The sequence below is a fragment of the Cenococcum geophilum genome (genome assembly GCF_001692895.1).
Source record: "Cenococcum geophilum 1.58 unplaced genomic scaffold K441scaffold_94, whole genome shotgun sequence".
Lineage (NCBI taxonomy): Eukaryota > Fungi > Ascomycota > Dothideomycetes > Gloniales > Gloniaceae > Cenococcum > Cenococcum geophilum.
This window is the reverse complement of record NW_027137652.1, coordinates 279,098-343,682: the sequence shown is the minus strand read 5'-3', so window position 1 is coordinate 343,682 and position 64,585 is coordinate 279,098. Positions and strand designations below refer to the sequence as shown.

Genomic DNA, 64,585 nt, shown 5'->3' with positions numbered 1-64,585 from the left:
CTTAGGTTCCTCTTGCCTTAGTCAGCCTCTATACCTTTAACTCCTATATATCTCTTTAGCGTTAGTCTAACCAGTATTACATTATAGTAGATGGTTTCCTAGCGTTCTTTTATGCTCTGCTTTAGCTCCTTTCTCTCTCTTACTATTATCTTTACTAGCCTCTTACGCATCTCCCTTCCTCCTTTATATAGGCCTAGGCCCTAAAGCAGTACTATTTTTCTTCTGCTTTTTTTTACCTGTTTCTCTAATATATCTTCCCTACTTTAGGGTTATTAGTTTATTCTCCTATAGGGCGCCCTAGGGTCCCTCTATAGTTTATTTAGGCGTGCCTTAATATACTTTATAATATTAGAGTTACGTTTATTTTAGGCCCTTTATATTGCAGTGGCTTTAATATATAGTTATAGGGGGGGAATATTGGCTTCCTTCTTAAGCAGTGCTGTGGCCGTTCGCTTATATCTGCCTATTATACTCTAAAGGTAGGCTATTTAGACCTTTTAGAGTGGTTTAAGGAGCGACTTAGGGGGGCCTTTCTCAGATTCTTTAATGGCCTAAATACTGGACCTATATGTTATAGTTAGCCAGATAACTGCTATATATAGTAGGCGTAACCTCTAGAAGCATAGGCCCTATATAAAATTAACGATCCTAGATAATACGATGTACTATACTTAGCCCTTATAGGCCGCTTACGCCGTATATATGCTCTACTAAAGCTTACTATCTACCTATACTCCTAATACCCTTAGGCCCTAAACTAGTTAACCCCTAAAGCCTTAAATGCGGATTATATACTAGAGATCTATAGATTAGTTGTGTTTTCTTATAAAATGGATTAGCTAGTATTTCTTTAGTAAGAATTAGACTCTATATTGTCTTGCTTATTCTATATAGGTATTATAAGCTTTCTTTAGTATTCTGCAATTCTCTGCGGCTAATAGCCCGTATATAATTAGGTTTATATTATTAATAAAGCCTATCCCCTAGGTCGCCCTTTTTTTTAAAGGAGTTAAGTAGGTTGCTTATAAAGAAAAGGAAGAGTATAGGCGAGAGGGGTAATTCTTATAGTATTCCTATTGCAACTACGATAGGGGGGCTTTAGTATCCGCTAAAGACTAGTAATATTTCTTTCTAACCTATAAACCCTTAGATAAATTATATAATNTATTCTAAGAAGCCTTTTGCCCTAAGGATATATAGGAGATGCTTATGGGGTATGTTATTATAGGCGCCACTAATATCTAGGCTAAGTATTAATACTATAAAGTCCCTTTACATCGCCCATGCAGATTTAATAGTGGTAGCGAGTAGCGTAAGTGCTAATAGTGTTAAGCGGTTCTTTCTTGCCCCTATTTAGTTCTGTAGTAGTAGGGCGTATTCCTTAGCCATGTCTACTATATAGTCCGCTATTACCTTTTCTAAGATCTTACTAAGGGTGTTTTTTAAGGCAATAGGGCGGTAGCTTCCTAGGATTAAGTAATCTACTTTATTTATTTTTTATAAAATAACCGTTGTTATAGATCTTTTAAGTTATAGGTAGTAGCCTATAGTAAAGTATACTCTAACTATATCTATAAGCTAGGGTGCTATAAGTGGTCTATAGATCTTTAAGGCCTTATTTAGAATCCTATCTGGACCTAGTACTATATTATTTAAAAGGCGGCTAATAGTTCTAGCCATTTCCTCTATTATTATATCGCTATTAATCCGTAGGCAAGTCACTGGTGCTTTACCCGTAATATTACTAAGGTCTACTAAAGCTAGTTAGGGGAAGAACCTTTTTATAAGAATCTTTGCCTTCTTATCGTTATTATTAGTAGCCTATAATTCCCCTACTCTTTATAGGGGTAATAAGTATAGGTCTTCTACTAGTTGCCCTACCTTTTTCTTTACCTATTTTGCTATAGCCTATAGGCCCTTATTATAGGGGAGGCTTAGGTTAAAGGTATACTTACTTATAAATTATCTCTAGTTATTTCTTACTTCTTTTTTTAGGGTATTCTTTAACTGGTTTCTTATATCTTTATATTGTCTTTTATCTTTAGGGTTATAGCTACTTAAGTATTTCCTTCTTACTTGTTATTGGCTAGCTATAAGAACTACGTATTATGCGGACTATATATATTATATATAGGGGCCCGGTCTTAAGACTAGGTAGTGCTCTTTTAGCCTATTTTTAATTGCTACCTAAATCCTTTCTAGTCTTTAGTTAATTTCCTTAGGGGTAGCTAGTAAGCCTCGCTTATTTAGTATTAGGTGGATTTCTTTTAGATCTTAGAGTTATTATTTAACTGTATTAAGGAAACTGTCTACCTTAAATATCCTTATTACGTATTTTTTACTATTTAGTTATGCCTTAATATTTAAATCTAGCTGTATTTAGATGGGGATCTAGATTAAGGTAAGTGCCTATTTTTCGTTAGGGTTATACCTTTTAAGTCTCTAGTATAGGCCTTCGTCTATAAATGTAAGGTTAATTATACTTTTAGCGGATCCTTATTACCATATAATTGCTCTAGGGGGGGTAGCTAGCTTAAGGCCCTAGGTGTCTATAGCTTTTAGTAGGTACTCTACCTATTGTTTAGTAGTAATATAAATACCCCCCTACCGCGAGTAGTAGAGGTTTATGTCTCCTAATAGAATAAACTCTATACCTTTGGTTTTAAGTAAGCTTATTACTAATATAATATTCTTTATTTATAGGACCCCTTTAACCCTAGGGTTATATATATTAATAATTTATACCGGTCCTCTATATATCTAGATTGTTATAACTATAATATTTAGATTAACTGCCTGCTATAACTATAAGGATAGGCTAATAGTCTTACTGATTATAAAGTATACGCGTATGGCTGCTTTTGGTTTATATAGGAGCTAAAATCCTTAGGGGCAGTATATTAATTATATGTAGGTATTATAGTACGGCTCTTATATAGTAAGGATATAGTATTTCTCTAGGTCTAAACTGTCTAGTAAGGGCCTTATAAAGTAGTGGTTTGTGTTGCTATAGTTATACTATATAATAGATAGGTGGCGGACCCCCAGTAAGGGTCTTTTACCTTTCTATTATTCCTTACTTCTTCTATTTCTACTTTTTTTAAAATATTTAAAACTTCTATCTCTTATATCTGCACCCTAGTTACTACTTATTTTATATAAAGCTTTCTATTCCTATATCTTATATTCCTACTAGCGCTTTTATATCTAAATCTATTATTATCTTTAGTTCTTCCCCTATTCTTACTAGTTGGCTATATGCCCTTTAAGAGTTAGCTATAAATATTATATTTGCCGCGTTAAGTCTAATTCTTAATTATCCCAGTTTTAAGCTTACTATAGCTATCTATAAGGGTCTTCCTATAGGGAATCCTCTCCCTTATGTCCCCTATAACCCTTATATCCCTATATAGTCTAATAATATTACGCGGCGTCGCTTCTGGCCCGTTAAGGCTTAGGATAGCTAGCCTAGCCCCCTAGTATTAAAGGTAGGAAACGCTAGAAAGGCACTTACGCCCCCCTAGCTTATCGCCTATTGTTTCTATTTATATAACCTAGCGTATAGTTATTCCTATAGCTGTTAAGCCCTTACCTTCCGTCTCCTATATTTAATATAGTCTTCTCTTTTCTACGCCTTATATATACTTCGGTAGCAGTTTACGCATTTTATTTAGTCTTAATTTAAGTAGTGTTTTATATTATAGGGGCCTATATAGTGGCCGCAGCATATCTATACTACGTATATAGATTAGGTATGCCCCTATTATACGTAATAATAGCATTATTTTAGGCGGAGTCTATAGTTATAGAGCCTTACGTTATATATAAGGCCATTTATAATAATACCTTTTTAAATAAGGAGTTTTTGCATTTTTAGTATATGTGTGCTAATAATAAGGAAGCCATATATTTAACTAGTGTTTCCCTAGTAAGTCTCTAGCGACCCTTATATTCTTTTATTTATTTTTTTATATACTTAGTTTATATTTTCCTATTAAAGCTATTAGATTTAAGTAATCTTAAGTCCTAGTATAAAGCGTTCCGTTTATTTTACTATCTTATATATAGTTACTGTATTATTTACCTAGCGTCCCTTTTCTACCCTAAGGCTTAAGGGAACTACTAGGACTTTAACTGGGTAATCTTTACGGAGCACTTTTATGCCAATACGTTCTCCTAGCCTATTCCCTACCCTAACGGCTCGTTTCTTTACCTATTAGTCCCTTAAGGTAACTTTAATATCTCCGCTCCTAAGGTATTAGACTATAATAACGTTATAGACCTCTTTATAAATCTTTATAAGGACTTCTATTTCTAATTATCTCCTAAGCTCCTCTACTTTTTCTATATTTAGTTATATTATAATTATATACCCAGATATTATCTTTAGGGGGGTAGGTTCCCTATACTATAGATATATAGCTACAGCGGCCTAGGTATAGTTCGCCGGTAAAAAGGGGTTTTATTTATTTTTAATTTTACTTAGCCGTTAAAGGATTTAATTAAGGGTTTACTAAAGGGGCGCTTAAGGTTTACTAAACTAGCGGAGCCATTTTACTAGCTATATTAGTTTGTTATAGCTAATAGTTACTTCCCTATAACTATAGATACTAGACGCGTCTAATAGGCTTTATATTTTATTAGATGCCTTCTTAATAGAGGTCTTTCCGCTTTATAGTGTGGTATTTGCCTATTTTTGTTATAGAGGGCTATTACTAGGCGTAGTTTTAGTGGACGCGCGCGAGTGCAAACCACCGTCGTTTGACGTGTGCCTCCCCTGCGATGTATATATCCCAGGGGGATTCTCTAGGTGTTTTTTAGGGTTCTTTTGGTTGGTTTTAGTCTTTTTGGGCCGGGTGCAGTAAGAGCTCCTAGTTGTTAACTATTTTTACAATAAGTATATATTAAATAGTTTTAAGTGTATATATAAGTGTTAGAGGTTATAGAACTTATAAATATTTAAAAATCTAAATAGTTATTTTAGTTTTTATTATAACTGCCTAAAATTTTTATATAGAAAAATTGTGCTATATATTAATATTTTCTATTTAAAAAATATATAGAAAGCTTCTTATATATTATATCTATAGTATATTAAATTTTCAGTCTAATAGCTTATTGGGTTGTTATGTTATAGAGAGATAGTAGGGTAGAAAAATCGTGCGTTAGGTAGGGGCCGTGCGTTAGGTAGGGAGTCTTAGTATACAACTCTGCCACTAGAGCTTTATTGGGCCTCCTAGGCGCGCCGTAGCTAGATAATTATATATTCGTAATAAGAACGCGAAGCTAGTTACTAGGTCGTAAGGGGTAGAATATTAAGGCTATATGGGGGGCAAGATATATAGGCCACGTAGACGGTCTATATCTGCGCGACAAGTAGGGTTAAAATAGGGCACAATAATATTAGGAAACGCGTTAAAATAGGATAAATAGTAGAATAACGTTGGCTTTAATTACTAACTAATAATAGACGTTATATCAATAATAAGGCGCGTTTAACGTGGAAATGGGCTGGGTATCTTACGGTTTTACACTTAAGTTTGGGCGCAAAATTCGGGAATCTACATGCCAAGGATTCTCATTCGTTTCGACTAATTAATAATTGCGCGGAAAAGCTTGGCAGGTCTTTTTCCCCCTCCCTTACCTAAATATGTATAGCCGAACCTTGGGATACTACTACTAACGTTATATATCTAGAGCATTATCCATAAGTAGTAGCGGGCTACTACTCGCCTTCATCGGTGGATTAATCTAACTATATCTCTTCAAACTTACCCTCTAGTATTAAAGAGTAGGTCAAGGAACGCTAATCTTAACTTCTATATAGAAATCGTTGTTGCCGAGGTTAACTAGAGCTTATATAATCGACTTCTGTTTAATTAACTAAGTAGGTTTACCTATAGCGTGGCATGTGCGAGTACAGAAAAAGGGTTTAAACAGGTGAGGATTCGGTAAATTTCTGTTGTTGATCATGGTTTCTAACATCGTCTTTTTCCGAAGTGACCGTAGTAAATCATGTTCCGTGATCGGCGCAACATCGATTCACCTAGAATTTGTTATGTTGATACTGCAGACATCTGGTAATGTTCAAGCTTAAAGTTGACATAGTTAACGGGGTATCTTTGTATATGAATATTTGCAGAGGCTTCAACCATGTCTAAGTGTTTAACCGCCAGGACCTGAACCTCCATCGCTAAGAAATATTTCAATCACCCTCATCATCCTTTCTTCTCTCAATCTCTTCTCCTTTTCTTTCCCTTTCTCCAGTTCAGGCACCTTGATCATTTCCTCTGAGAATATAGCCGCAAAATTCTTATTAATTAGCTGCATCCTGGCCACCTCCGGAATTTGGCTCAGCGTCTTCCTACGCACGGAAACCTTTGGCGATGTAGGGAGTTCAACACTTGACCGAGGAGTCCTGGATGGCTTGGTAGAGTTGGCAATTTCAACCGCGATACGCGAGAGCATAGATGTGAGAAGAATGAAGGAGATGTTATGGTTAGGAGCCGAAGATAGAATCTCAAGGACCCATGTGCGTTCATCTTCAAGCGATAACTGCCGCTTTGCCCTCTCTCGGGCAACCATACCGCTCTCCAATTTCTCCCACAACCCCCCCGTTATAATTCCATCCTCCAGGCTTCGGAGGAATACTATTAGCGTTCCAGCCAGTGTTTCGAGCCTTTGCATTGGCACAGTCTTGACGTCAAATGCTGATTCAAAGGGTTGATCACAATCGAGAGCCTCGTAAATCATCGGTCGTAGAGCATCTCTAGTAGCGCTGCTAGTTATGTACCAGCTTCCTTCTGCAAACGGCCAGCCAGCATTGTTCTTCCACGGAGGTCTGTCATTACCTGAGCTGGTCATATCCCATTCCGCGAGAGTCCTCTCGACTAGGTCTTCTACGGATTCCGTCAGCCGGAACAGTTCCCTCGGAGCTGACCACATTACCCCTTGGTCATCCCCAGTCGGCTTCTGCCGCTGAAGTCTTCGAATTCCTCCTTCCGGAATTCTGATGAGTTTGTCGATAGAGCGGCCGAAGGAAGATTGTAACCAACGGCCACGTACTGGTAGGAAGTGGTCTCGTCCGTTTTCGACCCGGAGGACAAGTATATCCTCGAGTCCGGTCGCGTCATTATTAAGGTCACGGACTATGTCGATGGCGTCGACAAGGAGCTTTAGCTCGGCGTTACATACTTCACCGGGCTCAATTGTGTACTGTTTATGCCCATTGAAAGCCCCAATACTCACGTCCGGTTCTCTGTCAAATATAATCGAAAGCCATGGTGGTGTCGGTCCCGGCTGCCTTTTTGCGGCCGGCCTGTCAACAAAACCGATTGTCGCTTGAACCCTACCTGTATTTGCTATGGTGACGCTACGGCGTTTCGATGTTGCGAACCTGACATCTCCGAAATCGACTCCCTCCAAATTGGCTACATCGCTGTCCACGGATTCACTACCATTGGTGCCAATCGAATGGTCCACAATCAATGTGATTGTCGGTCTGCCTTCGTTTTCTGCCCGATCAAGTTCCCGAACTACCTCTTGGTGAACACGAGCTTTCAAATCGGGAACTACGGCATCATACTTGAGAACAAAAACTGCGTCGAGTGGTTTATGATCTGAGGATATAACTCGTTGGTGAGCCGTATAATACTCAAGAAAAATTTCGTCCTGAAACCCTTCTTTGGTAACTATAATTTCGGGTTCCGAGTCTAAATATTCGTCGTAGTCGTCCCCATCCGTTTCTGGGTTGTAATCGAACAGTACGTCTTCGTCCGCACCAGCTTCCTCCATCCCTCGAGCTTTCATTTCTTCATCTTTCTTCTTTGCTGCCTCCTCTTCTATAACCTTTGTATCGTAGGCAAGCTTGTCCCTACGGGTTCTATACAGAATTCGATCGCACCAGCTTGGACACCTCTTCTTCTCACTTGAGTCAAAGGCCCCAACACTACCGATATCATATTTGTAGGTCGGCAAAAATTCCAGAGGTCCTTCTCTCCATCCATCGTGAAACGCTTTCCTTGTTTTCTGTTGCTGATAGAGTTCATCATGAGACAGTAAAGATGATAATGTCGTATGCAGTGATGTAGGGTCCAAATGTGCTAGCATAGGTATCGAATCTATGGAGGTATCTTTAGTCACTGTTGAGTGCTGTGAATGGTAGTTGGAAGATTTGTCTGTAGCAGAGGAAGCCGAGGAACAACTTCGAGGGGCCGAGGAATTTTGGAACTCTTCAGAGCCGCCTTTCTCAGAGCTCGACACAGGTTGCCCAGCAGTTCCGTACTCCCCTCGAGTGTGTAACATTAAAAGGTGCCGCACATCATCACCAGACATTCCCTCAAGCCTGTAATTGAGGTCGCCGAACCAGAATGCAAAATCTTCTTGACCTAAAGCTTCACCACTAGCTTGAGAAGTTCCCATCGAATCAACGATAGGATCGAATTTGGTGCGATTGGTAATTTGAGAGGCATCCCAATTTCTCCTGTCTAAAGCAGCTTTGTCGGCTCCCGCGGCCAGGTGAGAGTTGATAAAGACAAGTCGGGTTGTCTCTCCTAGTACTAAACGCGCAGTGACTGCTCCTTTGTTGCCCATGACCCCCATCACACCAGTGCCTACGCTTGTAGTGCTAATAGACTCGATTTCGGAGACAAATCTTGGAGAGATGTAGACTAGGAGAAGTAATCCGATCAACTGCTGCTCGGCTATCAATTCATATCCTGGGGGTAGTGCCTCCTGAATGGCAGCTTTGAATCGGTTTGATGGTGATGGGTCTGTATATGGTCGAAGAGCTTCTGCTGGAGAGTTAATATCCACAATCTCCTGCAGCCCTAAAGCATAGATTCCAATATCTTCTCCACCGGGCACCGAACCAGAGTCGTTTTTTGGAATTGTAGATTCCTTCTTGGACTTTCTAGCTTCTTGGTCTTCTATGCTCTCTCGTTCGCTCGGGTCATTCTTCCCTGTACTACTAAGTGTCAAGCCAGTCATAGCTTCCTCGATTCCCTTGCCTTCCACGAACCAACCTCCAATATCCTTCTCCGTCCCCTTAAGCGCGGCGACATTCCAAGTGCCAACTTTGATACGAATCTTTCGTGGCCTAGTATACTCAGATCTTCTCGCATAAACTGCCTGCGAAAGAGTTTGGCGGGTTGATATGGCAGAGCTGGGAGCGCCAGGAAAAGCACCAGGGATTTTCGAGTCCAGCAAATCGACAGACCCATTGCCACCATTCGACGAGGGCATGATGATATTAAGAACTGTAGTTGAGAAGGTAACATAAGCGCCAGAGACGGCATCAGACTATACAGAAGAAATATAGGCAGACATTATCGTAAATGACGGACTGGAGACGAATTTGGAACTGGTAATGAAATGCCGGCTGGCTGGAATGACGATACATGCAGCACAGACCATACTCTCAAGATCTTCGGCGTTTCGCAGGGCTGAGCAGCCCGCGCTGACCTAAACATCAACACCAGAACCCCTCCCCAAATCCCGGCCGCCACCACCATATATGACTATAATGGCTTCCCGGAAGGCCAAGGCACGAGCACACCAGGCCCAACCCCTACCTCAACCGTCAGACTATGAAACTGACGCGCCAAACCTTGATATCCTTCCTCCTCCACCACGATCGAATACTGAGCTCAATCTCTCCGTTATCCAACGTCACAACCCATCCGTTAGATCCATTTTGTCCATCGCACCATATGCTGTTGTCTACCTCTTTTCTCCTGCCGCTCAAGCTTGGGAAAAATGTGGCATCGAAGGGACACTCTTTGTCTGCCAACTTACTCAGAGTAGTATCGGCGCCGATCGGTACGCTGTGACCATCCTCAATCGACGCGGGCTGGACAGCTTCACAACTGAACTATTAAGTGGGGATGATGTTGAGAACACTGAGGAGTATGTGATTTTGCAAGTCGGAGCAGAAGATGGAACGCCGCAGATATATGGGTTGTGGATTTTCTCGGAACCGCCCCCATCCTCAACGGCGAACACCAGGACGATCAACGCACAAATTATCCAGGACTGTGCGATACAAGCCGAGATGAGTAGGAAACTATTGGAACAGGAGTTAAGAGACAGTAGTAATGGCGCACAGCAGATTGCTGAGGATGCCCAAGCTGAGGAGGAGAGCGTGCCTATGGGTCGGCAGTTGTCACTACGAGAATTGTTCGGCCAGCAGAGGACGCAAGATGCCGGTTGGAGTCTACACAATCACCACAGCTCATCATTAAAGTCAGCACAATTCACAACAACGCTCGATACAGACTTCTTCAGAGCTACGACTCGATTCACTCCTGCAAAGCATCCCCAAAAGCCACCTCCCCAACCAATGAATGCACAAAGTGGGGACGATTCGGATGCTATTGGGCAACTCTTCTGGAAGGCGAAACAAGGGTATCGGGTTAGTTGATAAAGCACCAGATTCTAAGGTGCTATCTAATATGTAACAGTAAGACGTGGATGCAAACTGGTATTCATGCACATATTCTTCGTGTATTTATAAAGCATCAAGATACCCAGGCATTCTAGTCAGCATATGAATATTTTTATGCTTCTGGGCTCCGCCTTTTTAGACGTGAGAGAACTTCTTGTCATCACTAGGATGAGCTTCTGAACGCTACATTGAGATCCAGAAGTCTATAAGTTTCTATCCATGTCGCTATTCACAATATCCTCAACATAAATTTTAACCCTCTCGGCAATTGGAACACTACTCTGAATAAAGTTAGCATCCTACTTACCAACGTAATTTTGAAATTAGAGGAAGATAAGCTTACTGATACAAAATCTAGGTGGCCAACCTTCTTCACCAACTTCCATTCTCGGCTTCCAGTGCTCTGTTCTCTGAATGCCGCTCCCACCGCTCCCATCGTGATCATCTCCAAAAGTCCTCGCACGAATCAAATCATCCCTCGTCTCGTCTGCAACCCAATGATCGTTCTGGCTAAAGAGGAAACGCAACTTTGGCCTTGGGTGGGGCGACGGCGATTGATGTGCTGCGCCCCATATTTCCGTATCCCATACATCGCTCCTAATCGCTACCATTTCATCCCGGGTCATCTGTCTAAAGAGAGGTTAAAAACAACTTTATTCTACAGCAGCATGTCAAACTGTACAGTGCTTGTGCAACCCCCCATCGGTTTTTGATAAAAGCAGTAGTCGTCACAGCTGCGTCGGTAGGGAAACCCATGAATGCGCGGAGCACAGCTTTCAATAGACCACTCGGTATCCATGATGTGAGAAATCGTGCGAGGAAAGCGAGGACTGCGGCTGAAGAGGGGAAACGGAGAAGTAACTGAGTATTATCGTCAATCAAATTAATCTAATATCACAGTTGAGAAAACTCTCTTGACTAGTCCCAGACAACCATCCAATAAAATGGTGACTGGGGATGATTTAAGCATGTTACTATTTTATAACTGCAGATAGAGATGAAGGATACGGCTATTCTGAAAAGCAGTTAAGATCCTCCAATAGTGCAGTTATGAATTCTTGTTCTACCGATCATCTATAATGCAGTTTGCACTACAATTTCCCGTGGGCCTCTATCGGCTAATAAAACATTAAAATGAGGGGGTATGACCTACACTAAACTTCCTCCCGTTTTTGCTCTTCGCTATGTGCGTAACCGTAGGAAACAGACAAATTCCGCCTACAATCCTAATACCATCCGCAGCGTCGTATTTTGGATTCTCCCGATGTTAGCGAAGGATCTCTAGCAAGATGTACGCTCCTACCGAGTGTCCAACAAGAATCACGCGTGGAGGCTGGTCGCTGGTCGCGGTCTCTGTTATCACAAGCTTCCCCAGCCCCCTTTCTATGACATCGATCTGCTTTCGCAACCCATGAGGTAATCCACATCCACTACGCGAATTGTCGCCATCCAATTCAAATCCAGAAAGGCTTCGTCCAAAGACCTGGTATTCTGTTCTGCGAATGAAGGAGATGATGAGGCAGAGAGAAGAGCGTATAGACAGTGTGTCCAACAGTCAGCTAGCTGCGAGCTTCAGCTTTTATAGCTGACTGACTGCGTCAATTGGACCGCTCGCTGACCACTGACTGCAAGGTAGGGTACGCTGACTGTCACGCTGTCAGCTAGCTGTCCCAATTAGGAAAGTGATATAGACTTTATGGTGTTTCATTGCGGATTTTTGGCAGCACTTCTCTATATACAAATATTAACGTTGCCTAATTAAATCTAGCCCTAATTTACCTAATATAGTATTTAAATATAGCTAAACTCGTCCTGTATACCTATAGAGGGTTAAAAAGGTAAAACATTTAGTAGTAATATTAGTGGTAAGGTTAGAAAGAAGGCATTAGTAAGGGCTCCGGAGGCTCTATTTCTATATTAGATTTAATTAAATATAAAGCTCTATTAAATATATCTTACTAAGCTAGCTTTTCTACCTCTATAGTTAGCTTATAGCTAATAAGATTAATATCTAAGCTTATTAACTAAGGTATAGTTAAACCTTTATTAGAGTTAATATAGTTAATTAAACTGCTTAATAAAAGGCCTTTAATTAACTACTATTTTTAATATTAATCTGCTTTAATTATATTGGCTAATAGTTAATTATACTTATTAGTAATAATCCTTTTAGCTTAGCTAAAGGCTTATTTATATATAGAGCTTATTACTAGTATAGAGAATAGATTAAGGGTAATCTTAGTAAGTATTAAATAAAGGATTTAACTAATTTTAAGTTACTAGTTAAGAGAATTAGAAACAACATTACTCCGCTTATTACTATTATTAGAGCGAATCTTAATAAGCTTAAGGCCTATATTATAGTAGCGGTTAAGCTTTACTAGCGAGCTTAATACGCTTTTAATTGCGCTTTAAGAAAGTAAGGCTTTTATCTATAACTAAGGACTATATATATTTATCAGCTAAATTATTATTGGATTTATAAGGAACTTTCCTATATTGTGGTTTAGCTAGTTCCTTATCTTCCTTATCTACTTGCTTATTAATATAGTTATTAAATAAAGTCTCTATATACTGCTTAGCGTACTTCTATTATAGGGGCTACCATTTCCACTTATTGCGAAAGTAGGCGCGTTTAAGAGGTAAATAAAGGATTACTGTAGTAAAATAGTAAGGGCTCTCGGCCTTTATTTTATTAAAATATTTATTAATCTTTTAAATAGCTATATTAACGCCTAATTTAAGAAAGGAATTGTATTTGTTTTTAAGGCTCTACTAAGTTTACTAGAGAATTTAATAAAGTAGCTTTATATTAGTAATTAACTCCTATAGAGGGCTATATAAGCCTTTAATACTAGAACTATTAGCGTCGCCTTTTATACGCTTAGTGGCTAATATAAAAGGCTTTAGAATCTTAATAAGCTGCTCTACTTAACGTACCCGACCACCAAGTGGCGAACACCACCATGTGGCGAACACCACCAAAAACACGACGCGTCTGCAACTACTATTGAAATGGCCACACCACAACAACAAGAAGCATTACACGGAGAGGGCAGATTAATTCTAGCTCTCCAGGCCTACAAGCAGGGCCAAACCAATTCCCTTAACACCGCCGCGATATTGTAGGTTCGCCACATGGTGGTATTCGCCACATAGTGGTCGGGTACGTTACTATTAATCTTTATTAGTAAGCGCGTCCTATAATAGGTTGTAGCTATTATTAGCGGGCTTCCTCTAAGCTAGTAGATATTTATTAATTGCTTTATAAAGAAGGTAGGCACGGTAGAGTATAAAGTAGGTTAAATTCCACTAAACGCCTCTGTCCTTAATAAGTAGAAGCTCTACTTAATTAAAGAGCTCGTCCTTAATATAGGCCTTAGCCTAGTTCTTAGTAAAGTCTTTATAGCGTCTTATTAATTATATAATATATTTAATAATATTATAAACCTTACCTACGGGGCCTCTCTACCGCATAAGATTAAATTTAACGTGCTTGCTTGCGCTAATTATTAAGCGTTTAAGCTTGCTTACGCCTTTGCCATATATTAAAGCCTTAATAATAAGGTTAATAGTATGGCTAACGCACTAAAGCTGTTCCTTTTTAGCCACTAATAGGCTTTATAAAAGGTAGTTGTAGAGCTTATTATTATTACTAGCGTTATCGGCCATTAAGGAGCCAAGCTTATAATTAAATTAATACTTTTAAATTACTAACGCTAGGGCCGTTGCTATATTTTTAGTAGAGTATAATTCTTGCAGTTATAGTGTGGTGGTGTAGATTGGACGTCGCCTACTATCTTAGCATTTTCTTATATTTATAGAGCCTTCAGCTTCCTTTCTTCCTCTCTCTATTATAGATATTATAACCTTACTAGTTACTAAAAATACACTCTTTTCTTTCTTTCTTTCTTACTAACTATTTTACTAACTAATTATAACTAACTAACCGACCAACTAATAGATAAACGGTACTGTAATTTTCCTATCTTAGAGAGGTTGTACCCTCCTATAATAGAAGGCCTAAAAGTACTAATTAAAGCTTTCTACCTTTATTAATAAAATAGGCCACTATATTAAGCAGTAACATTCCATTTATAGATGTCTAGATATTATAGGTAAGATTAATTTTACTAAGTATAGTAAGGAGGAGGTCTTTAATATTAACGCGTTACTATTTAAATGCGGTTTTAATTTAATTGCTTAGTAATATTAGCGCCTTTATAAAATAGTCCTAAATCTAAGAATAGTTAAAGGTTAGTAGAGCGCGCGTATAAGGACTTATAGCTTAATAGAAGGTAATATCTTATAGAATTATCTAATTAATATAGGCTTAAATATAGCCAGCTGCCTAGAATAGCTGGTATTTATAACTACTAGCGGAAGTAGAAGCTTCTATACTTAGTAGTTATATTCTACTACTATAACTTTTAGGGTTAATAATAAGGTTATGCTTTAACTTTAAATAGCTATTAATATAATTATTGCTGTTAATTATAAGTAAAGCACCTAGTTTTTAAGCTAGATGGTAAAGCTTATATAGCTAGAGCCTCTTTTTACCTAAAGAACTATTCTAAAAAAGGTCTATTCTATACTTCTATATTAGTAATATAGGAGCTTTACTTAATAGTAACCGCTTATTAATAACCTGGTATCTATATTTACTAGTAAGCTTGCCATATATTATTAGGTAGAAATTATCCTAATTAATAAGAAAGATATAGCTATAGTTCTAATTTACTAGAGGAGGCTCTTATAATACGGAATCTTAATTACCCGATTTAGTATTATCGTTAATTAAAAGGGGGGAGGAAGTAGTTAATTTATAAACCCTACGTGGTGCTAGAGTTAAATAATGTATAGATTATAAATTAAATAAGGAAGTAGAGGAGGAAGCGGATAAAGAAGCTCTACTACTTAGCTAATGCGTAAAATGTAATATACGGTGTATTTTATATAGGTAATAAAATAGTAAGCTTTAGTATAGGTTTTGGCGCGTAATAGAGATATTAGGGGAAATGCTTTATTTACTATAGCTAAGTAAAAGATTCTTATTGGTTTCTTATTATTTAGCGTATAATTAACCAACTAGATTATCTAAGTATCCTTAACTATAAGCTTTTACAGTGTGGGAATTAAATAAGCAACTTAATTATAAATCTATGGAAATTAAGTAATATAAATATATAAAAGTAGAGTCCTATAGAGTAGGGTCTAACTTAATCTTTAACTATATCCGAGATATATAAGGGTAGGGCTAATTTTATCTTGGAGCCTTCTAGGCTATAGTATTATATCTTAGCATAGTACTAGTAGTCGGTTATATACCCCCCTAGATTTAGCGGTATAGTTAAAGCTATAGAAAGTAAGATAAAGGTAGAAACTGTACTAAAAATAGGAAATTTAGATATAAATTAGGAGTGATAAAGCTTAATTTAATTCGCTAATAGGTTGATATTAATACTCTAGTGACGTTATAGACGTTATATTTAGTGTTAGGTAAAATATAAGTAGATAGTTATATAGCCGTAAGGTATGGGCGACCCTGGGGTAACCTAGGGGTGACTCGCCTGTGAGGCACGTGCTCTATACATATATAAGGAAAACCCTTCCTACCTCATACACAAACTCCTCCTTTTCCCTTAAGGATTCGTCTCTGTCTATATAATACACCTATTGTTCTATTATTGGACTCCCTATCTACATCTTTACCTTATATTTAAATCCTTACCAATCCCCTTAGGAGGATAGCTGGTTTAATTTTTCTATAATACCTCTAAAAAGAAAACTAACGTCTATACTTAACGATAATACGCTAGTAATGTAACTATAAAATACCTTAGGATTTAGTATAGACGAAACCGCTAGAAGTATACTAGTAGTATCTAAGCCATTTTTTAAATCTTAAAACGATTAGATATCTATAAACGCTAAAAACTAGTTTAACTTATATACCTAGGCTTAATAGGAGCTTAGTAAGGTTACTAGCGTCCTACCTAATACCACTAATATAAAGGAGCTAGATAAGCTAGCTAAGAAAATAGCTAACTTATAGAGCATTATTAATTTAATAAAGCCCTTTTATTACCTCTTTAGTAAAGAGTATAAGTTACGTGGCGAATATATACGCCGATTAAATCTTAATGCCCTAGTTAAGAAGTTACTACCTAATATTAGCGGTACTACTTAACAGTATTTCAACTGGTGGATTGCCGCAGTTAAGAGCCAATTTAAGGTTAATAACGCTGACTATAACTATAAGCAATGTATATACTAGGCCATTAAAGGTCTTATAAAAGAAAAGATAATTACCTAACTAGTTTATTGCCGGTTAGGCACTAAAGATAAGGGTTTTTTACTATAGGACGAGTTTAAGACTATGGTCTAAGACCAGATTAGGAACCCTATAGTAAGACGCTTTAATAACGCTTTAATATACTATATAGCTATTATAAAGGAGAGCTAGAGGTTTAACGTCTTTCTAGCCTATATACGTAGCTTAGAGGACCTCTTCTCTTATACCCCTTTTATTAATTCTAAATAATAGGTAGACTTTTGGTTTTTATATCTTCTAGCCTACCTATAAGTAGAGCTCTTCCGCCAGAACTTCGCCTAATAGGTAAGAACCGCTAAAGACCTCTTTAACGAAATCCGCTGTATAGAGTAATTACTTAATACTATAAAGCTTGCGGAAGATCGCGTAAGTAGTAGTAGTAAATTATCGCGTATAAAGCGTGGTTGTAGTATAGGCTCTATAAAGTTAGGTTTAGGGAACAGAACCTAAAAAGAGTAACGCTTTAAGTAAACTTTTAGGGAGATTACCTAAAAGCTGGATAGCTTAGGGGACCCCCTAGATGCTAGTACTACGTACGTAAGTTAAAGTACCGTAGGCGGCCACTATAAGGAATACTGGAAGTAGGCTAATAGAGAGAAGTTAGCTCGGCCTTTGGAAAACCTAAAGCCCTAGTAGCGTATCTCTTTTAACTATAACTAGGGCCTAATATAGAGGGAGAGAAGAAACGTATTATAGTATACGTTGCGATAGATACGCCCTAGGGCGAAGTCTGCCTATATACTTTATACAATAATAAGTGCTAAATTAACCTTATTAATTAAGATGTTGTCTATAGGTTTAACCTACCTATACTTTACGCGCTATATTTACGTAAACGTATTATACGTTTCCTTAATAGCAACTAAATAATAATTTAGGATGCCTATAATCTAATGGTTACTATTAGCGACTCCTAGGGTACCCCTTGCACTATTAGCCCGCAGACCTTTTAGAGCGGCTTNTTTAATAGTTATAATATAGTTCTTAGATAGGATTAGCTCGTGGAAGTAGATCTATTAATTAGCTTCTGTTCTAAATAGTTTATCTAGGGTACTTTAAACCCTAGACGCCTTTAGATAGTTACCCTTAACGCTCTTCTAGTAGATATTAAGGCTGGTAAAATAGTCTATTTATTATAGCTAGAAGACTCCTTTTTTATACCGGTTATAAATATAATAAAGGACCTGTTATTACTAGCAGCGAGTACCTATGCAGACCCTCTAAATATAAAGATACTAGTTATAAATATAGTAGAGGACCTGCTGTTACTAGCAGTAAGTACTTATAAAGACCCTCCGGTGCTGGCGCAGATTACTTATATATAAGGGGGAGGTGATTAAAACCCTAAAACTATTAAGTATACTATAGTAGAGCTATATATACTCTTAGTATAAGTATACCTACGAAACGTATATCGGCTGTACCCTTCTCTCTACTAGCTCCTAGAAGCATACTACTACGTAATAGTTACTTTAACCTCCGTGGCCCCTAGCCTACTAAATATATATAAGGAGGAAATTAATGTCTTCTTTAATAAGCTAGTAAGTATACTACCGTAGAACTCTAAGTACAACTATGCGATTGACTTAGAAGAAGGTAAAACACTACCGTAAATGCCCCTCTATAACCTCTTATAAAAAGGGTTATGGATTTTATAAGAGTACCTAGATAGTGCTCTTAAAAAGGGCTAAATTAGGCCTAGTAAGTTGCCTACTAGAGCGCCCATCCTCTTTATACTGAAAGTAGATAGTATAATACGGCTATATATTAACTATAGACGCCTAAATAAGATTACAATTAAGAATTGGTATCCCCTACCGCTAGTTAGCGAACTCTTTAATAGGCTTAGCTATATAAAGATATTTATAAAGTTAAATCTTTATAATACGTACTATAGGATTTATATTAAAAAGGGAGACAAATAAAAGACCGTATTTAAAATACGCTATAGTTACTTTAAGTACCTAATAATGCCCTTTAGTCTTACTAACGCCCCTATAACCTTTTAAAGCTATATTTATAAAGCTCTAAGAACCCTAGTAGATACTATTTACGTAGTTTACCTAGATAATATTCTTATCTACTTAAATAATAAGGATAAGTATGTTAAGCACGTTAAGTAGGTACTGCGATAGCTCTATGCTTAGGGCCTATACGCTAAACTATTAAAATATATCTTTTATACTAAGAATATTAAGTTCCTAGGCTTTATTATTACCCCTAGGGGTATTATAATGGACCTTAACCGCGTAAAAGCTATTAAGGAATGGCCTAAGCCTAAGTCCTATAGAGATATTTAGGTCTTCTTTAGCTTTGCTAACTTTTATAGGCAGTTTATCTAAAACTACTTAGATACTATATACTCCCTATACGTATATCTTATATGGGTATATTACACCCCAACATTAAATAGGGAGAAAAAGAAAAGGCGTAAGTTAAAAGGGCCTACTAAATAGTATTAACCTTAGTCCTAGCCTAATAACGCGTAAGATGCGTTCCGTAAGCTATACGCTACATTTATATAGGCTCCTTTACTTTACCACTTTAACCCTAATTTACTCCTAATAGTAATTACTAACGCTTTTAATTATACCTATAGCGGTATACTTCTGCAGCCTTTAAAGTAAAGAAATTAACTCCACTGGCACCTAATTACTTATTATAGTTAGAAGCTTACTAGCTTAGAAGTATAGTATAATACGTATAATAAAGAACTACTCGCTATAGTGTAATGCTTTAAGATGTGGCGCTATTACCTTAAATACGCCGCGTATATAACGCGCGTACTCTATGATTATAATAATCTTAAGTACTTTATAACTACTAAGAGCTTATTTACTTACTAGGCCTAGTACGCTAAGAAACTAGCTAAGTTTAATTTTAAAATTAAATATAAGCTAGGTAAAGTAAATCCTATTAATATACTATCTTGGCGCCTAAATTATACTAAAGGCTTTAAAGATAGCAATAAGAGGATAATCTTTAATGCTATACTGCTTATATTATAGTAAAAGTTATAAGTTATAGGCCTTGTAGGCGGACCTAGTACTATTATATTAAACTAGTAAGTAGTATATATATAGTATACAAGCAACCCTTATAAACTTAGCGCCGGCGGACTAGAGCGTCCTACTATTCTCTTTAAGACTACTTTAATTAACCTAATAGTGCTTAACCCTAGGGAAGACCCCTTAGCCTAGGCTATAGTCCCCTATAATAATCTAGTAAGTTACCTACGTATTATATATTACTTTGCTAGCACCAACTTTACATAAAGTCTTGTGCCACAGCAAGAGGTAGTAGTAGCTGCTTTAGCCAAAACGGCGTTTATAAAACACCCCCCTAAGTTACTAGTTAATTTTATTTATAGAGTATAAAAAAGGGACGCCTTTATACGCTTTATATATAATTAGTTAACCTAAAAATAAGTTCCTGCCGGTAATAAGGACTATACCTTTAATAATTAAGGACTCTTAAGGCAAAATAATAAGGTCTAGGTGCTAAATTATATACTACTATAATAGGAGATCCTTAAGCGGAATTATAATAATCCTATAGGCGGTCACTATAGTTTTAACTATACCCTTAAGGTAATCGCGTAGAAGTATACTTAAAACGGCCTTACTTAGGACCTCTATAAATACCTAGATAATTATAATGCCTACTAATGCTCTAAATCGCGCTGCTATAAACCCTATAGTAAGCTATAGCCTCTCTAGGCCCCCACCTAAGCCTAGCGGTATTATTTACTTAACTTTATTACGGATTTCCTAGAGTCTAAAACTCCTAATAGCGTAGAGTATAACTCCGTTCTTATCCTTATAGACCGTTTTATAAAGCTAGTATACTACTATTTAGTGCGTAAGATAATTAATGCTATATAACTTGTAGAACTTTTATTTAGAGTCTTTACGTAAATAGGGCCTCTAGATAATATTATCTCTAATAAGGGTAGTATATTTATAAGCGAGACTAAAGTACTATATGCTACTATCTCCGCGTTTAACGTAAACTTAGTACTATATTCTACCTGTAAATAGATAGCTAGATAAAGCGTTAGAACTAGGAGCTTAAGATATACTTATATATATTTACAAACTAGGAATAGTCTAATTAGGCCTCCCTATTTAAAGAAGTAGCCTTTACCTATAACTCTAAGGTCTATATTATAATAAAGCGTTTCTCTATTAAGCTTACCTATAACTAGCTATTAAACATCCTAGATAGAGTTTTAGATAGCGTCTAAGACGCCTAGTAAGGTGGGGAGGGGTCTAAGTTAATAAATATCTAACTCGTAGAGATGTATTTATAACGCCTACGCCTTATATATAAGGCAGCGGCGGCGTTAATAATGTACGCCTAAAAGCTTTAGGTAAAATACTATAATCGTTACTACCTAGCTAAGTACTTCGCCGTTAGTAAATAAGTCCTACTCTCCTCTAAGAACATCCGCATGAAATGTTCTTATAAAAAGCTTAACTATAAGTTTATAGGACCGTTTTAGATTCTAGAGCGTATAGGGTAGTAAGTATATAAGCTAGAGCTTCTACCTACTATAGTATAGCTCCACCTAGTCTTCTATATCTCCTTACTAGAGCCTTATAGGTTACGCCCTAGGTTTTAACCCCTAGTAGTAAAAGAGCTTAAGGAAGGCAGCTAGTAAGTAAAAGCAATTGTTGCTTACTAGGATTGTGCTAGATAACTATAGTATCTTATTAAATAGCTAGGATAGCTAAATAAGTATAATAAATAGAAATACGATATAGAACTTAAGAATTGTTAATAACTGCTAGATAAGTACCGTAAGTAGGATACCCTAGCCTTATAGCTAAAGCGTAGGCGAAAAGTAAGCGCCGCTATTAAAATATAACCTATATTAAAGCGAAGCAGAGGACGTTCTAAGGGATTAAAGAATAAGTAATGATTGCTATAAGAACTACAGCCTTAATTTAAAAAGCACCCTTCCTAAACCTAGTCCGTTACTCTATACTAGCCAAGTAGATTGTTTATATATTAGAGAATAGGCCCGTTTATAACTGGGGTCTATTTAACTAGGGTTTATAACCTATTAGTAACTTACTGGTAGTAACCTATACTGATAACTTATATACTATTCTATATATATACTATATAGATAACGTATAAGGCTAAAGTATAGGTTAGTAGCGGGTTTAATAAGTATATAGCCTTACTATTCTAATTTGGCTGTATATACGGCGCTACGCTAGTATAGCGTAAGGCTAAAATAGGGTTAGTAATGGATTTAATAGGTATATAGCCTTACTGTTTACAAATCTAGCTGTATGCGAATAACCTATAACCTATTTATAAGGTACTAGTAACCTACCTATATAAGTAAGCTTTAGAATATTTCTAGTCTACCAAATTTAAGTAATAGTATTAAGCTCTACTAGCTCTACCTATTAAACGGACTAATTAGGATTTTCTATACCGGGTATATAAAATTACTACTAGCTCGGCTAAATGTGGGGGAGTTTTAGTAAGGCAAATCTAACTAATTAGATAACTTTAACCGCCAGTTAAAGTTCCTTAATATCTTCGCGCCGCGTATATATACTACCCATCTCTCTATACACAAAATTAAAATACTTTTTCCCTTTTAAATTTTTTCCTTACTAAGGTTTTTTATGGGGTTTTATTAAGGCTTAAATATATAAAGAATTGGGGACAACCCTTTTTAAAGGGGGGGGGGCATTATTAGGTAAAACCTAAGTAGATAGTTATATAGCTGTAAGGTATAGGCGACCCTAGGGCAACCTAGGGGTAACTCGCCCGTAAGGTACGTGCTCTATATATACTTAGGGAAAACCCTTCCTACCTCGCATACAGACTCCTCCTTTTCCCTTAAGGATTTGTCTCTGTCTATATAATACACCTATTATTCTATTATTAAACTCCCTATCTACATCCTTACCTTATACTTAGTAATATTACGGTTATTATAACTAGTGCTAATATAGGCTAGTTAGGAATTGCTTTAATTATATTTAAAATATCGTCTTAAAGTCCTTAAAATATTTAACGCTAGTAGATCTAGAGGTACTATTCTATTAGGAGTTAGTGATATAGTCCTATATAGAATTAGTAACTATTTAGTATCCTTTATAGGAGGCTCTACTAAATTAATTAATTTAGGTATAGTAATTTAATCTATATTTAAGGTGGTTAATTAATCTATACTTACGGTAGATCTTTTTAATCTATAGTTAAGGTAGATGTTTAGCATCCTTTATAAAAGGCTCTACTAAATTGTTTAATCTAGGTATAGTATTTTAATCTATATTTAAAGCAGTTAATTAATCTATACTTACGGTAAATCCTTTTAATCTATAGTTAAGGTAGATATAAAGGTAAATCTTTAAAGCTGTTTAATTATATTAATGTGCTTTAGACGCTGCTGTTATTATAGGGGTAATCTTAATGTAGTTATTTGGTAACTCTAGTGACGTTAAAACGTTATATATAGTGACGTTAAGATATTAAAATTGGTGCCAATATAGGCTTAACTAGTGCTTTAGAATTAAAATTAATTGTTCCTATATTAATATTGGCTTTAGTCCAAATTAATTAATTAATTAATTAAATTGTTTTAGTATTTATTTTCTAGTTATCTGGTATTAGGTAAAACCTAAGTAGATAGTTATATAGGTGTAAGGTATAGGCGACCTTAAGGCAACCTAGGGGTAACTCGCCTGTAAGGTACGTGCTCTATATATGCCTAGGGAAAACCCTTCCTACCTTACACATAGACTCCTCCTTTTTCCCTTAAGGATTCGTCTCTGTCTATACAATATACCCATTGTTCTATTATTGGACTCCCTATCTATATTCTTACCTTATATTTAAATCCTTACCAATCCCCTTAGGAGGATAGCCGGTTTAATTTTTCTATAATACCTCTAAAAAGAAAACCGACGCCTATACCTAACGGTAATACGCTAGCGATATAACTGCAGAACGCCTTAGGATCTAGTATAGACGAAACCGCTAGAAGTATACCAGTAGCATTTAAACCATTTTCTAAATCTTAAAATAATTAGACATCTATAAATGCTAAAGACTAGTTTAACTTATATACCTAGGCTTAACAAAAGCTTAGTAAGATTACTAGCGTCCTACCTAATACCGCTAATATAAAGGAGCTAGATAAGCTAGCTAAGAAAATAGCTAACTTACGGAGCATTATTAATTTAATAAAGCCCTCCTCTTACCTCTTTAGTAAAGAGTATAAGTTATATAGCGAATATATACGCTAAACAAATCTTAACGCCCTAGTTAAGAAGTCACCACCTAATATTGGCGGTATTACTTAATAGTATTTTAACTGGTGGATTGCCGCAGTTAAAAACTAATTTAAGGTTAATAACGCTAACTACAACTATAAGCAACGCATGCGCTAGGCTATTAAAGGTCTTATAAAAGAGAAAACAATTACCTAACTAGTTTATCGCCGGTTAGGCACTAAGGATAAGGGTCCTTTACTATAGGACGAATTTAAGACTATAGTCTAAGACCAGATTAGGAACCCTATAGTAAGACGCTTTAATAACGCTATAATATACTATACGGCTGTTATAAAGGAGAACTAGAGGTTTAACGTCTTCCTAGCCTATATACATAGCTTAGAGGACCTCTTTTTATATACCCCTTTTATTAATCCTAAATAATAGGTAGACTTTTAGTTCTTATATCTCCCAGCCCACCTATAAGTAGAGCTCTTTTACTAGAACTTCGCCTAATGGGTAAAAACCGCTAAAGACCTCTTTAACAAAATCCGCTATATAGAGCAATTACTTAATACTATAAAGCTTACGGAAGATTACGTAAGTAGTAGTAGCAAATTATCGCGTATAAAGCGTGGTCGCAGTATAGGCTTTATAGACTTAGGCTTAGGGAATAAAACCTAAAAAGGGCAACGCTTTTCTAAGTAAACTCCTAGGGAGACCACCTAAAAGCCGGATAGCTTAAGGGACCCTCTAGACGCTAGTGCTACGTAGGCGAGTTAAAGGACTATAGGTAGCCACTATAAGGAACACTAGAAGCAGGCTAAAAAAAGTTAGCTTAGGCTTTAGAAAACCTAAAGCCCTAGTAGCGTATCTCTCTTAATTACAACTAGGGCCTAATATAGAGGGAGAGAAGAAACGCATTATAGTATATATCGCGATAGATATGCCCTAGGGCGAAGTCCGCCTACGTACTTTATATAATAATAAGTACTAAATTAACCTTATTAATTAAGATATCATCTATAGGTTTAACCTACCTATATACTACGCGTTATATTTACATAAGCCTATTATATATTTCCTTAATAGCAATCAAATAATAATTTAGGATGCTTATAATCTAATAGTTACTACTAGCAACTCCTAGGGTACCTCTTACACTATTAGCCCGTAGAACTTTTAGGGCGGCTTATTTAATAGTTATAATATAGATTTTAGATAGGATTAGCTCGCGGAAGCAGATCTATTAATTAGCTTTTATTTTAGATAGTTTATCTAGGGTACTTTAAACCCTAGACGCCTCTAAATAGTTACCCTTAACACTCTCCTAGCAGACATTAAGGCTAGCGAAATAGTCTATTCGCTATAGCTAAAAGACTTCTTTTTTATACCGGTTATAAATATAATAGAGGACCTATTATTACTAGCAGCGAGTACCTATATAGACCCTCTAGATGTAGAGATACCAGTTATAAATATAGTAGAGGACCTACCGTTACTAGTAGCGAGTACCTATAAAGACCCTCTAGTGCTAGCGTAGATCACCTATATATAAAGGGGAGGTGATTAAAACTCTAAAACTATTAAGTATACTATAGCAGAGCTATATACACTCTTAGTACGAGTATACCTACAAAATGTATATTAGCCGCACTCTTCTCTCTACTAGCTCCTAAAAGCACACTACCACGTAATAATCGCGTTAACCTTTATAGCTCTTTGCCTACTAGATATATATAAGGAGGAAATTAATGTCTTCTCTAATAAGCTAGCAAGTATACTACCGTAAAACTCTAAGTACAACCATATAATCGACTTAGAAGAAGGTAAGACGCTACCATAAATGCCCCTCTATAACCTCTTACAGAAAGAGTTATAAATCTTATAAGAGTACCTAAATAGTGCTCTTAAAAAGGGCTAGATTAGGCCCAGCAAGTCACCTACTAGAGCGCCTATTATCTTTATACTAAAAGCAGACGGTATAATACGGCTATACGTTAACTATAGACGCCTAAACAAGATTACGATTAAAAATCGGTACCCCCTACTACTAGTCGGCGAACTCTTTAATAGGCTTAGCTATGCGAAGATATTTATAAAGCTAGATCTTTATAATACGTACTATAGAATTTATATTAAAAAGGGAGACGAATAAAAGACTATATTTAAGACACGCTACGGTTACTTTAAGTATCTAGTAATGCCCTTTAGTCTTACTAACGCCCCTATAACTTTTTAGAGCTATATTTATAAAGCTCTAGAAACCCTAGTAGATACTATCTACGTAGTTTACCTAGATAATATTCTTATCTACTTAAATAATAAGGATAAGTATATTAAGTATATTAAGTAGGTACTGCGACAGCTTCGCGCTTGGGGCCTATACGCCAAACTATTAAAATATATCTTTTATACTAAGAACGTTAAGTTTCTAGGCTTTATTATTACCCCTAGGGGTATTATAATAGACCCTAACCATATAAAAGCTATTAAGGAATAGCCTAAGCCTAAGTCCTATAGGGACATTTAGGTCTTCCTTAGCTTTACTAACTTCTATAAGCAATTTATTTAGAACTACTTAGATACCGTATACCCCCTATACATATATCTTATATAGGCATATTATAACCTAACGTTAGATAGAGAGAAGAAGAAAAAGCGTAAGTTAAAAGGGCCTACTATAGGAGGGTACAACCTCTCTAAGATAGGAAAGTCACAGTGCTATCTGTCTATCTGTTAGTCGGTCAGTTAGTTAATTAGTCAGTTGTAATTAGTTAGTAAAACAGGCAGTAAGAAAAAAAGAAAAGAGTATATTATATGTCCGTTATACCTATCTAAGTTATTAAAGACTTTAAGGGCTCTAGACCAATCTATATAACTTATATAAGGCCTAGGCTCTCCTAAAGCTATGCCCAATCTAGATATTAAATCTAGGGGCCAAATCACACCACTACATACCTCCCCTACCTAAGTCGTTATCCCCTAACGACTTCTAAAACTTTAAAACTTCTTATCTTTAAAATAAAGGCGCGGTAGGTAATTGCATGCGTTCCTTACCCTTACTATAAACCCAAGATAGCAAATAAGGAGACTCCGTTCTAGTTAAATAAGACCGTTCTTATCTACTTAGCTAAGTAGCAAAAAAGACTTTAGACTGGCGGCTCTTAGATAACATAGCTCTTTCGCGCCCTTTTATTTACTTAGTTCTATCCCATAATTTTTTAGGCAACTCCGTATAACTTTATCCTTTTATAACAACTAGGGGCACTCTACTTAGATCTACCGTAATAGCTAAAGGATTAATTCTATTATTAATGCAATAGAAGTAAGAGCGGCTATTAAAGTGTTCCATCTTAGTCGCACGCATTAGCTTAAACGTATCTTTATAATTCTTAATGGCCCTAAAACGGTAGGAATGCATCTATTTCCCAACTTCGTTCCCGTTGCCACTAAGAAGAAGGTTATAATCTTAAACTACCGCTAAAGAATCCTATTATTGTTTACTAAGAAGGGTATTAGATAGAGCGCTGGCAGCTATAAGCTTAACTGCTACAGGGAAGCGATATAAAATTACGCCGTAGAGGTTAGCATATCCAGACGGCGTACGGGGCGGCGCTTTTAAGTCTTAGTCCGTATCTACCAACTCTACCTAAGTACCTCTTTTAGTAACCTTAAGGTTATTATAATCGTCCTAAATAGTAATAAACTATAGCAGTATTATTCGCCAGGTTCTAGTTAAAGGTCCTTTCGCTCTATAAGGAAGGTAAGGTATAGTTATACGTATATCTCTTTTTTTTACATAGCTAAGCTACCTAGTTAGTTACATACTTTTCTACGTCTTTAATAGTCTAGTCTTAGTTAGAGATCTTATAAATAAATCCGTTACCCTTAGTTAATCCTCGCGCCTTAAGATCCTCCTACTATAATTCTAGGTAGTAATATATACCAGGTAGGATAATCGTGTAGTTATTTTTAGTCTTATTATCCAGAGAAACACTTCCTTAGATTATATCGGCACCGCATCCACTTTTAAGGAGCGAGGGAATATTAACGTTAATATAGCAAAAAGCTGTAGAGTCTCCTTTAACTGCAAAATTTCGCATAATAAGGGTAGGAGATGAGTTGCCACTAGCTATTAGGTCTAAGGGCGCAATAGAGACGATAATACTAAGGATCTTATCTTATTAGCTGTTGGTAGAGACCATAAACTATTATTCTTAGCCAACCGTAATTTAGCCGCCTATTAATTAGACGCTAATAGTGGCGGTATATACGCATTTCCTTATTAATTATCGCCAAGATACTAGAATCCCACCACTATCTAAACACGTTTAAAATTACAGATCCTTCTTACTGCTATACTTCTTAGTCTTTTAGTAACATTATCTAATTAAGTAAAGCCTCTCTATTATATAAAAACCTTAGCGTTAAGTTATAAATAAACTTATACGGTCCTAAGGAATTAGATAGAACTAGAGGTTAATAAGCCTTTCTAAACTAAGAGTACGTGGTAGGATCGGTCTTTATAGTGCTGAGGTAGTTATAAGCGTAATATATTAAACGGAGTCTATAACATAGTACGGCGTAGTTTAAACCCTTTATCGCTAAACCTATACATCCTCCTATAGCTTATATATGCATCCAGTAGACCTTATATATCTCTAGATTAGAACTAGCTACCCTATACTAACTACGCAAGAGCTTTATAATCTTAGTTAGTTTAATTTTAGTAGTTTAGTTTAGGGACGCCTTAAAATAAGCGGGCATATTATCCTTGTAGTTACACCCTCATTTTACGCGGAGTATTGCCATAGTATCTACAGCCTCCTTAATATACTCCTTATTATCTCCCGGCTTAATAACGTTCTTATTAAACATTAATTCTACTCCTAGCCATCCTACTTCCGAGTAAGCAATTATTAGTCCTCTTCTTAGATTCCTTCTTAACGAAGATACTAGCAGCCGCAAGGGTAAGCTAATAGGCGTTCCAGCTATAAGAATGCTCTCGTTTATAGATAATAAAGGCGAGTTAACTAATATAGGTAATCCTTATTAGGACGGACTTAGTATAATACTAATACCTCCTCCTTAAATAGGTGTTAATAGCTAAAAGGCTAAGGGATTTATTATATTAGAAGTATATTATAAATATATTCGTAGTATAAGAGCTAAGCTCTCTTCTACTTATCTAATTCCAATATTAGTAACCTCTGGCCCTATAATAGTTAGTCTCCTACTTCTTAGCAGTAGGTCTTTATTTAAAATAAGGAAGCTAGTTAAGTGTCTTCCTAAGCTATACTTATTTACTACCTAGTCTAATACTACCCTTCCTAGCATCTTTGGCGCGAGTATAAAATCGGTCAGCTACAGTTAAGTAGTATTCTTAATGCTATATCCTAGATATTTGAGCCTATCGATTAGGGCCTTATTAACTTATGCCGTTACTTTATAAAGTGGGTAGACGGTAAGCTTTTAGGCGGTAGAAAGGAAGTAGTTAGAGACTGCGTATTTAAGTAGACCGTTAAGAACACCTTATCCCTAGAACTTTCAGATAGTTTCTCTAGCTTTATTATACTAATTTCTTTAATCTTTTGCTATCTTACTAACGTTAGAGATATCCTTAAAGATTAATAAGAACGCGTCCCTTCCTAGAGACGCTTATAGCCTATTATCCTAGTTAACGAAATTAACTACTACACTAGCAGCATCTATGTAGTTTTCTTAAGAGAGCAAAATCTTATTATAGATTTAGAGGAGTATTACCCGACACTAATTAACTGCAAAGCCTCTGACTTCTGTAAGGACGTCACTAATCTATTACTTAGCTCCTTTATATAGTACCAGAGGTCTACTAGATAAAGATATTATAAATATACTGTTATTAATTCTATTTAATTTATAACTTTAACTAATCGCGGCTGTGTTTAAGGTTTATTAAAGGTAAAAAGGTAAAGTTCTAAATAGGGCTTCCTAATCTAAATAGTTTACTAAATCTAGGTAGCGGTATAGAGTTCTACCGGCTCTAATCGTTAAATAGACCAATTATGATTTTCCATCCCTAGGATGGAAAATCGCTATTAGCTTGGTAAAGGCGGTAAGTAAAACTAACATCTTTACAGTAAATAATACTAGATAGTTATACGCAAACATTCTTCTATTCTTACCTTACTGCCACTATATATTAAATTCCTAACTAAAAAAGCAAATAAGAAAGCGTAATAGAAAGAGCTTTAGGAAATACGGCAAATAAATAGATGGATTACACGGCTATTATCTACATCCCCTCCCCTACCTTAGAACTTAACTGTCCCCTAGTTAAAGATTTCGTACTTAGTTCTATTAAACGATCTTTCTAAAACGCGCACTTCTTAAACTATATGGCGTTGCGATACTAGTGGATTTTATATAGCATCCTCCTTAGGTTCTAGCTCTGCTGTTATTTTTTATAACATAGTTCCATTTAACTAATTAAGCTAGTCTTCCTAGCGGACCTTAGATATCTATTATTAATAGAACTTCTTTAATCTATTCCCTAAAGTTTAATCACGGAACGGCGTGCCGTTAAGATCCTTAATTAAGTACCATCCTTTATAAGGGTGACTCTTATATACGCAGAACGGGCCCAGCCATTTTAGATCTAACTTACGACTGCTAGAATAGTTTTACTTAAGCTGCGTATTATAAAGTATAACTATATCTCTAACCTTAAATCCGTCCTAGTAAATGCGGTAGGTGTTATTAAAGTACTCCTTATTTACTACCCTTAGTTATCTTATACACGCAATAGCCTCTTTTATATCTACGTCTCTTTAGTTAAACTGCTTTATATAAAGTGCTAGTAGCTCTATAGTAGTCCAGACTATTTGCCAAGGCAGCATCTACTAAGTAGGTATATAGAGTTTAATAGAAAGGACATACTTATATCCGCATATAACTCTTGCTGGTATTATTCCCGTAGGCCGCTTAACAGTTATCCTATCTACCTATAAAACGGTATAAAGATTATCCAGCTATAAGCCATCTATCTTCGCCAAAGCGTCTATTATAGGTTTGTGGCCTTACTCTATAAAGCCTTACGCCTAAGCGTAGTAAGCGGAAGCTATAACCCTCTTAATATTGTAGAGCTTTGCGAGCGCAGCGGTAACGTTAGCATTCTCTCCTCTACTATCTACAGAGAGCTGTCCAAATGCTTCCTATCGGCAGATAACATCTTTATAGAGGAACTTCGCTATACTTTTTATATCCTTATTTTAAAGGGCCTAAGCTTCTACTTATCTAAATATATATTCTTAAGCAATAGCCAGGTACCGGAATCCGAGACGGCTTAGAGGTATAAACATAATATCTACTACTACTCGTTACCACAAGGTAGACTCCTATATTAGGTATATTACTTCTTCTTCCTATTCCGGCTATTGCTCCTAGCATTACAGATATAACTTAATATACTATAATATCTAATCCTATAGCTCTAGCTACTAATATTAATTTAAGATCCTCTAATACGTTCCTTCTTATTTATAATATCCGCTTTAATTATAAAGGCTTTTAATAATCTCTTACTAAGCGTCCTCGTTATTAACTACCCTTTATATTAATATATTTTTCAATTATTAGCAAAAGAGCTGTCAATTGCGCACTAGGAATTTTAGCGCATATTATTTAAACTTTTTAAATTCTTTAGTATTTATTTCTTCTAGACGTTATAAGGTCACCAGCTATTTTATAATCTTCTAAAACTCCCTAAAATATAAGTCTTCTAATAGCAGATCCACCTCTATTTTAACTAGGCTAGCCATATATTCTAAAGCACTTAGTTTACAGTTAATAAACTCTTTAATATCTTTAGTTAGCTTATTAGGTCGTTCGCCATCTAGTAGTCATCGTAATAGTCCATTAGCTAGGCTATTCTTCTTCCCTAGAATATGCCTAATATTAAAGTCCTACAACTAAATCTATACTAGCCATCGTGTTATTAAGGCTCCTGGTAAATCGGTAGCAGTATAATTTAGTTACACGACTAAGGTATTTATATCCATCTCAACCGTAAAGCGGACGCCGTATAGGTATACTTAACACTTCTTTAATGCATATAGTAATGCCCGATATTTAAGCTTTCCTAAATTATACTTCTACTTTACTTAAGACTAGATGCCGCTCTTATATTAATATAGGTAGCAATAACCTTACACGTCCAGTTGCATAAGACTATATCCCCACCCATTCTTATATCCGTCAACGGCGAGAACAATTAGCCTAGCCCCCTTACTATAATCTAGTTAAACCAACACGGGTGCGGTAGTAATTGCATACTTTAGAGTCTTTATAGCAGTTATCTGCTCTATACCCTATATAAACAGAACATTTACTTATAGCAGTTGGAAGATTAGCTCTGCCTTTATTACAAAGTCTTCTACCCATATTTAGTAATACACAACAACTCCTATAAAGGCTCAGGCAGATATAACGTCTTTACAGTCTCTCCAGTAAATAATCTTTATAACTTTTAACTCTTCCAAATATCGCCCCTTTCTATTACAGCAGTAACCAACTACTATAATCTCGTCCTTATAGAAATAAGACTTTGCGCCTAAAATTATACACCTAGCTTATTCCAAATCTATAAGTACTCCGTCTAGCTATATAATATATTCTAGAATATATCTACGCACGCCTAGAAGGCTCTCTTCTCCATTATATATTATCTATAGTCCTTTTACTATAATATTATCTAGAAACGGCAAGGCATAGTGTAAGATATATCACTCTAAAATCTTAGTAATTATCCTTACAAACTAGGCTACCGAATTCGTTCCTCCTATAGGTACCGTTATTTATTATAAAAGTCCCAGAGGTGTTGTAAAGGCCATTAGGTTCCTACTTTCTATATCTAGCTCCAATTAGTTATATCTAAAGAAGAAGTCTACTAGAGATATAACTTTACACCCTATAAACTCTTTAGAAAACTCATTAGCATATAGCGGCAGATTTACGTCCCTAATAGTCACTTAGTTAATATTTATCGCCGCGTTAATTAGCCGGTACTTCTTATATTCCTTTTTACTTATAAGAAACTATGGATTCCTATATAGGCTTTCGCAATATTCTAAAGTCCCTTAAGCTAGTTATTCTTATAACATATTTATTACTTCCCCTTATAGGGCTCTTAGTATAGGGAAGTTTGGTACTTACTATACTTTATATAGTACAATCTTAATCTTTAATAGTAGAGTTACGTCTCTACTAACATAACCCATCTTAAAGAACTCCCATACTAGAGCCTCTTCTTAGTTAAACAACATAGCCTTAAAGATTTCTCGTTCTCTTAGCTAGAGGTCCCCTACAATTACGCGCTCTAATTATTTTAGCTTTAGCCGTATACCGCAGGCCAGCTTAGTATACCGCGGCTTAAGGAAATAATTATATAGACTAAGGGGCAACTCTTAAATGGACGCCTTTTGCTAACGCAAGGCCACTTCTTACTACTCCATTATTCCTCCTATAACCGTTCTATCTAGTGCTAATAAATTAACTAGGCAGACCTTCTCTACCTTTCATTTATACGTAGTTGCTACACTTATAGCATTCTATTAGGCCTTGCTCCTATAGCCTTCCATTTATATTATAAATAGATCTATTATCTTTAATATTTAATATATAAGGGATTTAGCCTTCGCTTTAAATACTAGCTTCTACCTTCCTCCTAAGTACTTCTTTAGGACTTCCTTTAACATTTTACTATTAAGCTTTCTCTATCTAGCGTTATACTCTTCTTCCCGTCAATTGCCCTATTTAGCGGATATCTAGAATAGTAAACGTCCTTATTAAAGTTATACCTTATTTCCCTCCTCTTTGTCCTTAGTGTCCTCCTTATCCTAATACGCCGGGTTATAAGTAACCCTAGATATAATCTTAGCGGTTATACCAGTTATATATTTCCCAAACTACTACCTATACTAATTCCTTTATCTAGTCTAAGGAATATTGCGTCCTTATAGGATATTAAGAACCTTATTTTAACTCCGCTATTTTCTAATTAAATAATATAAGATACCTAGCCTATTACGGTTCGCTGCGTTATCAGCCTAGCCCTTACTAACTACGGCTTACTAAGTATTACCTTATATGACATTTCTCCCATAGTAATAAAAGTCGTAGATATTAAGACGTCCCCTATAACTATAGCGGCTGCATATACTAATCTAATAAACTTAAACTAAGTCCTATTTGCAGACGTTAGATATATACCCTATAACTATAGGGGTAAACTTAATATCGGCAAGCCGTATTATAGAGCCACACTTTCCTTAATAAGGTTAAGTTCCGCTCTAGAGTTAATTAAGCACTTAACCCTTTTATCTCCTATTTATGCTTCTACCTTTAGATATTATTGTCGAAACTAGGTAAATCCTGCTTCCTATTTAATCTAGTCTACCTCCGCAATTATTAGGCCAGCTTAATCAGCATAAAACGTCAGGTACGCCGACGACGTAAATACCTTAACGCCCTCTTGCTTTTATTAGTAAGGTTCTATAAGAGGTAGCGAGAGCGGCTTAAAGAATAACCTTATAACTTCAGGCATATACATAAGGCAGTCACTAACAGTAACTTTAATAGTTTTTAATAAGATCTTGTCCGCCATTACGGTTAGGCTTAAGATATTCCCTTTTAATATGTCTATTATCCTAACCGGCTTTAGTTGCGGTGCTTTAGCAGTCGCAGTTACTTCCATTCCTTACTCTACTTCTCTTCTTAGCTATTTAGCATAGTCTATTTAGTTAGTCTCCTTATTATTTACTAGTAAATGGGGGGCCTGCCGCTGTAGTTATAGTGTAATTTAAATATGTCCTCCTAGTTATATATTTTAAACTATTGCCGGTTGCAAACTAGTTAGTTTTAAAGGTGGTTTCGTCACTCTAACGTCTCCTCTCGGCTTTTTAAGATTGTATGACCGTGTTATAGGCTGTAACTAGGTTACTACTTCTACTAAATTAACGTATACCAACTCTACTTAGTATATATCTTCCTAAAACTCGCCGAGCTCTTTTTTGCTTTTAGCGCCATTGCTTTTTATAAGCTCTATTAAGGACGTATTTAGTTAAATACCTATCGCCGTTATATTAGGATTAATATTCGCATTTTACCTTAGCCAGTCTTTAAGGAACTAAATTTAATGGCTACTTGGTAAATATGGGAGTGGATTTCCTAGGCGCTAACGTATTCTAGTATAGATTTGGTTATTCTTATTTATATATAGGAACCCCCAGCTAACTAGTTCTTAAAGCTTTAGGCATTAATTAATAAAATAATAAGGGCCTCTATATCTATAATACGTCTTATCTTATACCTAGTATATACTAGGGTTTCCTAGTCCTTTATACCTTCCTAAACCTAGCTTATATTGCTCTTATAGCGCCCCTTTATAGGATAGTAGCAGTCCGTTATTATTCGTTACCGGTTATAAACCTACTTATTCTTAACGCGCTAACGCCTTATTTAGGAGCTATATATACCATATTAGGTCTTAGCGAATTCTATTAAGGAATAGCATTAAAGATGCAACGCTTACTAATTTAACCGTCCTAAGATTAAGCTTCTAAAGTTAACTAGTAAGGCTCTCTAGCTTAGAGTCCGTCTCTTAGGTTATATAATAGGCACTTACCGACTTATTTAGCTAAAAGACTACGGGCGGCTAAAGAGCAGCATCTCTCTGGTTTAATATGGCCGGCTGCTGCTTATAGAATTATTTAACTAGTTAACGGAGATCTTGCTCCTTAGGGTTTATTATTAATAAGCGGTCTACACCCTTATGCGAATTAAGCCTATCTTCTACAGCCCTCCTTAGTAGGTGGAAGTTAAAAGACTCTTATCTATCCGGGTTAGCTCCTGTCTTAATTATAGTATATTTTTAATATTTAAATAGGAGTCCTTTTATAAACCAGTATCCTCGTTTACAGTTTTCTAAATTACTAGCTTTAGTAACCTTCTAGGAAATCAGTGTAAATTGTCTATAGTACTTACGTATACTACTAGGTGGGTTATTCCTATACTGCAGTATATACGCTTCCAAGAATTCTACCGTCTTAACTTATTAAAAGTAGTTACTTCCTTAGTAGTCTATCCGAAGCTTTCTTACGAGTTCCGTCTATCTGCTAATAATAAACTTAGGTAGACTTTGGATCCAAATCCTTATCTAATAGTCGCAATATTCCAGAAGTCCTTAATACTTCTTATTGTCCGTAACACGGTATCAAATATATAGTCGCTTGTATTATTTAATAAATTATAATATATTTTATCCCGTAAAGTAAGGAGTCTTTAAAGTCCCTAGAGCTAGTATAGGCTAGGCCATAACATATACCTTATCTTATTCTATTAGTGGTTTATTATAAGGTAATAGACTAGCAGTTTCTCCTAGGATAGATAAGTTAACCTCCTAGTTCTTATCCTTTTTTTACTAAAGGTTATTAGTTCTAGACGTTATAGGAGTTAGGTCTAGTACCGCATCCTTTAGGTTAGGAAAACTTTATAGGTTAGTAGGCTGCCTACTTTCTTCTCCGCCATTATTATAAAATAGGCCTAGTATCCCTAGTATTCCCTTTATCGGTCCTATTACTATTGCTCTTATAAATTTAAGGGAGGCTTATATAAATGCTAAAAGAATTAGTAGTAGATTCTTTAATTAACGTCTGATACGGATCCTATCTAGGCCTACGCAGACTACTCTGTACACAAGGGGAAAGTAATATTAATAGGAAAAACCCCTTGCTATTGGGGGGAGGAAAAACCCTATAAGCCACCTCAGTAGGATAAAAAACCCCAAATTGCCATGCCTGTACGAGCAGCGGCCCTACGGGCCTATAGCTCGTCCTCCTCCTTAGATGTTTCGAACTCCTTAGGAACCACTACTTCCTTCTCTAGCTTACCCAAAGCTAGGGTTTACTACGTCCTAGCTAGGCCTTGCCAATTAATTGCTGTGTGCTTGTAGTTGTGCCCTATATCTTAACCACCCCTATATACTGTCTCTTGTTGACTATTGCCATATACACTATACCTCCCCCCCCCCTAAGGCCTATTAAAGGCGTAAGGGGGATTCATCCGATCTACTATCCTAAAACTAAAAGATAAAAGCGGGATGTGTGTGTGTATGTGTATCTNGGTATCTTTTATGCCTAGGCCCTAGTCACTAGGCCCTCTCTAAGGGCACTACTCCGTTAAGAGGAGACAAGGAAAACCGTACGGGGTTATCCAGCTGCCGCTTTTAGTAGTATTATAGCAGTACGGCGAGTGACCGCATACTCCGCGGGCGATCGCCCTAGGGGTTAGAAGGGGCCGTATATTTGCTCGTTTGTTCGTTTATTCGCGTTTACTTATTTATTAATATAAGGTCGTTAATGCTTTCCACTGGGGGACGGGGGGTGATATCAAATACTGTGTATTTATGTTGGATCGTACAGGTGCCCTAGATAGGAGAATATAGTAGTCGTCGTACTGTAGAGAGCCAACAGTAGTGGTTTTCAAGATCTCACCATCTGAAAATTTTTCACCACCGCCCTTAACGCCTATAACCACCACAGGTCCTATCCGCACGCTATGCGACGTCTCTGCGTTGGCTCTGGATCTGAACTTCGAAGACTAGGTTCGTAGCCGTCACCACGTATAGGTGCAGAGTCCGATTTCGACGGCCAAGAATTATATAGACTGTTGCAAATATAGTAAATAAAAAATTAAAGACTTCTTTTTGCTGGTCCTAATACATTATAACCCTCTCTTTTATCCTCTATCCTGCCGTACCCTATACTTATATTCCCACTCCTAGTTGTCTATTCCGTCTACTATAGGTCTTAGATAATAATCTCTAAAAGTATTATTAACTTATCTTAGTAATGGTAATGCCTGCGCGTACGTCGCTAGTAGTTCCGTGCTTAATTTCCGCACCTATTAGTGACTTAATAGCTTCTGGTAATGGTGACTTAATAGTTTTTAGTGGCTGCAGTACGTTCCTATGCGTCTCCTGTATATATAGCGCTGGACTTCTAATCTAAAGAGCTTACTGTCGTCCCTATGTGGAATGCCATAAAATATATAGGAGGGTACGACCTCTCTAAGATAGGAAAGTCACAGTTCTGTCTGTCTGTCTATTAGTCGGTTAGTTAGTTGGTTGGTTAGTTGTAATTAGTTAATAGAACAGGCAGTAAGAAAGAAAGAAAAGAGTGTATTATGTGTCCGTCGTGCCTGTCCGAGTTATTAAAGACTCTAAGGGCTCTAGACCGATCTATATAACTTATGTAAGGCCTAGGCTCTCCTAAAGCTATGCCTAATCTAGATGTTAAATCCAGGGGCCAAATCACACCACTATACTACTAAATGGCATTAGCCTTGGTCCTAGCCTAATAACACATAGTAGGCATTTTATAAACTACGCGCTGCGTTTATATAGGCTCCTTTACTTTACTACTTTAACCCTAATCTACCCCTAACGGTAATTACTAACGCTTCTAACTATGCCTATAGCGGTATACTTTTGCAGCCTTTAGGGTAGGGAGATTAACTTTACTAGCACCCGATTACTTATTATAGTTAAAAGCTTACTAGCCTAGAAGTACGGTATAATACATATAATAAAGAACTACTCGCTATAGTACAATACTTTAAGACGTGGCGCTATTACCTTAAATACGCCGCGTATGTAACGCGCGTGCTCTATAATTATAATAATCTTAGGTACTTTATAACTACTAAGAGATTATTTACTCGCTAGGCCTAATACGCTAAAAAACTGGCTAAGTTTAATTTTATAATTAAATATAAGCTAGGTAAAGTAAATCCCGCTAATATACTATCCTAGCGCCTAGATTATGTTAAAGGCTTTAAAGATAGTAGTAAGAGGACACTTCTTAATGCTATAACGTAATCTATAAGCCAGTGGTACCAACAAGCGAGTGGTACCACTCCAAAAACTCACCAAAAACCGCAAAAATCGTTCTTTTAATATCTTAACAACGGCTTAATAATAAATTATAAAAATTTAAAATTAGACTCTTCTACATATTTTAAGACCTCTATTAAAGTTTTAAAGTAATTTAGTAAGTAATTCTTAAGATATAATAATTAGGCTTAAATTTAAAAGCTAAATCTTAATATACTAATAATGGCTGAACTAATTACTTTAAAACTTTAATAGAGGTCTTAAAATAGGTAAAAGAGTCTAATCTTAAATTTTTATAATTTATTATTAAGCCGTTATTAAGATATTAAAGAACAATTTTTGGGTTTTTTGGTAAGTTTTTAAGTGGTACCACTGGCTTATAGATTACGTTACTGCCTATATTATAGCAAAAGTTGCGGGTTATAGGCCTTATAGACGGCCCTAGTGCTACTATATTATACTAGCGAGTAGTATATATATAGTATATAAGTAACCCTTATAAACTTAGCGCCGGCGGACTAGAGCGTCCTACTATTCTCTTTAAGACTACTTTAACCGGCCTAATAGCGCTTAACCCTAGGGAAGACCCCTTAGCCTAGGCTATAGTCCCCTATAATGATCTAGCAAGTTACCTATATATTATATATTACTTTACTAGCACTAACTTTACGCAGAGTCTTATACTACGGTAAGAGGTAGTAGTAGCTACTTTAGCCAAAACGGCGTTTATAGAATACCCCCCTAAGTTACTAGTTAATTTTATTTATAGAGTATAAAAAAGGGACGCCTTTATACGCTTTATATATAATTAGTTAACCTAGATATAAGTTCCTACTGGTAATAAGGACTATACCCTTAATAATTAAGGACTCCTAAGGTAAAATAATAAGGTCTAGGTGCTAAATTATATACTACTATAATAGGAGATCCTTAAGCAAAATTATAACGATCCTATGGGCGGCCACTATGGTTTTAACCGTACCTTTAAGGTAATCGCGCGAAAGTATACTTAAAACGGCCTTACCTAGGACCTCCGTAAATACCTAGATAATTATAATACCTACTAGCGCTCTAAATCGCGCCGCTATAAACCCTATAGTAAGCTATAGCCTCTCTAAGCCCCTACCTAAGCCTAGCGGCATTATTTACTTAACTTTATTACAGATCTCCTAGAGTTTAAAACTCCTAATAGCGTAAAGTATAACTCTGTCCTTATCCTTATAGACCGTTTTATAAAGCTAGTACGCTACTATCAAATATATAAGATAATTAATGCTATATAACTCGTAGAACTTTTATTTAGAGTCTTTATATAAATAGGGCCTCTAGATAATATTGTCTCTAATAAAGGTAGTGTATTTATAAGCGAGTACTAAAGCACTATATACTACTATCTTCGCGTTTAACGTAAACTTAGTACTATATTCTACCCGTAAATAAATAGTTAGATAAAGCGTTAGAACTAGGAGCTTAAGGTATACTTATATATATTTACAAACTGGGAATAGTTTAATTAGGCCTCCCTACTTAAAGAAGTAGCTTTTACCTATAACTTTAAGGTCCATACTATAATAAAGCATTCCCCTATTAAGCTCGCCTATAGCTAGCTACTAAACGTCTTAGATAGAGTCCTAGATAGCGTTTAAGATACTTAGTAAGGTAGGGAGGAGTCTAAGTTAACAAATATCCAACTTATAGAGACGTATTTATAACGCCTACGCCTTATATCTAAGGTAGCGGCGGCGTTAATAATACACGCCTAAAAGCTTTAGGTAAAATACTATAATTATTACCACCTAGCTAAGCACTTCGCCGTCAGTAAACAAGTTTTACTCTCCTCTAAGAATATCCGCATGAAACGTCCCTATAAAAAGCTTAACTATAAGTTTATAGGACCGTTTTAGATCCTAGAGCGTGTAGGGTAGTAAGTATATAAGCTAGAGCTTCTATTTACTATAGTATGGCTCTACCTAGTCTTCTATATCTCCCTACTAGAGCCTTATAGGTTACGCCCTAGGTTTTAACCCTTAGTAATAAAAGAGCTTAAGGAAGGCAGCTAGGAAGTAGAAGTAATTATNNCCNACTANNATNNTGCTNNATAACCNNAGTACCTTATTAAATGGCTAGGATAGCTAAATAAGTATAATAAATAGAAATACGAGATAGAACTTAAGAATTGTTAATAATTACTAGATAAGTACCATAAGCGGGATACCCTAGCCTTATAGCTAAAGCGTAGGCGAAAAGTAAGCGCCGCTATTAAAATATAACCTATATTAAAGCGAAGTAAAGGATATCCTAAGGGATTAAAAAATAAGCAATAATTGCTATAAGAACTGCGGCGTATATATAGGGTGAAGTTTTAATTTATTAATATCTTATATAAGCCATACTCTAACGCAACCTAGCGATGCTAGTAACTTATAGGCGAAGCTACAGCGTATACTGGCAACGAAGCTTAATTTAAAAAGCACCCTAGGGCGACCTAAGGGTGACTCGCCTATAAGGTACGTGCTCTATATATGCCTAGGGAAAACCCTTCCTACCTCGCACACAGACTCCTCCTTTTTCCCTTAAGGATTCGTCTCTGTCTATACAATATACCCATTGTTCTATTATTAGACTCCCTATCTACATTCTTACCTTATATCTAAACGGTTGTTATACGGCTTTAGTAATAGTAGTTTCTTAATTAAATATTATTTAGTGACTATCTATTTAGTATTTAGCTAAGTTATAGTAGTACTAGATCCTTCTATACTGTTTTAGTAATTATCTATTTAGTATAAGCCTTATATCTGGCCCTAGGTCCTACCTTATATCTAGTTTTTTTAGAACCCTACCTTATATCTGGTTTGCCCTATAAGCTTATAGTACTATAGAAGTTATCTGCTATAACTAGTCGTTCGCTCTTAATTTAAAAGGGTTAAAAAGTGTCTAATTAGTGTCTTAGTGAAATATTATTTTAACGTTCTAAGCTTTTAATTTAATTAGTTGGTCGTCGTTCATTAGTCGGGTTTATATACTTAGTTTAATTGTCTATTTAGTGTAGTATTAGTGCCTTCCTAGAAGGCCTTAATTTAATTTGGCGATAGGCCTATATTAAGGCTCTAGTTTAGTTTAATCCAATATTTAGTCTAGTTAAATTAATCTAGTATTCGCTAGCTAGTTATTTAAATAGTTATTAGGTGCCTTCCTTATATCTACCTAGTATTCTTATCTCTTACTATTAGTATATCTAAGCTAGCTTCTGCTCTAGCTCTATGCTCTAGTATCTTGCTCTAGCTCTATACTTAGGCTATCGCGCTAGCTAGGCTCTTACTTAGACGCTATATAAGGTTATTACACTGTAGTAGATAGGTTAACTCTGTTAAATAGTTATATATCTAGGTTAAAGGAGGTTAGGTTTATACGGTCGGGTTTATATAGTTAGGTTTAGTTTAGTTTAATTAATATTTAATACAATTAATATTTAATTGTCCGTCCGTTTAGTAAATAAAGGTAATTATAAGTATAAGAGCGGTACTTAAAAGAAGCTTAAAACACTTATAAAGGTAAAAGAAGTAGTAACTTCTTAAACGATATAGTGGATTAATTGCTTAGTAAGCGCTAAATATATAAATTAGATATAGTACGGTAGGCAGGCCGGGCTTATAACTATAAGCTTTATAGTATAGGTAATTTAATAAACAACTTAATTATAAATTTATGGAAATTAAGTAATATAAATATATAAAAGTAGAGTCCTATAGAGTAGGGTCTAACTTAATTTTTAACTATATCCGAGATATATAAGGGTAGGGTCGATCCTGTCTTAAAGCCTTCTAGGCTGTAGTATTATGTCTTAGCATAGTACTAGTAGTTGGTTACATTAACTTCTACTAAAAGCTTTAACTTACTACTAAATCTTACCCCTAAGATAGCGAGCTGTTAGCTAGCTGTAATCTTATAGCTAACTAACTATTATAACTCAGTTAGCTAGCTAACTGCTTATATTAGCAGCCTCTTGGCAGCGAAGCTAACAGCGTCGCTAACTCTTAGACACTGCGTATAGATAAGAGAGAAACGTACGGTAGTACTCTACGAGGCCTGGATTACCCGTAACGAAAAATACCATATATAATAACTGGCCTTGCACTAAAGGTAATATATTTAGTTAATAAAAATGTATTATAGACGCAGGGTAGTGTATTATTGTGATTTTGGCTAAGGGAAACTGTTGGGGTATCGAGGTTCCTAGGGACCTAGATACTTAAAGAATAAATAGGAATAACTACAATAAGTAGGTATAGTGCTTAACCTATAGGTTAAAAAGTTGATACTATAATAAATTTTTTTAAGAATTTTAAGGATCTACTTGCTAGACGCAAACTAGGAGAAAACTAGATAGGATTTAAGGAATAAATTATTATATAGCAAGAATAAAAGGGATATTTAGAGCTAATAACGCTATAATATCTAAAAGATAGAGTACCTATATAAAAGGTTATTAATAGGCCAAGGGTAGGTATATTAAGGGCTAAATAGCTATAAAAACTAGAATAAGAAGTAATTCTAGGGATTCTAGTAAAGTTTAAAAAACGATATACTAAAGACTATTATAACGTAGTAATAAAACGATATTTTCTTATAGATAGATTATATACGCTTATGGAGCTATACTAAAGGAAGTATAGATAGCAAAAAGATAATAACTGGAAAAGTTTCTATCTATAGTTAGATAAATAGGTCGTCTAAAACTAAGCAATTTTAGAATAATATATAAGTTATATTAAAGAAGTATTAATTATAATATTAAAGGATTTAAAGGAATAATTGGAGGATTAGAGAAGCGGATAGTATTATTTTAGTATTAGTAAAAGACATCCTATTATTTAGATTAATAAGGTAAAGGTTTAAACTTAAAAAGGATAATAAGCTAAGAGTTAACCTAAAGTACCTAACGTATTGTATATTGGTATAGATTATATATATAGATAATATATATAAGATATATAGAGTGCTAAAGGTAAAATAAAAAAAAGAAATACCTAATTAGAATATAGTGGGTACTAGATAAAAAAAAGTATAGAAATACTAAATATAAATATAAATAGCATTTAGTAGAAGTTTAGAAGTTAGATAAACTTAATACTTTAACTAGAAAAATTACTTATAGAAGAATGCCTAAATAGATAATAGTAGTAGGAATACCTAAAGAATATATATCTATGGTATATTATAGAGGGGGGTAAATAAAGTATTAGCTAAAAGCGGACTATATATAATTAGGATTAACCTAATAATTAGGAAAAGGGGAGGCTTATAAAACTAGAGTAAGTTAATAGTAAAGCCTTAAACGCTTAAAGGAATTTAAGGATAATACCTAAATTTATAAGTTAAATAATAAGGTTAAAAAAATATTAGTATATAAATTGGGCGTAAATTTAGAAGTTAGTGGCGGTTAGTTAAAGTTTTAGATTAAGTTTTATTATAAAGAAGTAATTTAAGATTTATAATAGTATTCTAAGAGATATTTTTAGTAAAATAAGAAGTATAAGTAGTAACTTCTATGTAATATAATTGGCTTAGGAGTCCACAAGCGTAATACTAGATCTTTAGCGTTACGCTATAGCGGGATTTCTCCCCTAGGGTCTAATTTAACGTAGCTGACTAGAAAGCGAGCTACCCTATATAGTAATAGTATATCCATAGTTACGTTTATATAGCTAAATCAGCGGCTAAGTCACGATTACATGGGAGAGGAGGCCCGTGCGTTTAGCGACTATGGATATTACCCCATATCCACAGTCGATTTTTAATCGCTAGTAATACTGCTCTCTTAATACCTATCGAGCGCTATACGTAGAGCCTGCTAAGCGCTTTCTACTTATACTAGAATGGTAAGAATCGGCCGTAGGTTAATAAAGATATTCGCGTTTTAAGTTGCGCGCCGCCATTATATAAGCACCCTAAAGCACCCTATTAAACTTATACGGCACTAAAATAAGCCCCTAGGGGGCTATAGACAAAGGTTTTAATAGAAGACCTCTTAGTATCTTATTAGAGGTTATATATATAACTATTTTAAAGCTTTTTTATCCGCTTAAAGCCGTTTATAAAGCTAATTTAGCAAGTACTATATTTACTCCTGCCGTAAATTAACCTACTATATAGCCGCTTCCTCGCTAACCTTCTAAACCTATATAACCTACTTAATCTCCTTAATAACCTTAAGCCGTAGGGAGTACTATTAACCCTTTTTTTACTAGCTAGCCCGCTATTTACTGCCCTATTTAGAATCTAGCGCTATTATAAAAGGATTACCTTCTAGCCCTTTAGTCTACTTATACTAAAGGGCCTATATAAAGTTTACCGCGCGGCTTATATAGTATATAGGTAGAGACCTAAACCCAGGCTCTAGCTATAGCTACAACTACGGCTACGGCTGCGGCTATAGTAGCGGCGGCGGTAGTAGCTGTGGTAAAGCTATACGGGAAGGAGAGCCTATAGCGCTTGCCAAGGCGGACGTATATTTACTAAATCCCGTAATAAATAGAGCTAAAGGGGCTACTTTTATAGGTAAACGCGGGGGGTTAGTAGACTGGCCCTAAGGCTATACTATAGCTAAAGGGGCTTCTAGTTAAAATATAAGGCCTCTAAACGTTAGTAATTAAAGCTATAAATATTAAGCCTACTAGGACTTATCTAAATAGTTTAATAAACCCTTAACCTCGCTAGCTGTCTGCTTATATTTAGCGCGTAGAGCCTTTAGTTAGTTAGTAAGGAGTAGTATAGCTTAGTAAAGAATTAACAGCTAATTTAGGCTCCCCTCCTCTTCCTATAGGTAGGGTTTTAGATTTTACGTAAAGGCCTTATATGCCTTATACTAAAACTAGAGTAGCTCTATACTAGATAGCTTAGGAATATCTTATAAAAGGTTATTAAGTCCTATAAAATGACCTTATAGAGGTAAAAAAGAAGGTTTGTAATCCCTATAGCGGTAAGGTCGTTAATCTAGGCCAAAACGGCCCTTTTATTTATCTAGTTTAGGCCATATTATTAATAGTAGTATATTAGGCGGCGTAATACCTATATAGCGGATTTTAAAGCAGCCTATTTATAAGGGGTATTCTACTATTAACCTTATAAACTTTTATAGGAGAGAGTTTAAATAACAGCCTACTATCTGCTCTTAGTTTTACCTCCTAGCGCGCTAAATCTAGTCCTTACTAACCCCCTTTAGCTCCGCCATTTTAACGCTAGCGCTCCGCCTAATATATATCTTCTTCTCTAAGAAGACGCTAATATACTAAAAGGCCTTTATAACCTAATCTTGCTATAAGTTATATAAAAGGGCTACCTCGTAGTCCCTACTGCTCTTAATTAGGCATATATTATACTATACTAAACGCCTACTAAAGTCTAGAAATGGCTCTATACTAAAATCCTAGCGGTATAAAAGATAGAAAGCTAGCCTACTAAGTATATAAATAAGCGGCTTTTTGTTCCGTAGGGCCCTAATAGTCTTAAGGCGGCTATACTAGTTCTACTTACCTACGCGTATAGTAAATATTAAGGGTATATAGCGCGTAGGGCCTTTACCTTTAAATTTAAAGGTAAATAGATCTAAGATCTTGGCGGAGCGTTTATTGCCGCTATAGGTAAATATATAGTAGCCTAGTAGGATATTAATAAGCGTGTAGAAGTAGTACTCTAGGGATAAAGCGGCGCCTTTAGCATAGAGCTTGCGGCAGACGCTCTAAAACTCGTCCTTAATATAGCTATTAAGGAGGATATCTCTACCCTTATCGGCGAACTGCTCTTTCTTACGCTACGCATCCCTCTACTATAACGTCTTTAGGTACTCCTTAACGCTATCCTCCCGCGGAGATAGGTGGCTATTTATTTCTATAGCTTTCTGCATCTAATAGAGGTCTATTAGAGCGGTAATATAGCCGTAAACTAACCGCCACAAAAGCCGCGTCTCCTCTTAGGGTACGTTAATATTAGCTTTATAGCTTTTCCCTTTTAGGGGCTAGCTTGCAACCTCCTTAATAAGGAAAAAAAGTAGCTTATCCTCCGTAACGGTATTACTATTATAGTACTACTTCTATATATAGAAGGCCTAGAGCTAGATAACGCATTAGCAGCGGGCCGCGATGCTTTTAGGAGGGGGGTATTACCTTAAACTCCTTCTGCTTTGGATTGTACGTTAAAGACGTATTCTTAGGCCTTGCGGCATACGTAAGGGCGAGGACATGCTGCGCGTTAGCGCGTAATTCGGCATTATTGGTGATATTGATCTCTACGCGGTTGGTTAGCGCTATCTTGTATAGTAGGTATAATAGTAGACGTGCTGCCGCGATCGAGGGTTAGGCAGGGAGGACTTTTTTATATACACTTGGGGCCCTAATGGCCCTAATTACCCTACGGTCGGCGTCGATCAGCGGCTCGATCAGTGGGTGGCCCTTGATACGCGTATCTCCACAGCTTGGCGCTGGTGGCGCTGTGGAGATTCTCGAATCTGACCCAGGTGGCTGGCTGAACACGTGACTTTTTGGCTGACCGACGATCAGCCGGGCAGTCAATACCTCGTGACCTTTTTGCTCCACAATCGATCACCCCTGCTTTGTCATGGCAGACTACAGACAGCTGACAATACCAAATACGTAGTTGGACTGAGGCTGGGGTAAAACCGAGCACTGCCCGTAACTACCCTTGAAAGATAAGTGAAGAATAGCAAAAAAGTCACTAGCTACGGCATGCTCTATAAAAGATCATTTCCCCTGATAAAACCAACCACAGATATCTCTCATGAGTGCTGATGTGTATCCAATCCCTCCGTTATTCGTGAGTCATGGCCGCTAACGCCTGACATAACCTCTCTTCACCTGATAAGACATCCATCCTCAGATGCCAGCCCCGTCAACACCGAGCAAAAATGTGGGACATAGTCAAAATTTGTCAAACCTAAACAACCATGCAAGGCCGACGCCAGACGAAAACGGTAATGCAAGAATTATGAATGAGATCGAAGTTATCGAACGCCAGTGATGTTACCACCTACAGTATTAAGATTGAGTAATCGCCGTAGATTTTTTTCCATAGACTCTATTTCAGCCGAATTCGTAGAAGCGTAATTCAAGTTCTTGGGCGAAGGAGATGTCGCATTGTAAGAGTGAGGATTTACACCATCAACATTAGCGGCAGAGGATGTATTTTGACGAGACAAAGGATGAAATGGGAGCCCACTGGGTATCGGTTCGGGTTTGATTCCTGAACGAGCTCCGAACGTTTGTCCAGAGAGCTCGGTTGAAACGCTTGGAGGTAGGCTTGCTGGTTTCATAACGGTTTCCAAGTAGTTGCGAGACATGGTAGATGCGTTAAGGTGGTTAGACACGCGTTTGTGTGAGTCGGCTGACGATACCTGTGGTTTTACAACCGGAAATTCTGAATGTTTGGCTGTAGGTGAAACTGGATTAATTTCCTTGCGAAGATTGGAGGTTCGCTTGATTGAATCCGACTTGGCTGCTTTGAAAAGTGGAGAGAGATTTCGATTCCCATAGTAAAGCGAGGGATTAGGTGCCGCGTTGCTTTGAGGAGCTGGAGTAGTTGGCCCCGAGGCACTACGCGTAGCAGATTTGGGTTGATAAAATGGAGAAGGCGATTGTAATCTTGAGGATGGCTCCGAAGGAATTCTATCAGGGCGAGAGAGAGGGGTTGATAGTTGAGATCCTGGTTGAGTGAATGAAAATAGAAGATCCTTAAGCGCTCGAGCATCCATTTCATGTCCTATTGCGCCGCCAGTCTGAGGGATCTGGGAAAGATCTGCGACCGAACGATTCGTCATGGGTGAGGTTGTTGCGGGAACATGCGGGCCAGCACCACTACCATCCAATTCCATCGAGAACAGTCCTTTGCCAGATCCATGGGAGTTGTGGCGTGAATGGTGTAGTCGATATTCACTCCCGGAGGAGTCTTTGCCACTAGTTTCAATGTTGGATGTGCTATGATTAAGCTGCTCATTGGTATTGGGAGTAAAGAGGCCACTGCTTCGTTTAGCCTTTTCCTCTCTATCAGCCTTGAAAAATATGTCAAGAGGAGATTCTTCATGTCCCTGTGCTTCACCATTTATCACTGGTGGTGGAGATAGTGGTGACGAAGTGCTGTCTGATTCGCTATCTAAACGAGACTGCAGACTTGATTGATACGTGGTCCCAGGAACGGATTTTGAAAAGAACTTTGGCATAGGCAATGCTGACGGCGCTGGCGACGCATGAAACGTTGGTCCAGCGTAGGCTGTTTGAGACTTTGCAGGTGTGGAGTTTTGCGCCATTGGTGACTGCATGATTTGAGAGTCTTCGTTAGGAGGAGAGTCAGGCAGAGTGGCAAAAGTTGCTGTCTTATACGGAGAATGTTGGGACTGATTGTAACGCTGTCTTCCGGTCTTTGTACTGTCTGAGACCGTGCCGTCGTCTCTAGCATGGTCATTCAGGGTTATATTCTGGGCCGAGTTCGCCTGTCTAGAGTCATAAAATGGAAACCCGTTCGACATTGCTTCGGCTTGTGGGGTTTGGTACGAAACGGTGTGGTTGTTGTCATGATTGTTTCGATTGTTGCGTTGACGACGTTGGGCAGTCTTTCCCCCGCTAGCCGCAGCGGTTGGAGTTGCGCTCTTTGAGTATTGATGTTTGGCTCGTGAGGCCTTCGGTGGGGGAGTGTGAGTGGGGCTCGACATTATTCAAGCGGATGGGAATATGAATCAAGTGGTAGAAGCAATCGAGCTTGGCTCGGAAAGTGATTGTGGCACGCTTCGGACTATCTAGCGAGTAGAGGGTCGACTTTGGTACGATTGATTGATGTACCGGTAATAGTGTCTAGTGATTTTGACTTTATTCGGTCTGGGTGATTGGAATGCGGAGACTTGGATGAGGTGAATGAAAATGAAGAGTTCGGGGAGTGCATCTCCACACTTAACGAACCGAGAGCTTGAGAGCTTGAGGAGTTGTAGAAAGAGAGGGGGGTGGGAGAGAAAGAGAAAAGAAAAGAAATATATGATGGAGAGGATAGAAGGAACAAAGTAGTCGAAGAGAGGAAGGAGTCAGAGGTGGTAATGACTTAGGAGCTGGACAGGGTGATGAACGAGCTGCCGAATTCAGGCTAACCGCTTTAACCTTTGATAGGGCTGAGCTGCGTAACACGAAGGAAAACGAATGCAAATGTGTGCATTGAAGAAAAGTAATAAATTGTGGCCAAAAGGATCTTAACCATGAGCGCTCAGGGTTAAATATGTGCTGTGATGAAGTTCCCGTGATTCTTGGCTGACTTAAAGCTCCTCCCAAGTATACTCTCCACCCTCACTAGGCGGCCGCAATTCCGCACACCCAAGAGCAGAAACAGCCTTGTCTTCGCTTTTACCCAGACAACTCCTACACAACACTAGCCAGAGCCATTATCGATATCTTCTTCTATTCCCTCACCTCTACTCTTACTGTCTCAAGTTGTTGCTTGAAGCCCGACTCGACCAGCAATAACTTCCCTGGCCACTACCTACCCAACATACTCTTCCACCGAACTCGAATTATCCATACTATACTATGCACGACGTCGATATGCCCGACATTCCAGCGCCAGCGCCTGCTAAAGCCAAGACATCAAAAGCGGGGCCCAGTGGAGACAGTACTAGTGACGGTAAGAAGAGGTTTGAAGTGAAGAAGGTAATGGAATTTGATGAGAATATACAAGAGACTCTTTGTTAAAATGGCGTGGGCGGCTAACGAGTGGTAGTGGAATGCTGTGGCTTTGTGGGCTTGGGATATCGTAGTCGACAACTGTGCCATCTGCAGAAATCACATCATGGATCTTTGTAAGATACGGCCGCTATTCATACGAAGATGAGCTGCTAAATTCCGACTAGGTATCGAATGTCAAGCGAACCAAGCATCTGCCACAAGTGAAGAGTGCACAGTTGCTTGGGGTATATGCAATGTATGTCTAACTCTCCATTTTATTCTATATGTGCTAACTCTTACTTCTAGCACGCGTTCCACTTCCATTGTATCTCTCGCTGGCTCAAGACTCGACAAGTGTGCCCCCTTGATAACCGAGACTGGGAGTTCCAAAAGTACGGGCGGTAATCGCTCCGCTTTGTGGCTTTCGTTTGGTCATAGCAGAGCGGGTTTTTGTAGTGGAACGGCTAGACATGGAGGAGACTGCTGGGAGTGCTGCTACAGCTGAAGCTCTCATTTCGGCATTTGATTAAGGCGTGTCTAGGGACAAACATCGGGATCCATCGCTATTAGCAATCGTCTCTTCAAGGTTCTGTAGATCTGCCTTGCAGGCTGGAGTCATGTGGCAGTTTGTGAGCTCGTGCATTGCGTCACATGGGATAACAATAAGGTAATTGGGCTTCATCAAATAAATAGCCTTCAAAGCTCGATTTGAACCATAACGTCATTTTGGGAGCACAGTAATGCCCGGCTTGAATGCTAGAATGCACCTGCAACCTCCCAATTCGAGGTATTGCATATCCCTTGTCAATTAACCTTTCTGCCATCCACCTCGATATCTAGGTCCGAAATAGCATTGTGGGGAGGCAACCATGCAACGGGATTCTTGTTGTAAAAAGGCCACGGAGGAACAACAGCAACAAACGCGAGGGCTGTACCTCCTAAGCCTATCCAGAGAGTTTTGTAGATATCTTGGGTAGAAAAGCCGACAATGAAGGCAATTATCTACTAGGGTTAGAAACTCGAGGCAAAGGCATGTTATAGGAGAAGCTTACCCCAGCAGCTCCAAGCAACACGGTAGTAAAGAGTTCCGCCAGATGTTGGCCTTCGAAGTCCTAAGGGAGGTGAGCAACATTACCGGTATTCTAAAGATCCTTTGCACTTACAATCTGGCCTTCGAAGGCATCGCGTACTTTCTCAAGGAGCTGGTCGGTCATGGGGGTTGTTCTGTGTTGATAGGTTGCGATGCCGCCTGCTGCGGGCTACTTTGATGGAGGCGGAGGCGATCTGTCTTCGAGGGAGCCGGGGTGTGGGAGCCGCCTCTATGACATACGCCCGTGGGCAAGGTCGGCAAGTTGTGAGATATCCAAGGCTCTGACCAAGAGTTTCAATGTAATTGGCCAGCTATCCTAGAGCAATGTATCGCAATTGGGGAATCCCCGATTATTCGCTCACATTTTCTTCAGCATCATCAGACAGGAAACCTTTTGATGCAAACTTTCAGCTGGGTCAGTGCGCCTCTCTTCGCCGCCGCCCGATGGTCTGTGGCTAAATCCCTTTTGTGCTTAACCTCAAGAACCTTTTTTCATCCGCTTTTCCTCTCCCTCCTCGCTCCTACAACCACGATCGCCCACTCGGACCATTATTTCCTTTGCAAACAATCTTTCATTCAGCGATCTCTTTCAGCAAAATAAGCAAAACGTAAGGCCCGCGGCACTCATTCCGCTTACCAAAGTCTACGGCCCGACCGTACATCGAGCCACCAAGTCGAAACGTTAAAAGGGTTATCTTCCTTGCGACTGATCTCTTCTAGAGATTCACCTCCGTCATCGCCGACACCTTTACCAGGCCTCTTGACGCCTTGGCGTCTCAGAAGAACAACACCATCAAGTTGGCGGGCATTAACATTCACAAGTTCTCCTTCATCCGTCCCCTTCTCGGCCCGAAAGCCTGGGTCTACGGAGGCGACTACAAGAAACCTCCATAACTGGTCTTCGATATCGAATATACACTCATTCCAAAGAATTGATTACACATCCGCGTAATACTATACGTCACATTGGCGTAGGAAAGAGGAACGCAAGCCTCGGACCTCATACGGCTGAGTGTAGGGCACACCCTACGCGAAGCCCTTTATTCAAATTGATCCCCTTCGCGCGGTGAGCGCTCACAAGCGGCTCGCCAATTGTACGGATCTTGAGCTCCGGATTCGACCCTAAACCCGTGAGAGGTAAAATCAAAGCATCTACATAGCTCATTAAAGGACACTAGCATTAACTTTTAGTAAATTAGACCTGCAATGTCTGATACTCCAAAGTCCGAGAGGTCTCAAACGAGATTCAGCACTCCTGTGTCTGACCTTGATGACCATCGTCACCAGCCGGTCTCGTTGCCCAGAGTGGAAGTGAACGGTGCCATGCAGTCTAACCCTGGGACCAGGAGAGGTACACATGTTAGCCTTCAACCTATGGAGAGACCAGATCTATTGCAAGTTAACGAAGCCCTAGAACGACATGGAATGGCAACGAGGGACTTCGAAAATGTAATTGTGGATGATGATAGAAGCAACCATGGCTCTTTTCTGGGAGACAATGCTTATGGGAGACGGGGGTCGGTAGCAAGTCCCATAGGAGGCCGAAGGAATACGTTTCGCCGACCTCGTGATCAACAAGTGGAGAGACTCTCAAGATCAAGGGTTTCATCTACGACATCTCGCTCCGTGTCTCCGCCTAACTCAGTAGATGCATTCGCTGATCGTCGTCGCCGCGATCGGGCCGGAACTGTTAATAGCCGGGCGCCTTCTGATTTGGACTTGACCCTTCATCGAACCGTGTCAGGAAGCACTCACATAAGACGCCCTACTATTAGTGACGAAAGACCCAATGATCTGCAGACTGATGTTGCCTCTCGCCACAGTTCTGCTGAAGAGGACATTTGCTTCCCAGTCACGGATGACACAAGCAAAACTACCCAGATCGACTTTGAAGAGTTGGAAGAATTTGTCACCGAGGCCCATGAAAAAACACCAATCGTCCCTGCCCTGCGGCACAAGGCGAGTGTAGGCTCCCAAATCTCAAATCCACGAATTTTCAATGATCTCCGTCCGAAGTCAGGCACGCCTACTGTTCCAAAAATACTCACTGAAGCACCAACTCCTAGTGGGCGTGCGTCGGATATCGCACTAGATGAGAAGTTCGCTGATGCCGATATTCTCGCTCGTTCACTAAATTTCCAACGACACCCTAGCGTAAATGAGGTGCCTCTCAATAGATGGACATTCTTTTCCTCGGAACTGGATGACACGATTCATGCCGCTGAATTGGGAGGCCTCCTGATGCCAGGTGAAAGGTTCCGCGATCTCTTTGAGCTCTCTCCCGAGGGTGGCGTCTGGTGGTTAGACATGGTGAACCCAACGGAGGAGGAAGTCTTCGCTATTTGTAAAGCGTTTGGTGTGCACCCACTCACCCGTGAAGACATCACCACTCAAGAAACTCGCGAAAAAGTGGAATTATTCCATTACTACTATTTCGTCTGCTTCCGGTCTTTCTACCAGATGGAGAAGACGAGTGAGGATTTCCTTGAGCCAGTGAATGTGTATGCGGTTGTGTTTAAAGAAGGGTTGTTGACCTTCACATTTTGTGAAAGTCCACACGCTGCGAATGTTCGCAAGAGAATAGGGAGGCTACGGGATTATGTTTCGCTCAGCTCGGACTGGATCTGTTACGCTCTAATGTAAGGCCTTTGCAGGCATACCTTATTGATTTACTGACACTGACAAATTATATAGTGACGATATTGTTGATACTTTTGCTCCTGTAATCCGAGAAGTTGAGCATGAGACCGACGCTATTGAAGATCAAGTCTTCACGGCACGAGTCGAAGATTCTCGCGTTATACTTCGTGCCATAGGAGACTGTCGGAAAAAGGTTATGTCCCTGCTCCGTTTGTTAGGTGGAAAAGCCGATGTTATCAAAGGGTTTGCAAAACGCTGCAACGAGAATTATAATGTTGCCCCACGTGGAGACGTTGGCCTTTACCTATCCGACATACAAGATCACGTTGTTACGATGATGTCTAATCTGGGACACTTCGAGAAAATGTTGTCCAGATCTCACAGTAATTATCTTGCGCAGATCAGCGTTGACAACTTGATTCAGGGCAATTCAGCTAACGTAACTCTGGGAAAGGTTACACTTATTGCCACAATATTGGTCCCACTTAACCTCATCTGTGGTCTTTTTGGGATGAATGTTCCGGTACCTGGTCGCTCGAGTGACAGCTTGGGTTGGTTCTTCGGTATACTAGGTGTAATTGCCAGTTTTGTAGTTGTCTGTCTTGTTGTTGCAAAGCGGTTGAAGTACATATAGTCTAGTATATTTTCTCGAGGTATTGTTTGCGTTATCTTTTCTTGAGCCTTTGATGTATATATCTAGAAGTGGGCATTGTAACAGTTCTATTCCCATTCGCATAGAACGGGGGCGTGTTATAGTTAGAATTTTATTGTGTCTTGTGGAATGGTTAGGCCCGGGGTTCTGATCACGCCTTAGAAAATCGAATGAACACTATTCTGCCCCTATTTAAACATTTTACTTGTGCCAAACCCGGGCAAAAGTATTTTGAGGGAATATAGTGTCTATCACTCCTTTTTAGTTAGCAGTCCGTAAATATAATTTAATTTTGATAAGGCTAATTAGGTAAATTCACCTTCTTACACTTTAAGATAATCAAAGCTTGGACTTTCCAAGTCTTGTTATACTTTAATTGCAATATACCCATATGTGCAATAAAGTAGAACAGGGTTAAAGGGGATAGCCGCTTTTCGTGATGCGGAAGAGTTCCGGAAGTTGCAAGCCGTAATCTGTTTAATCGTTGCCACTACGCGTTCTGGGCGAGTCATTAAAACATATCATAAGGGTGCATGAACTGTAGCTTTCATAGCCTTTTTACACAACCTTCAATTACTTAAGGCTCTATTATCCCTTGCACCGATTTATCTCAGTAAGTGACTCAGACTGCAAGGGCAAACTGCAGGCGCACTTCACTGATACTAAAGTATCACTAGCCTCTATCTAAAAGAACGCCACTTTCTTTTAACCGATCAGCTATCTACTGACCTTAAGTTTGCCCTGTCGTCTAAGGGCCTATAGTGCGGAAATCTATGGTACTCAACTTCAATTTTCGCAATTTTGTATAAAACACACTCTCTCCTATATATTTAACCCTTTTATAACGACTAGTTATTATATAAATACTATAAGGTAAGAGTTCTTTCGCTTCTCTATCTATTGTACTAAATAACGGCGTTATAGCTATATTATATAAAATATTAAATATAGGCAGTCGGTTATATTATTTTATTTAAAACTTATTGCTCTAAGAATAAGTCGATAGGTAGGACATTAAAAAGGGTTAAAAAAAATTTAGTCTTAAATCGACCCTCTTATATTTTGTACTAAGGCCCTTAAATAATAACTAAGATAGATTATTAACTAACGCTAATTTGATTATACTAGTAAGGGTCTAGTAAAGCTATACTAGTTAAGTACTAATAAGATTTACTATTTAGGTTGCTAGCTAAGTCGCTTACTAAGATAAGCACCAATATTATCTTTAGAGATATAGCTTATATATATAATTAAGAATATTAGCTTTTTAGCGTCTAATAGTAAATATATAACTTTATTATTTATTATTATTTATTGCCTAATTTAGTCCCTTTTTAAGGTCTATATAGGCTTCTACCTACTATTTATAGGAAAAATCCCTAGTAAGGGAAAAACCTAGGTATAACCTTTTAGCTAGTCTTACGCGCTCCGCCTTTACCTAGCCTATTTACCTTTATAGTATATCTACCTTTTATACTATACTTTTAAGGTATTTTTAAAGGTCTAGGGAGTAGCAAGAGGGTTTAGTAATTTGCCTATATGCCGCCTTTAGTATAGTAGGGGTATCTAGTCCCTAAGGGGCTAAAATAGGGCGTATCCTCCTATATCCTCTTATTAGATCTTATACGCTATTTAGAACTACTAAAGCTATTATACTACTATATATAGGCTCCTATTTATAAAAAGTATTTAAGTAATATTATTTATACCTACCTTAGTAAATAGCTAGTCTTTTACTATATAGTAGTTATAGAAGAGTATTATATAGCGTATAGACTATATAGGCTATCTATCTATATAGTATAGTATAGTATTTAGGATATAGATCCTTATTAGCTATATATTTAGTTTTAGAACCTCTATCTATAGTAAAAAGGCGGCTATAGATTCTACTTTTATCTACCCTTTATATAGGGAGAGAGTTAGTATTAACTATAGGGTTCTCTATATAGTTACTTTCTACGCTTTTACTGCCTTCTTTTAGCGTTATTTTTATTTAATATTTGCCTATCTTATAAGATAAGTAGTAGATATCTACTTATACTAGTAGCCCCCTAGCCTCTATTATTATAGTAATACTCTACTAGCATAGCGCTAGGTCTCCGCTTAGTGTTATAATAACTCCTATATTTTTTTATTTCCCCCACCACCTATAGGTAAAGGGCCTTTTAGCTTATTAGCTTAGGCATAATACCCCTTTAGGGGGCCCTCGCTCCTTATAGATGTTTTAGTATTTAGTATATCTCCTTCTCTATTTAGTGGCCTTATACTATATTTTCTCTCTATATAGTAGTTATTTCTATATATATATTTAGTAATACTACTACTACTACTTTACGTTCTAGTATAGTATATAGTATCCTTTTATAGGCCTCTATAATCCTATATAAGTATTAGTTTTATAACTTCTTTAGCGGCGCTAGAGAGCTTTTTACTAATAGTTTACTATTTAGTCCTATACCCTAGATCTAGGCGCCGTATAATATTACTAGCCTTACTACTACTATATATAGTAGTTATATATATTTAAATAAGCGTCCCTAGGTTAAGGTTATAATTTGTAATATTACTATAAAGGCCGCTACTCCCCTATAAATCGCCTATATAATATACGTATTCTAGTTTCATTTAGTATCTACCTAGACCCCTAAGACCTTAAGGGTAGTTTCTAGTTTTACTTTGCAGCCCTAAATACTTATTATTAATACTAGGTTATTATTTACCCTCCTTTTCCTTATAAAGTAAATAAGCTAGTATTTATTTAGTATTTATTTAACGCTATATTATTTTACTTATATAATATACCAGTTATATACCTAGTTTAGCCTAGTATAGTTTTCTACTACTATATCTCCCTATATAATTAGGTTTATATTATCTATAAATTCTAAAGCTACTATTTCTTAGTTACAATTAAATATCTTTAATAGCTTAGATATAAAGAATAGGAATAGTATTAGTAATAGGGGTAACTCTTATAGGATACCTATAGGTATTAAAATTATTTTAATAATAATAATAATATTTAATTACGCTGTTGCGGTTCCCGTTAGGGTCCATACAGCGGGTCTATATAAGTGTATTATATATATAAAAAACGAACCGTACAGGGCCGGATAAAACCTCACCTTTTTTTGTTATGCGGCCTATATAGCCTCTCTTTTAATTAGTAACTACTAAGCACGAGTAAACGTCTCTTTAAGGCGCTATAGAAAAGCCATTTTAATGCGTACTCCTAGGTCCGTCCGGTGGGTATATAGCTAGGCCTAGGTTCTGTTATAACCATTAACTACTCCGGTTATTTAAGTAGGGCGTAGGCCAGCGGCCCGTAAGGCTAGTAGTGTAGAAAGTATAAAGGTAAACATTCTACTATATTCTGCCATATTCTGCTAACTTTTACTAACTACTACTAATTTCTGCTAATTTTTACTAATAGGGTAGGTGGAATATAGTGGAATATAGTAGAGGTTAAGGCGGTAAGGATAAATAGGTATTAAAATCGGGCTCTTTTACTGTCCCCTTCCTCCTCTTAAAGCGCTTCTTAGCCTTTTCCCTTCGCCCTAGCCAGCTCTCTAGCTAGTAAGAGGTATAGTAGGAGGTTTATCGGGAAAATATGGTACCCTTTCAATGGCCTCAATGGCTGGTGGTTAACGCAATTGGCGCGCAGTTGAGGTTATTTAGCAACTCGACCGACTAGCCTATGTCGTGTTTTTTTGACACGCAGCCTACGCGCAGCCTACGCGCAACCTGCGCGCAACCTGCTAGCAATCTACGCATTTGGAAACTATAATTATATTTACCTCTTTTATACTAATAGCATATTTTAAATAAATAAAAGCTACTTTAAAGCTATTTATAAGGCTAGNAAAATAAATATTATTATTTTAGATAATTTAATATAATATAGCGATGGTTCTCTTCTACCTATCTACCTATTGACTTACCTACTTGCCTACATTGCCTACCTATCTACATTGCCTACATATTTATATCGCCTACCTATCTATATCTACTTGCCTGTCTATATTTACTTACCTATCTATATTTACTTACCTATCTATATCTACCTACCTATTTATATTACCTACCCGTTTATATTGCCTACCTATCTATATCTACTTGCCTATTTATATCTACTTACCTATCTATATCTACCTACCTATCTACATCTACCTACCCGTTAGTATCTCCCTGTTTATGCCTACCTGTCTATACTACCTTAATTCGATTAATTAATTAAATCGTTTATAGTGTTCGCTGGCTAGTTATTATTATCTAGCTCTAGCGATAGTTGTCTAGTTCTGGCGATAGTTATCTAACTCTAGAGACGGTCGTCTAGTTCTAGTGACGGTTGTCTAGCTCTGGCGACAGTTGTCTAGTTTTAGCGACAGTCGTCTAACTTTAGAGACGGTCGTCTGGTTCTGGCGACGGTCGTCTAGTTTTAGTAATGGTCGTCTAGTTCTAGTAACGGTCGTCTAGTTCTGGCGACGGTTATCTAGTTCTGGCGACGGTCGTCTAGTTCTAGCGACAGTTGTCTAGCTCTAGCAATAGTCGTCTGGCTCTAACGACGGTCGTCTAGTTCTGGCGACAATTGTCTAGCTCTGGCGACAGTTGTCTAGTTCTAATAACGGTCGTCTAGTTCTGGCGACGGTTGTCTAGTTCTAGCGATAGTTATCTAGTTTTAGCAATAGTCCTTTACTAGCTGCCGTTCTAGTACCTCCCTAGATAGGGAGGATATAAGGAAGGAAGGAAGGGTAAAAAATAAGGTGGCTATATAGGCAGAAATATATATAGACGCTATTGGGAATATAGCGGGGACCCAATATAGAGCTTTATATAGAGCCTCTGTACATAGAGCTTTATATAAAGCTTTGCGCAGAGCCTTATATAGAGCCTCTATATATAGAGCTTTATATAGAGCTTTATATAGAGCTTTATATANAGCCTCTATATATAGAGCTTTGCGTAAAGCCTTATATAGAGCTTTATATAGAGCCTCTATATATAAAGCTTCGCGTAGAGCCTTATATAGAGCTTTATACAGAGCTTTATATAAAGCCTCTATACGTAGAGCCTCGCGTAAAGCTTTATGCAGAGCCTCTATATATAGAGCTTTATATAGAGCTTTATATAGAGCTTTATATAGAGCTTCGTATAGAGCTTTATATAGAGCTTCGTATAGAGCTTTATATAGAGCTTCGTACAGAGCTTTATATAGAGCTTTATACAGAGCCTTTATGCGTAAAGCTTTATATAGAGCCTCTATACGCAGAGCTTTATATAAAGTCTTTATACGCAGAGCTTTATATAGAGCCTCTGTATATAGAGCTTTATATAAAGCTTTATATAGAGCCTCGTGTAAAGCCTTATATAAAGCCTTTAAGTAATAAGACTATATAAGATTGTATAAGATTATATTAGATAATATATAATAGTTAAATATATAGCATATAACTTTACCTTAATTGCATATTAAGAAATATATAGTTACCTTTTAAAGTTACTAAGTAGGTTAACTGTGTATTATTTAACTTTTAAATATATTAAGTTAGTTAATTATATATTAATTGCGTGTTAAGTTAGTTAAATTGCGTGTTAAGTTAGTTAATTGCGTATTAAGTTGGTCGAATTATATATTAAGTTAGTTAATTGCGTATTAAGTTAGTCGAATTGTGTATTAAGTTGGTTAATTACGTATTAAGTTAGTCGAATTGCGTGTTAAGTTAGTCAATTACGTGTTAAGTTAGTTAAATTACGTATTAAGTTAGTTAAATGCGTATTAAGTTAGTCAATTGCGTATCAAGTTAGTTAAATTACATATTAATTACGCGAAACGCGAAAATCAAAGTCTACTTAAATCTTATCCTATATATAGCTAGAAGTGTTAAACACATCGTAAGGGCGGCCAAGGCGCTAGTGGTAAGCGAGCCAATGGCGATTTTCCATACCGGGTATAGAAAATTGTGATTGGTTGACAGAGGTTACAGGAGAACACGTGACGAGCCTTACCTCTCGCGACTCGTAGATCTTAAAGAATCAATTATCCATCTACAACACCGTATAGTACATATTATTATAATATATATATTCTGCACGTTATAAAAGTCATACTAATACTAATTAGTAAGCGCGCACAGATTAGGAAATACGCACTTGCTTAGAAGATGTTTACACTCCACCTTATAAAGGCCCTATTTCAGTTAAAGAGAATTAAAGTACTCTAGATTTAGAAGACGTCTAACGCTCTACCTTACCCAGAAATACCTTAAATCTACCCTAGATTTAGAAGACGTCTAACGCTCTACCTTAACCAGAGACAGACTACTATACTAGTAGTTAACGCGACCACATTAAGAACGCAACCACACCAAGAACGCGACTACCCCAACTACTACTTAAACTGTCCCTCGAACGACCACTTAAACCGTCCCCTAAACCATTCTACGCGTCCTTATCCCTTCTAAAATAGCTATACCTACGGACTAGAAAGTAGAAGCAGAATAATAGAAAAACGAGATTAATATATAAATAGCAACTAATAAAGACCTTATAGACTTTATATTATTTAAGTTATGGGAATACAACAAGTATAAGCTAATAGATAATAGACTTTAGTCTTCCTTTTAAGACGATTTTAAAATATTTAGTGTTAATATATTTTTAAAAGTAAATACATAGCACCTTTAAAGTATATATACCTTCCTACAATATAGAGGAGTATATGTACGTATAAAGGAGAAACGCACAATATATACGCAACTCTTATTTAAATTAACCTAGAAAGAACGTTAATATTCCTAGACTTAAGAGAACTTAAATAAGGTGTATAATAAGCTAGATAGAAACGGGTTTTAGTTAAATAAAATAAACAATACACTTAAGCGCGGTTTTAACTATAAAGTATTATAAGACCCAACAGTTTATATAACCCTATTTCAACTATAACAACCATTAAGTGTCTAGACTATAACCCTACCACTATCTAAAGGAACACTAGTAGGACCTTTACCGTATATAACCCCACGACCCTAAACCGCTCCCCTCCTATAGATGCTAACTATACTAGGATAGGGCAAAGAGATTTCTAATATAGTAAAGATGTATATAGAGGAACTTAAATATAATAGCATAAATAGCAGCTTTAATTATAAACTTACTATCTTTTATAACATCTATAGCCGATCTAATATTCCACAAAAGGCTTATAATAAAGCTTTACTAATTATGTTAATAGGTCTAGCCTTAAACTAATACTTTAATAGTAGACTTAGTAATCTCTTATTTAAAGACGCTTATAGGCACCTTCGCAATTTCTTTAAAGGCCCTAGCTTAGAACGCAAGAACCTTAGTAAATAAAATGCAATCTTATTAAGGACGATAATAAATAAGAATACAGACAAATCAACTAGTAATTACCTCTAAATATTAATTAATATACTCTCCTAACTACAGTATAGCCTTACCCCAGAACTATAAACAACACTATTCCTGACCAATAAACTTATTACGTCTTGCCAGGGAATTTATATATACCAATTCGCTATATTAAACCCACCTTAAGAACTAGGCCCCCTTATTAACAAACTATAGTCCTTAATTACGGCTTATAAAAAACAGAACCTAGAGCAAGCTTAAACTTAAGCTTACTATATAAATCGTCAGTACTTTAGAAGGGAGAATAGCCACAATTAGTATCGAAACTATAACTAATATTAAAACCGAACTTACAACCGAATCCATAACCGCGACCACACCCGCCCTTATTTCTCTCTATATTATAAACTACGTTGCTTTATATGTAATAAGGAAGGCTGCTAATTATAGAACTATACCTAAGAAGAACGAGAAAAGTCTAAAGTTAAGTTTAGAACCGCTAACAGAGATAAGTTTAATAAATTCGATAACCGATTTAATAAACAACTTAATTAATATATTATAGACTACAAGGATAACGATATTAACTTAGAAGAAGAGCTTAAGGAAGCTTTCTAAGTACTAACTATTAATATAAATTATAAGGCAACCGGCAAGAACTTTTAACTAGATATTGACCACTTCTATACCTCTTTCGGCCAAGTAGAACAGCATAAAGCAACTTCTATAGCTGCTACCCTAGCTAATAAAGCCTTTAGCTATTTGGTCACAACTATAAATAATATAATACCTCTTATAACTAACTAGGACCCCTTTACCTACAATATAACCATATTTACGTCCCGCTATACTATAGACTACTTTATAGGTATAATAATTAACATAGAAGCATCTAAACAATCTATAGTAGGATATGGCCAATTCCTAGCATTCCAAAGACTTAATACCGGTGTACAACTTAATACCACCACATAAGGCATGGTTAATATACAATTCGGCATTAAATTAACCTTATTAATTGGATTAACTAAAGTAACTACCCTAATTAGCATAATCGAGTTTTATATTATTAAAGTCGACACCCTATTTTTGCTCTACTTAGCAGATATAAATCAACTATAAGTATACTTTAACAACCTAAAAAATATACTAATTACCCCTTAGAGCGAAGTACCAGTTATATATTGCTTTAGCTATCTATTCCTCCTTTAAAACACATCCCTGTGCAACTACTTAACTATATTATTTAATTAAAACCCCTACTACTTAACTAATATTAAATTAAGACGACTATATCGTCGCTTTGGCTACCCTTTAGTTAAGCGTCTTACACAAATACTTAAATACTTAGGGCATGATATTAATAGTAAGACTTTAGACCATCTTATACGTTACTACCACTATTATTAAAAACATAGAAAGTCGCCTGGTAGATTTAGATTTACCTTATATAATAATATTGATTTTAACTACTTAATCGTGGTTAATATTATATATATTAATGGCACACCTCTACTATATATTGTTAATAAAGGAACACGATTTTAAGCCAGTAGATAGCTATAAAGTATTAGCGCCAAGTATATATAGGATATACTACGAATATACTGGATCGATATATACCTAGGACCCCCTAATATTATTACACATAATATAGGTAAGAACTTTATAAGTAAAGAATTTAAACAATACGCTATAATACTCGGAACAGTTACAAAAGGCGTACCTATTAAAGCCCATAATTTAGTTAGAATGGTAGAATGTTACTATAGCCCCCTCCGTTATATATACTATATTATTATTATAGAACTACTAAACATTAATAAAGATATAGCTTTATAAATGGCTTTTAAAGCAATTAACGACTCTATAGGCCCTAATGGTCTCATACCTACCTTATTAGTATTTGGAGCTTACCTATATATAGTGGAATCCGACGCACCCAATTCTATAGTTATAAAACAAGTAGTAGCTTTTAAAAAGGCTATAGAAGAAGTTAAGAAGCTTAAAGCTAAGCGCTAAGTAGCAGATGCCTTTAATATACGTAACAGACCTAAGATAACCGCGATTTATAACCTACTACTTAACTCACCTATATTAGTATAGAGAGAAGGACCCACAGGCCAACCTAGCTACTAGCCTGGTCCGTATAACCTACTTA

At 37.0% G+C, this 64,585-nt stretch overlaps 7 protein-coding genes across 7 annotated transcripts; 3 read left to right on the top strand and 4 right to left on the bottom strand.

Moving 5' to 3' along the window:
• Positions 1 to 6,016: 6,016 nt before the first annotated feature.
• K441DRAFT_671261 (DNase I-like protein) lies at positions 6,017 to 9,372 on the bottom strand. The gene has a single exon (XM_067650400.1). It carries the CDS (start codon positions 9,241 to 9,243, stop codon positions 6,166 to 6,168), a length of 3,078 nt encoding a protein of 1,025 aa, XP_067496609.1. The 5' UTR covers positions 9,244 to 9,372; the 3' UTR covers positions 6,017 to 6,165.
• Positions 9,373 to 9,562: 190 nt separating this feature from the next.
• Positions 9,563 to 10,228, top strand: K441DRAFT_515701 (PH domain-like protein; the record flags this gene model as incomplete). The annotated part of the gene is made up of 1 exon (XM_067642111.1): positions 9,563 to 10,228. A coding segment is annotated over one exon (666 nt), but the record flags the coding sequence as incomplete, so codon positions are not given.
• Positions 10,229 to 10,533: 305 nt separating this feature from the next.
• Positions 10,534 to 12,152, bottom strand: K441DRAFT_743996 (uncharacterized protein; the record flags this gene model as incomplete). Its single annotated transcript, XM_067654415.1, has 6 exons — positions 10,534 to 10,743; positions 10,825 to 11,074; positions 11,127 to 11,305; positions 11,598 to 11,702; positions 11,748 to 11,927; positions 12,138 to 12,152. 6 exons carry the CDS (start codon positions 12,150 to 12,152, stop codon positions 10,648 to 10,650), a joined length of 825 nt encoding a protein of 274 aa, XP_067496607.1. The 3' UTR covers positions 10,534 to 10,647.
• A 34,863-nt stretch (positions 12,153 to 47,015) lies between these two features.
• K441DRAFT_375710 (uncharacterized protein) lies at positions 47,016 to 50,132 on the bottom strand. The gene is made up of 3 exons (XM_067641479.1): positions 48,004 to 50,132; positions 47,120 to 47,241; positions 47,016 to 47,067 (listed from the first exon to the last, which is right to left on the bottom strand). Exons 1-2 carry the CDS (start codon positions 49,672 to 49,674, stop codon positions 47,149 to 47,151), a joined length of 1,764 nt encoding a protein of 587 aa, XP_067496606.1. The 5' UTR covers positions 49,675 to 50,132; the 3' UTR covers positions 47,016 to 47,067; positions 47,120 to 47,148.
• Positions 50,105 to 51,275, top strand: K441DRAFT_375628 (RING/U-box). The gene is made up of 4 exons (XM_067641478.1): positions 50,105 to 50,653; positions 50,724 to 50,802; positions 50,854 to 50,924; positions 50,975 to 51,275. Exons 1-4 carry the CDS (start codon positions 50,534 to 50,536, stop codon positions 51,071 to 51,073), a joined length of 369 nt encoding a protein of 122 aa, XP_067496605.1. The 5' UTR covers positions 50,105 to 50,533; the 3' UTR covers positions 51,074 to 51,275.
• Positions 51,276 to 51,472: 197 nt separating this feature from the next.
• K441DRAFT_623557 (microsomal signal peptidase 12 kDa subunit) lies at positions 51,473 to 52,052 on the bottom strand (the record flags this gene model as incomplete). Its single annotated transcript, XM_067646045.1, has 3 exons — positions 51,832 to 52,052; positions 51,721 to 51,780; positions 51,473 to 51,670 (listed from the first exon to the last, which is right to left on the bottom strand). The coding sequence occupies exons 1-3, from the start codon at positions 51,880 to 51,882 to the stop codon at positions 51,473 to 51,475; spliced, it is 309 nt and encodes a 102-aa protein (XP_067496604.1). The 5' UTR covers positions 51,883 to 52,052.
• Positions 52,053 to 53,172: 1,120 nt separating this feature from the next.
• K441DRAFT_671253 (magnesium transporter ALR1) lies at positions 53,173 to 55,352 on the top strand. Its single transcript, XM_067650399.1, has 2 exons — positions 53,173 to 54,397; positions 54,453 to 55,352. Exons 1-2 carry the CDS (start codon positions 53,184 to 53,186, stop codon positions 55,030 to 55,032), a joined length of 1,794 nt encoding a protein of 597 aa, XP_067496603.1. The 5' UTR covers positions 53,173 to 53,183; the 3' UTR covers positions 55,033 to 55,352.
• The last annotated feature ends 9,233 nt before the right edge of the window (positions 55,353 to 64,585 follow it).

Excerpts from the sequence above, each read along its gene's own strand:
- K441DRAFT_671261 (XM_067650400.1), bottom strand. The coding sequence starts at position 9,243 with ATGCCCTCGTCGAATGGTGGCAATGGGTCTGTCGATTTGCTGGACTCG.
- K441DRAFT_671253 (XM_067650399.1), top strand. The coding sequence starts at position 53,184 with ATGGCAACGAGGGACTTCGAAAATGTAATTGTGGATGATGATAGAAGC. Across the intron at positions 54,398-54,452 it reads TGGATCTGTTACGCTCTAAT|TGACGATATTGTTGATACTT; the intron begins GTAAGGCCTTTG and ends CAAATTATATAG.
- K441DRAFT_375628 (XM_067641478.1), top strand. The coding sequence starts at position 50,534 with ATGCACGACGTCGATATGCCCGACATTCCAGCGCCAGCGCCTGCTAAA. Across the intron at positions 50,654-50,723 it reads AGAGGTTTGAAGTGAAGAAG|TGGAATGCTGTGGCTTTGTG; the intron begins GTAATGGAATTT and ends AACGAGTGGTAG. Across the intron at positions 50,803-50,853 it reads AAATCACATCATGGATCTTT|GTATCGAATGTCAAGCGAAC; the intron begins GTAAGATACGGC and ends AATTCCGACTAG.
- K441DRAFT_375710 (XM_067641479.1), bottom strand. The coding sequence starts at position 49,674 with ATGTCGAGCCCCACTCACACTCCCCCACCGAAGGCCTCACGAGCCAAA. Across the intron at positions 47,242-48,003 it reads GATTACTCAATCTTAATACT|AGATCAATATCACCAATAAT; the intron begins GTAGGTGGTAAC and ends CCAACCGCGTAG.